This window comes from Chenopodium album, chromosome 16 (assembly GCF_948465745.1).
Source record: "Chenopodium album chromosome 16, dcCheAlbu1.1, whole genome shotgun sequence".
Lineage (NCBI taxonomy): Eukaryota > Viridiplantae > Streptophyta > Magnoliopsida > Caryophyllales > Amaranthaceae > Chenopodium > Chenopodium album.
In genome coordinates, this window is record NC_137849.1 from 33,947,107 (window position 1) to 34,019,195 (window position 72,089).

The 72,089-nt window shown below is 33.5% G+C and overlaps 5 protein-coding genes across 8 annotated transcripts; 2 read left to right on the top strand and 3 right to left on the bottom strand.

Moving 5' to 3' along the window:
* Positions 1 to 4,791: 4,791 nt before the first annotated feature.
* On the bottom strand, positions 4,792 to 5,609 carry LOC145584110 (uncharacterized). The gene is made up of 2 exons (XM_081641035.1): positions 5,563 to 5,609; positions 4,792 to 5,497 (listed from the first exon to the last, which is right to left on the bottom strand). Exons 1-2 carry the CDS (start codon positions 5,607 to 5,609, stop codon positions 4,792 to 4,794), a joined length of 753 nt encoding a protein of 250 aa, XP_081497161.1.
* Positions 5,610 to 8,759: 3,150 nt separating this feature from the next.
* On the top strand, positions 8,760 to 13,437 carry LOC145585145 (uncharacterized). Its single transcript, XM_081641878.1, has 10 exons — positions 8,760 to 8,915; positions 9,028 to 9,089; positions 11,177 to 11,296; positions 11,417 to 11,516; positions 11,700 to 11,780; positions 11,920 to 11,969; positions 12,064 to 12,214; positions 12,299 to 12,355; positions 12,622 to 12,743; positions 12,996 to 13,437. Exons 1-10 carry the CDS (start codon positions 8,859 to 8,861, stop codon positions 13,204 to 13,206), a joined length of 1,011 nt encoding a protein of 336 aa, XP_081498004.1. The 5' UTR covers positions 8,760 to 8,858; the 3' UTR covers positions 13,207 to 13,437.
* A 418-nt stretch (positions 13,438 to 13,855) lies between these two features.
* On the bottom strand, positions 13,856 to 32,831 carry LOC145586399 (type IV inositol polyphosphate 5-phosphatase 3-like). 2 transcript variants are annotated; one of them, XM_081643234.1, is made up of 12 exons: positions 32,569 to 32,831; positions 32,396 to 32,447; positions 23,251 to 23,296; positions 22,844 to 23,003; positions 21,412 to 21,484; positions 21,221 to 21,325; positions 20,070 to 20,931; positions 19,337 to 19,521; positions 19,045 to 19,153; positions 16,588 to 16,730; positions 15,138 to 15,372; positions 13,856 to 14,294 (listed from the first exon to the last, which is right to left on the bottom strand). In XM_081643234.1, exons 3-12 carry the CDS (start codon positions 23,284 to 23,286, stop codon positions 14,268 to 14,270), a joined length of 1,935 nt encoding a protein of 644 aa, XP_081499360.1. In that variant the 5' UTR covers positions 23,287 to 23,296; positions 32,396 to 32,447; positions 32,569 to 32,831; the 3' UTR covers positions 13,856 to 14,267. The 2 variants fall into 2 exon arrangements, with proteins under 2 accessions (XP_081499360.1, XP_081499361.1); XM_081643235.1 differs by lacking the exons at positions 32,396 to 32,447; positions 32,569 to 32,831 and having other exon boundaries at positions 13,856 to 14,291; positions 23,251 to 23,678.
* Positions 32,832 to 47,517: 14,686 nt separating this feature from the next.
* Positions 47,518 to 48,825, bottom strand: LOC145584111 (ATP-dependent DNA helicase RRM3-like). Its single transcript, XM_081641036.1, has one exon. It carries the CDS (start codon positions 48,823 to 48,825, stop codon positions 47,518 to 47,520), a length of 1,308 nt encoding a protein of 435 aa, XP_081497162.1.
* A 10,322-nt stretch (positions 48,826 to 59,147) lies between these two features.
* On the top strand, positions 59,148 to 61,693 carry LOC145585146 (uncharacterized). 3 transcript variants are annotated; one of them, XM_081641881.1, is made up of 6 exons: positions 59,148 to 59,345; positions 59,728 to 59,962; positions 60,063 to 60,752; positions 60,842 to 60,979; positions 61,093 to 61,173; positions 61,264 to 61,693. In XM_081641881.1, the coding sequence occupies exons 2-4, from the start codon at positions 59,954 to 59,956 to the stop codon at positions 60,902 to 60,904; spliced, it is 762 nt and encodes a 253-aa protein (XP_081498007.1). In that variant the 5' UTR covers positions 59,148 to 59,345; positions 59,728 to 59,953; the 3' UTR covers positions 60,905 to 60,979; positions 61,093 to 61,173; positions 61,264 to 61,693. The 3 variants fall into 3 exon arrangements, with proteins under 3 accessions (XP_081498007.1, XP_081498006.1, XP_081498005.1); XM_081641880.1 differs by having other exon boundaries at positions 59,728 to 59,790; positions 59,884 to 59,962; positions 60,842 to 61,173; XM_081641879.1 differs by having other exon boundaries at positions 60,842 to 61,173.
* The last annotated feature ends 10,396 nt before the right edge of the window (positions 61,694 to 72,089 follow it).

Genomic DNA, 72,089 nt, shown 5'->3' on the forward strand with positions numbered 1-72,089 from the left:
CTCCTAGGACCACCCCGAGGCACCGGACGAGTCCTGATATGCTAAACGACATGACCTAATAACTCCGCTACCTCACTCGCCCCCAAGTGAGGTCAAGAATCTGCCGTACAGGCCGCTTAGTGAAGCGCAAGCTGCTAATCATGCTGAAATCAAGAGGAGTCGCTGTCATCTCCCCCCAAGTGAAGTGGAAAGTGTTGGTAGTATCCCAAAAATACTCCAACAGGGCCCGCACAACTATCGAACCACAGCCCCGGGGGCTGCGAAATCCCACAACTGCTGAATAAAAATCTTCCAAACCAGCAGACTCCCACAAGGCGTTGGTGGTAGGATTCCCTGTGATGATCCTGTATAGCCGGGGAATCAAATCTCCAGCTCCTGAACCATGATGGCGAAGCACACCATTGACTATTCCGAAAAGCGGACGGTGAGAAATATGGTTCTCATGACAGAAAACCAACTTGTCTGGTGTCCACGAAGGTGAAATCCACCTACCCATACTCGTAGAGGGGCGACGCTCAGTCTCTAAAGCATCGTCTATATCCTCGGGAACCGTGGAAGTGTCCTCTTGGAAAGCCTGACGCTGACCACGAGTAGAAATATCTCGATCTCGTTGTCTAGGCATGCTATTATGTTCAAGCAAAAATAAAAATCTAAATACTTAGCATCACTTCCTAAGTTATTTAGTTATTTATTCAAAAAAATAACTTAACAGCTGCCTCAAGTTGCACTTTCTGTTATACGCTAAATTTTTACCTCAAGGCTAGAAATTAGCAAAATAATAGCATTATTTCTGGTATTTAGTTTCTACATGACAAACTAATACTACAGTTCTCTTAATTGCATGGTACTATGTTCTCCATGACAATATAGTACATACACAAAAACAAAGCATGTTTCGAAATTGCACAAAAACAATAGATCGGCACATCATGGCATATTTTACAAGATCTACAACCATTATATCATCATTTCAAGTGCAAAAGGAACAACAAGAACACCATTTCACGAACAAAGTAGTACCAAAATGGTGATTTGCTCATTTCTTCACCAAATCATGCAAACTTAGTCTCAAATTGCTCACAAACTGACATGCATTCATATACAAGCTAATTCATGGCAAGAATTTCGACATAAAAGCTCAAAATCAAAAATCCCTAATTTGATTTTTCAAGGGTTTTCATAAGAAATTACTCATTTGAAGCAAAATTAAAGACAAAAAGCAAGGAAACTTACATAGATCCTTGTAGATATTTGAAAATGAGGAAGCTAGCAAGAGATTTGAGTGAATTTGATGGAGAATTGAGTGAGAAAAGCTCGAAAAATCCGGCGAAACAGCAGCAAAGACAGCAGATCGTACACCGTGACACGACACTTTAAGCCGTGACATGGTACCGCACGTCGTGTCGCGGTACAGGTCCACGGGACGCGGCAAAAACGGCGGTAGCAATTGTAGTGAACTCGAACAGCAGCAGCAACGGAGCCGAAAACCTTCTCAGATACACCTCAGTTATGCCGCGACACGGTCAAAAACACCGCGACATGGTATGATGCTTCGTGCCACGGTACAATCCTGCCATGACGCGGTATTTTGAGTAAAAACAAAAATAAAAAAAAGAGGAGAAGAAGAACGAGAAGACGAAAAATGGCGAAAAAGTAGCAGCAAAATGAAATGAGGAAGAAGTAGCCATGGTTTTGAATTTAAAGGCACTAAAAGCAAACCGTGAAACGGTAATTGATGCCGTGACACGGGGACAAGTGTCTTATCACGGTGCAGTCCCCACGTGCCGAGATAATTTAGCAAGTCAACGGGTGCACTAACCAAGCACCGTGTCACGCAAAACTACGCTGTGGCACGTGGATTACTGTCGTGTCACGGGAATCTACCACGTGACACGTGTAACCTGCACCCCCTGCGATCAATCAGCAGCCTTGACCAATTCAGCAACATGAAAAAAAAAGAAAAAAAAAAGAGAGAGAGCAGATCACCCCGTGTCAAGGTATATCACCCCGTGTCACGGCAGATCACCCCGTGTCACGGTATATCTTCCACGTGGCACGGTTTGCATGTGTGACCTGCCCTTTTTGCAGCAAATATTCCTAGAATTTTTAACTGGGTTTGGACGAATTTCCGCAGCTTTTGGACGGTTATTTTCTCATCGAAAATACGCGGAAAATTCTAACTGATATTTAAATGGTACCAAAATTACAATTTTACCCCTAGCAAGCATCAAAGTCACATTTTTGACATTTTAAGCACCCAACATGGTCGGATAGTCGACTTGAAGGTGTGAATCATCTACGGCCCACGTTCGGGGACAAGCGAACCAACTACAGCCCACGTTCGGGGACAAGCAAACCATCATCATTTCACGGCAAAAGGTTCTCAATACACAGAGACTTGCAATCTCATTAGACAAGTTTTTCCTCAAGCATGGAAAATTATCGGTCGTTGTCACCTCTCAAAGCGAAGAAGTCAGCGATTATATCAGGTATCGACTTTCCTCAAGCGTGGAAAGTATCTCAATCGGTGGATTTCTTCAAGCATAGAAAGCCACCAAATTCATATGTCGACTTTCCTCAAGCATGGAAAGTATCTCAATCGGTGGATTTCTTCAAGGATAGAAAACCGCCAAATTCATGTCATCATGTGTCGACTTTCCTCAAGCATGGAAAGTATCGTCCGGTAGATTTCTTCAAGCATAGAAAGCTACCAAACTTATCAGTCGACTTTCCTCAGGCATGGAAAGTGTCTCAACAAAACGTCATCCGGTGGATTCCTTCGAGCATAGGGAGCTACCAAACTCATTTGTCACCGATACACTGGTGTCAGATACACATCCTATCCCTTTACTCTTTTATTTGTAGAACTAACATTTTTCTGCATGTATCGGCGTATACAAAGTGATTTAGGATCACAGAATGTCTTGAATCATTCTCCATCCCTATCGACTACTTTGACTATCGTTTTCGAAACTGACGTTTCTACAAACTTAGTCAAAGTAGGGGCTTCTATAGACACCTAAAAATGTCTCCTCGAAACCAAACCCGATGATGAACAACCTTTCACCGCCATTATTAGTCGGGTTGAGCATTTAATCCCGGGAGTGCTTAAAATGCATATTCAATCAAACTCAGTTCATAAAATCAGTCTTAATGTTTAGTCAAAGCATAGTCCAATTTTCATTTTGGCCCAAACCTTTTTTATTCATTTCATATTATTTATTATTTTAGCCCAATTAATAATAATAAACCTAAATAGCCCGAAATTATAAAACGACACTTAAAAATGCTGAGCGTAATTAGGGTTAAAATGAATCTGGACGTAAAAATGGAAGCAGGGTCCACCGCGTCACGGCAACTTGTGTCGCGCCACGGGAACTGTTGCCACGCCACGGCATATTTTCCCGTGCCACGATGCATATACCGTGACGCGGGATTGTTCTGTGTTTTCTCCGTGTAATCCCTAAACGCGTTTTATCCTCTGTAGGTCTGTTTTTGTCCCGCGTTACACCAAAGTACCCCGCGTCACACTAAGGTGTACCGTGTCACGGCATATTTTGCCGTGTCGCGGCATGCTGCTGACGTGTCACGACATTATTTTTAGGGTTTTTATCTTTTTAGGGTTCCGTGTGTTCCCTCGGCTCATTTTCTCTATAAATACCCCTCATTTCTGTTGTTCGGGGCATCAATTAAAATTCTCTTCTCTCTTCTATGATCTAACCTAAACACTAGCTTACCTTATTCTTCCAAAATACATTCCTTAAGCACTCCAAGGAGTCCGTACTTTACCCTAGGTTCTGTCCTTAAACCAATGCGTGAAAGGTAGAACTGTTTGAGGGTTTGGCCCTAAATCAACTCTATTTAATTTAATTTTAATTATTGTTTTATTATTTCCTTGAAGTTACTAACTTGTTTATTGTTTTATAGTTGCAAGCAAGCAAAATCAAAGTAAGAAATCACGTTCCTTTTATTTCTATTATTTTTCTAACAATTTTATATTGTTGAATTTATTGTTAAATTGCTTCCAATATTAATGTTGATTCCATTATTATTGATTACCATATTGCATGTTTAGAGGGAATATGTAATTGAAAATCATGACTAATAAGATAATTTGGACAACCGGTTTAGGTTCCTTTTTAATCTTGTTATTAATCGAAGTGATCACGATATTTTAGAGTTATGTGTTGCATTAATATTTAACCAATTTAGCATAATTATAGTTTGGAGCAAATTGAATCTTTGTTTGTATGCCTTTGAGGTCGCATGAATCACTTTTCACTATAAGAATCGAGTAGAGGCCGATACGGGCGAATGTGACCCCATGACTCACTTCGTACCATCATCCCCGATCCTCCTTTCGTGGTTCCGAACCATATGGAGTTAGTAATCTCATGGATTATGAATGGGGTGTAACCTTCATGGGTCAATAGTTGTTGCCTTTTGTTGTCCCTTTATCGTGGTTGCCTTTTATAATCCGTGAACGGTTTACAAGTTCCTTAAAAACTTGTTGGCGGTTCCCTACTTTATTTGTCCCTAATTGTATTACGTCAATTCCCACTTCCTATGTGTGCCAAGCATATTTACGACATGCTTAATGTAAGCGCACTTCGAACGACGCCTACACCCTCACTTCCCTAATTTCCTTAATCAACCAAGTAATCGAAACATCCTTACCAAGGTTATCTTGAAGGTGTTAAGGAGGGAAATAGAGTCAGAAAGAAGAAGGATACCATGCTTCCCCTGTGCTTTTGCCCATTTCATCGCTTCAAGACATGCCCACGCTTCACACTATACCACTGATGAGGCCGCTCCACAGCTTCCCCCTTCAACCAACATGTTTGTCGAACTATTCCCAACGACTGCCCAACCAACCCTTGCCCTCGAAGTCCTTTTATCCCACGAACCATCAGCTTCCACAATGAAGTTGTCATAACCATTCTTGTCTCTTCCCAACTGCACATGATTAAAACCTGGGGAAATGACTAGGTCATTGCTCCTCATCACCCTGTTAGAGTTGTCTAGATTACACTTATGGGTGAAGACCTTGTGGTCTTGCATTGCTTGGGTTATGAATTCTACAACCAAACTAGCATTCCCATTTCCATTCTTGAAACATCTAGCATTTATTGATTTCCAACCCCATAAGGTTGCTATGAACAAAGCATTACGAGTAGTACCATACTTACCATCCTCGCTATGAAAGAGCAGGATATAGCTCTGGATCCACTTCCTCAGAGAATTGGAACCAGTAGAATCATGGCTAATATAAAGGGGGGAATTTCTCCAAACTTCCCTTGCCAGAGAACAATAATAGAAGAGATGTTGGCTGTCTTCCGGATTAGAGCCACAAAAGTCACAAATTTCATCGACTTGTAATCCTCTTCTTACTAGGTTGACCTTAACAGCAATACTATCATGGAAGAGTCTCCATAGGAAGAGTTTCCATTTTGGTTGGATGTCAATTCTCCAAATCAGCTTTACGAACTCTTGGTCTCTGATAGAAAAGGATGAGGGATTTAACCCCGCATCTTTCAAGAGATAGTAGTAACCTGTTTTCACCGTGTATCTCCCTGACGGGTGAAATTCCCAATAGGAGAAGTCGTCATCTCCTCAAAATCTCTTATTTTTCTTAACAAATGAGGGAATTATGGTAGGAGAATGTAGGAAGAATTATGGTAAAAAGAATTAAGGAATTACTTGGAGAAGTGAATAAAGAAATATGGAAACTTTTGATATTAAGGTGATTAAGAATAATAGAATTTAGGAAAGTGTGTTTGTTATGAAAATAATATGGCAAAAGAGATTACTTGGGGAATAATCAAAGATAAAGTAAGGTAGGAAAATAAGATGATCAAATCTTTGCGAGATGGAAAAATAAAATTAAGGAAAATAAGAGATTTTGAGGAGATAATTGAAAATACAATTTACCAAAATAAATCACCCAAAAATCCATCATAGTGGCTGAAATTTTGAGCTTTCCTAAGCTCATATTTTCGGCCCTCCCTTTAGATATTTTGGGAATTAATTTGCTAGTTTTAAGGAATTAAAAATAATTGTGTAAATAATATTTATTGTATAAAATAACTAATTAAGAAAATACCAATTATTCACTAAATAAATTCACTAAGAAAATCAGATTTTCTACACTTAGAAAATCCAAAAATCATAGCTTATTATTTAGGAAATTCAGACTTCCTAATTAAATAATTAAGATATAATTTTGATTAGTTAAAATATCCGAAATATATATAAATAATCCAGTTTTTAAAATAAAATAAATGGATAATAAATCTTATCCAAAATTCAAATATAATAATTGAGTTTTTAAAATACTTTTGGCGCCAAAATTCAAATATCATTTTGGCTCCAAAATTCAAATAGTAAAATAAATTACTAAAATACCCTTTTTAAGAGAATACTAATTAATTAAATAATCAGAAATACGTTTCAAAAATACGGGGTATTACATTAGCTTATTAGTAAATGATCATTCGCATATTAATGTACGAGCATTAGATTTTTGATATATGTTCATATTATGTCATCTCCATCAAATTTTTTCTCTAGACTTAAAGATTTTGAGTAAGAATTAAAGATTTTTTCTCTAGAATTTGTGACTTCTTATACTATTTTTCGGAAGTAAGTGAGTCTTATAATTGTAGTTGAATTATTTGTTTGATATTGTCTAATTTTGTGTTAAGGCATGATTTTATATTATTAATTGTTTTGGCCTAAAATTTTAAAAATTGTGTACAACTTGTTTTAGTTCTTATGATTGTTATGACTAATAATGGAAATTTCTTTTTTTTATCATCCATTCTCATATTGATAAACGCTTATTATGACCTATATATATATGTTCATTCACATATTAATTGGTGATCATTCGAATTTTGATAAATGTTCAATTGGATTGTTATATATGTACATTCTCATATTGAAAAATAGTCACTTAGATTTAAATTCACGTTCATTTCGTTCTCTTATTTGGAAATGCTCATGAGTCTCATTTGGATATTGATACTACATGCATGCATGAAAATTGTTTATTGATTGATGTTTATTCAAATATTAATACATAAATTGTGCATCCTTGCTTGGATATATGTATATTTACATATTTATATAATGCTTATATATATATGTAAAAATCATAAGGAATTATGAAATTATTTGCCACTGAAATATAGAGTATAATTGTACTAATTTTCATAATTAGTTGAGCTTTCGTAGAATTATTGAAATTTGAATTAGTTTATAATGAAAATGGCTTTTGGATAAATGTTCATTTTCATTTTGATAGATGTTCATTATGATATTAGTATATGATCATTCACATTCCTACCTTAGATAAGATCAACTAGGGTCCAGTCTTGAGAGAACACTACCCTAGTTTTGTTTGTGAAAATTCAGATATTAATGAATGTATAATGGTGTTTAAACAATTGTTCATTTGGATTTAAATACATACTTGTTTATTCTCATATTGAAAATAATCACATAGACTATATTAATACATGTTCAACTTCATATTAAATTAATATATACATACATTTTAATTCTAATATTGACATATGTTTATTTGAATATTGATACATAGATTTTTATTTGGATATGTGTAAATTCTTACATATATTAATGTATATTTTCACATATATTAATGTATGTTCATTCACATATCATAAAATGTTCAAAAATCATCACATATTGTTCATTCATCGTAGAAAATGTATTATTAATATATTACTTTATAGTGTGTTCAATTTCGAATTCGTTATTGTTATTCGTTCGTAAATGTTCAATTTTGAATCCTTATTACACGTACTTTTGTTTGGAATGTGTTCATGGTTGTTATTATTTTTTTTGAAAAACATGATCTCTTATTGTACAGGATAATCAAGCAAGGAAGTTGAAGGTGAAAAATATATTATGCTCATCGGATTATATTTTTCATGGAAAACACACAAATTTCATATGATTAGAGGTGTAATAAGGAGGATATATTTCTATAGACACTTTATTATACCAAATGTAACAATTAAGAATGTTCATTTAACAAGACACACATATATATATTTAGGATTGAATGGTTCACTTTCATGTTTATGAAACAATTACATGAAATAGAATAGAAATTTATTATTATTGTAATTAAATTAAATTTATTTTATATTGGATATTATTTTTTAACAACATTTTATATAAATCAATAGAATTCTTATATGTATGTATTTGCATAAACTTATTATCTTACTTACACAATTACACACTTACACATAGCTCTTGAAATGAATATTTGATGATATAAAAAAGAAAATATGTTGAAACATAAATAAACAAAAATGAATGTTTGATGATGTAATATTTCTTATAATAAATATGATTTGAGTGCAGTAATCCTTATAAATAAATTTGTTCGCAGTTTTATCTATAGAAAATTCTAAAAATAAAATTCAGAAAATATACGAAGTATTAACTAGAATAAAAAAACTCCTAGCTAAAAAAATGAACATTTAATAATACAAAATTGAACATTTATCACTACAGAAATGAACATGTTATACAGATTTACAGGAAATTCATAAATAAAAAGGAAAGGACGGGACACGAGCGGAGGATGTGGGGGGTGTAGGCAGTGTTCCCTACCCGGAGTGTAGGTAAAAATTAAAAAAATTCTGAAGTGTTCAGTAACGGGCCTGACTGGCCCATATGCTGGTTAACCCAAAATGGGATAATGGTGGCAATACTTGTTACGTGGCATTTTCTCAAGCCCCTTATAAATTCGTACATTTTTATTGATTGATGAGTTAATGAATTTATACAATTTGATGTAAATAGAAGTACTGTAAAAGAGTATGATACAAATTCATATTCATATTTCTCTTACGCATTGCATCATGTTTCTCCTCAAGGTATTTTCTTTTTAAATGTGCAATTATTTTCCTATTTGGCTTAAATTGTTCAAATTTTAATTAATTAACTGATTTATTTTTTTAATTTTTTTTTTTTTTTTGGGAAATGAAGGCTTGGAGATCAGCAGCTTTTGGGATGTATGGATACCTAAACTTCACCAAGGCTGGTTTCATGTAAGTCATAATTTAAATGTTGACCTCCATTTGTCAGTGTGTTTCCCTGATATTGTTGCATGAATTAGTTGTCATACATTGGTAGAAATTGTGTTTTTACTGTGATCTGCTATACTGTATGTAAGTCATAATCTTTCGCCGTATTTTATGGTTTATGATTGAATTTTCTAATATGCCGTTATTAAGTTATGGATGGGTAGACTAGGATTGTTAAATTATGCTATATTCTTAAATGCTACCTCTGTTTCATATTATTTACAACGATTTAACATAAAGTAAGGAGGAAAAATGTCTAATTATTGCAAATAATATGAAACGGAATTAGTACAAGGGTTTGAGAGCTTAAGTTCTTACATAGGAAAATGTGACTGATAATTTAGGACCTAGCTACCTAAGCTACTAAGTAGCAATAATTTATTTTTATTTTGATTTTGATAGAAGCTTTTGGTTATTTTGTTGTGTGGTTGATAGTAATTTGGGGATGTCATAAAAGCTTAATTTTGAAATGTTGTTGGTTTTTAGCTATATAATCGTTGGTTGTCTAGCCTAAGCTAGTAATTTACTTTATCTTGTAGATGAACAATCATCTTACTAGTATTAAAAATACATATTGAATTTTCTTGTCATTGAACAGTAAGTGGTGCTGAAGCATTTTTTTTTTTTGTTTTTCTATATGCTTGTTTAGTTGTTTATGTGACATAGCAATATGTGGGAAGTGGGAGTTCCCAGGAAGTGTAAGCATGAGAAATTGTTAATTTCACATATTCATAGGAATTTTTTTCTTTCCACAAAATGGAGGAAGTTGTTTACCGAGGTACCATAGGTAAGTAGAACTTCCGTACCTAGGTAAGCAACTTCCCTTGGGAAATCGGACGTTTCATGATCAACCATACAAATTGAAATTCCTAAGAATTTCTACGTTCAAAAAAAAATTCCTATGAATTTCTAAGAAATGACACTTCCTATGTTCAACCAATTGGTCACCAATTTGTTGGCTATAATCTGGTGCGGACCTAATGTTTACTGTGTAGCATGGAAACGACTTGCGCTTCAGTAACATTAATGTTTTAAAAAACAGGAAACCTCAACCCTTGTCCATTTCTAGGCTGCATTAGCACAAAAGCAGTGGGTTTTCGTAAACGGGGAATCTTCATGTCCCAAATGTTTCCATGCTTCCTAGATGATTTATTTAGTCTTGCAGGATCAAATTTAATATTTTGTCACTAATCTTGTTTTATACCGTGAAACCAATGATAAAATGAAGTAAGGTGGGATGACAGGCGTAAGAATCCATGGGAGTGTCTGGGGGTTCTTCACTGTTGTCCAATATACATGATCAAAAGCTGTGTAGTTAAGAACTTGCAATGGACAAGAAAGGATACATGCATGAGGGAGATGACAATAATTTTACGAGGGGGAAGTATTTGCACTTAATCTTTGGGATGTCCTGGGCTGATTAGTGGGAGTGTACTTGCATCATCACTCTAAGGTTTGATATACAGGGTTATCCGGTTATTCTTTTTTTTTTTTTTTTTTTTTTCACTGATCGATTCATTAGACCTCTCACTGTCCCCAAATGCAGTAATATTTGTATCAGATACAACTTACAAGCATGAAATACATAAGATGATACATGAAATACATAAGATGATAATAACCGAGATTGATCACACAATAGAGAGATATTACCCATCTAAGCTATAAAAGTCAAGTCTAATTTTGATTTGTTTCATTAGTTACCATCAGAGAATGTTAATTAATATAAAGACCTGCATTGATGAGTGAAGTGTGAACTCTGAAAAATAACACTCATCTAATGTTTAGCTAATTGAATATCTGGTTGTTTATCTGCAGTTAGAGTTTCTCTTGAACTTTTGAACTTCATCTGTGTATAGCTGAGCTTATTTACTCAATTCCTGTTCTTCCTTCCTCTTATATGAAAAGAAAAGAAATTTTATGTTGTATAATCAATTTTTACTTTTAGAAATTTCATACTTTATGTTCTATTAATTTGATAATATTATTCTTATGATCATCCTAGTGATTTTGTTCTTCTTAAAGTTCTAAAACATTTGTTTATCATTTAGGGAACATTCTAAAAACTTTAAAGCCGAAGATATGAAAGTGAGATTGGACGGAAAGAACTGTATTGTTACTGGAGCAAATACTGGCATTGGGTTTGCAACTGCTCAAGACCTTGCTTCAAGGTATTCCCTATGCTTTCAGAACTTTGTGCTTATCTCAATAATTAATCCAGAAAGCCGAGTTCTTGATTATATGGAAACTAAGAGGTCTTTTGGTCCTGTTATATCTATAATTGTCAACAGAGGAGCATCTGTCTACTTGCTGTGCCGTAGTAAAGAGAGAGGAGAAGCTGCTCTTTCTAAAATCCAAACTGAAACCGGAAACCAGAATGTTTACTTGGAGGTGTAGGTCACTCTCTATAAAACTGTTATTTAGAGACTGTAGGGTCAATTATTGATCTTGTTTCAGATATATTTTCTGTTATTTCCATGAACTCCTTGGGATCTCTTGATTATTAACTGTTTATAAGACAATAGTTGTTGCTCGATCTGCTGATTGCAATTGTCTTCTAAATTACATGCGTAGATATGTGATCTATCTTCTTTGAGTGAAATAAAGTCGGTCAGTGCAAAATTTGCTTCAAAGGGTACCCCTCTTCACGTTTTGGTAAGCTCAATTTCATGTGAACTAGGATCTCTTTTAGTTTTTAAGATCTTACACCATTTAAGGTTTATTACACTATAACCTTTTCGCTTTCTTCATATGACTCTAAATGCTACTTGTCTAATTTGCTTAACTGCTACAGGTCAATAATGCTGGCATTCTTGAAAATAATCGTATCACAACCTCTGAAGGGTAAAAATTATGCTTCTTCTGGTTAAGAGAAATGCTACAACATTCATTTTTAGTTGCATTGCTAATAGAGCTTTTTCAATCGGTATCCTTTCAGCTTTGAGCTAAATTTTGCTGTAAACGTATTGGGAACTTATGCCATGACAGAGTTGATGTTGCCTCTATTAGAGAAGGCTGCACCTGATGCACGAGTAATTACAGTTTCTTCTGGTGGGATGTACACTTCTCCTTTGACAAAAGATTTGCAGGTGACTTATCTTTGAGTAAAAGATTAGCTTCATTTGTATGAATAAAAGGCAGGTGTAATTTGTGACGGTTTCTTTCTAATGAAGTTCAGCGAGGGAAAATTTGATGGGGTGAAGCAGTACGCTCGAAACAAGCGAGTTCAGGTCAGTAAAAGTATTCATGCTCACATTTTATCTATTTTCTGATTTCACCATTTGTATAATCATCCTCACCGTAGTGAACTGATCAAAGTTCTATCTATCAAATACCAAAACATTGTGGTGAAGGGTATCGTATACATATTCTTAGATTCTCTAAAATGCCTGTTCTTCAACTAAGACGATGTACATTCATGTGTATATATCTCTTAATTGTTGTTTTGAACAGGCTATATTTTGAAATCAGTATGTGCATCATGTGTTTGTCTCAGGTTGCTTTAACAGAAAAGTGGGCTGAAAAGTATAAGGATAAGAACATTGCATTCTATGCAATGCATCCAGGTTGGGCCGAGACACCTGGAGTTGCAAAAAGTTTGCCAAGTTTTTCAGAAAGGTAAGAGCTAAAGTTTGCTGTATTTTGTTTACCTTGGTAACCCATTTATCTTCAGATTAGTTGGCCTATTAAAATACATTATGAGTTATGATAAAATAATGATATGTTTGGGAAACTAGAGTAAAGTACAGTTTAATAGACCATTAATATGTTTTATACAAGGCTATATCCTGATAAATGTGGATCATCAGAAAATTTTAGTTGTTTGACATCTGATTGAATGACTTGGTAATATTTACTGATACCTGCTAGATTTTCTGGGAAACTTCGAACATGGGAAGAAGGTGCTGATACCATAATATGGTTGGCTTTACAACCCAAAGAGAAATTGGTCTCTGGTGGATTCTACTTTGACAGAGCTGCAGCACCTAAGCACTTGCCATTTGCGGCTACTGCTGGATCTCATTCTATTATTGATTCAATCGTTGAGGACCTTCGCTCTTTGTCCGGAGTTCCATCATAATTCAAATTATTGTGCATGCGAGCATGCACCTTCATTTCCTGTATAGACCAAGAAGTTGCATGTACTATATAATCTCTGTGTCTTTTTCCTAATTGGCTATCTGTATGCTTGATCTGTGTAGGTTTATGGTCTAACAAATATTAAAACCATAATAATGTAGTATAGATATTGAATTACTATGTATAATGAGAAAATGTTACTCCCTTCGTTCCTTTTATATGTTGCGCTTTGTTGTATTCAATAACTTTTTGATAATTAAAAATGCTATTTCCCTTAAATTTTTACTCATTATGTTTCTCCAGTACATTTTTTACACTAAAATAAAAATCAAACATTGATTGCTTATTGGAAGGTTATATTAATTTCATTTTCAAATGAATAAAACAATGACTTGAGTATAATTTTCTGAAAGAAAAGTAGGAACATTGTTGGCTTAATAACTTTTGTTGAAGATATCTGTCAAAATTTATAATATGAATAGAACAAATTCCTTGTGTACTGAAAGGAAATACCCAAAACAGTATACACAACAAATAACAATTAACCGAGGGAATTGATGCTGCCCTATAAAAATGCACATATCATTGCCCTGATTAATAATATTAATGAAAAGCCGGCAATTTGAGCTAATGCAATTTGACAACAAAAGTGATAAATGATTTATTGCTTATTCATAGAACATCATAGGCATACAAGTTACATAATTCATCCAACTGCAAGAGCAAATTTCATCTGAACTCTGAGCTGTTAAGGAACATACAAAACTAGAGCCGAATAGTGATAGTGTGAACTATGATTACAGTATATGGAATTCTAGATTTAGACAAAAATTTACACATAATATGGTTGTTTCATCAATGTACAATTATATCAATGTCTAATGAATGATGATGCTCTCAAATTCATGCTTTTGCCTATTTGTCAAAACCTGTACAAGTATCACAGATCGATGGAGGAAACGACCTGCAATGTACTATACCATCAAGAAATGCTGAACACTCGAATGGTACACAGGAGACAGACCGAGTCACTGGATCCAGTTCCAACTGCGGCCCACCAAGTCAACGGACCAAACCAGGTATGTCCTGCTGCAATAGACCGAAACAATTATAAACATTAATAATCTGAAATTTTATTATGTTGATTTATACTGAATATAAAAATTAAGGGTCTCAATTTTATGATATTACATACTACTTCTTCCATGGACTCATGCAATATAGCTCATATGTTGCAACTTGCAAGGAAGCACAAAAGAGCCATCCATATATATGTGCAATCACGGAAATAACCTAGCCAAACTACTTCAATAGCACATTGTCCTAATCTCCTAAATGCGGATTGAGCACAAGTTCAACGGGGGGAGGGGGTTATGACGTTGTGATAGGATGTTGCTGTACTACAATTTCCTTTTCTAATAATTTGTATCAATTGATTTGGCTTGGCCTATGTCCAAAAAAAACTACTAATGGAAAAAAATACTACTAAAGTACTATATCACCGTGTCTATACATCGAATTTTCTCATGCACTTTGAGCATCTAATAAAAGAGAAGGGGCAGGTGAAGAGTGGTGGACAATACAATGTCATGTAAAACACACTCTTGACCATCTTCCGACACTCAAGAGAATGCAGCATTTTCTTTCTATTTTCCAGTGTTACAGAATATACAACAGATTAGAGTTTTATTCATCCTGATATCAAGGCGCAGCTGCCACCACAACAGACCTAACATTTGGTAAATAGGTACTTAATGAATGTTGTGTTGTTAAACATTAAAGTGTAACATCAGCGATAACTCTACGCTATGAATATTTCTCTACTTGAAACACACAAGAAAAACAAAGAGCTAAGAATCACACTGACAACCTACAAGGCCACTACATATCCAAGGAAGATCACTACATTAGAAACAAAGATTTGTTACTTGCCTCTTTCGGTCTCAAGTGGCTCAATGCTGCATTCATTCTGTGGTCAAACACAATATCTTCATTTTCCACTTCTGCATTAGTAAATGTAAGGGCTCGCTGTAACTTTCTAGGAGAGAAAACCTCCACCTCAATATCATATATTGCAGTGACAGGTCGATGATCAGAAAAAATAAGTTCACATCTTCTATAATCGAGCTGCTTTATTCCTTTTCCGAATGAGAGGACACGATCACACCTGAAAAGCATACAAGTCAATACAGTACTTCCAAGCTAAGGTATCTTTCTTGGACAATACTAGTGATGTTGCAAGGCAATATAGGATATATCACTGTTGGCATTTAGAACTTACTGCTAAGAACCTGCCTAAAGGCAGGCATGTTTAACAGTAAAGGTGCAGAAAATAGTAACACATTCATAGAATCAATATGTAGCACAATCTACATGCTACTGATGACTTCATTAAGAAAAAATGATATATTTAGGCTCTGTTATGCTTGATGGAAGATACTTTTCGTTGATCTTCTGAAGAACAAATCATGCACAATTGCGTGAAAAGTTCCTCCTCAAAATTACACTGAAGGAAGAGGGGTACTTGATTTTATGTGAAAAGTGAAGAGAAAAAACTTACTTCCTCATTTCCTAGAATGATTACTCATTTAGAGAATTGGTTACCCAACCCTTTTTTAAAAAAAAAAAAAAATCATGAAATACTACAAAATACGAAGTAACAAATTAGGAACTTTTATTACATTAGCCTAGGCAGAAATTCAGGTACACATTCATTATGAGTGTGCAGACATAATGTGTAGTAAATTATTCACTGGTTTTTTTTACCCTATATTTCTTCACCACAATCTTCTCTTTTATAAAATAAAATCTGTAAGATTTATTTATAGCACTCTTGTCTGAATTGAAACACCAATTATTTTTACCATGACCAAAAACATCACAGTAGAAACACTGACATATGTCTGCTTGAGATACATCCTGCAGAGTGCAGACTACAAAGTCTAGCACCATACTAGATTGTACTTCTTTTACTTTTTTGAAGCAGTAATTTTACAATTTGTATAGATTAGTTCAACTAATTTATATTTCCAAATTTTATTAAGACATGATTTCTTGAATAACTAATTGAACAAATCTCTAGAATACTTACATTTGCAAACACTAACAGATAACATGTAACAAAGCAATATAGAAGGAAAAAAGAAATAACGGTGGGGGGGGGACTGGATGAGCTTTATTAAAATATTAGATGACCATGCAAGACGGTTGGGAAGGTAATAGAAGAACCTGAGAAGATTTGAAGAGAAAGGAAAAAAAAACCTACATAAAATGGGGAAGATGCAAAAAAAGAAAGTAAAGCGGAATTGAAAATGTAAAGCTAAAATCAGCAAGATTGTACGAGGCACCAACTTATTTAGTAAAAGATAAAATGATTTCGTACCATGCTGGGTTACGTCTCCCCACTTTCAGATCTTCTCCATAATAATTGTCAGAATTCATCTCATATTTGTAAGTCGGTGGAAATTTTAATATACCTTCAGACCATCCATCAAATACATGACCTTTTCTGAACTCTTTCACAAGCTGCAGTTATAAGTGTCACCAAGTTAATAATAATGACACCATAATGAACAACCTGTCAACAAAATAAGTTATTCGAAGAAAGTTATCTTATCCTAAGTAGTACTTCGTCTTTGGAATTACATGATTGTTTTCTTTTGAACACTACGTGATGAATACTAATTTACATCAATCAGGTTCTGTAACTTAGTGTTACAAATTGCCACTCAATATATTTCGTTTTCTTGATGATACAGGTATGCAACATGTGAAAGTTGACAAAAAGGCAATGACTAACTATGTTTTAGCTTAGTTAGAAGCTCGCATCTTCTATCAAACAAGAGAAGATCAAAATATACTCGATAGAATCTACAACTCTATTCATGAAGTGCGTATGCATATGAATTCATATTCATGAAATGCATATGCAAAAATTAATGAGACAATAACATTAACATCTATAATCAATACTCCTATCGAATATTTGCAACTATCAGCATCTTATTATTGGATGATATTACTTAAGCACCTCAAATGCTTAACATTTTGCTAGAGGGATTTTTCCCCCCACTTTAATTCTCTTCTAGAAATGTTACAACAATCTACTGTAGTTGGGAAAACATGAATAAGCAAGCACTTCACATGAAAATTATTCAGACAAATAGGAAACTAATATTCAGCCCCTGCAAAGCAGCAGACAACCATTCCATGTCAAAGTCAAACTAAGGTTCAACAGAAAATATCCCCTCCATTGTCACAGGGAGTAATCTGCATGAATCCGCTCCAAACCCTCACTCATCCATCATGATCAGAGGTGGACCTCCAATACTTAGAAGAATAGGAGTAATGAATAATGATATCAAATAGGAAAGCAGTACAATGAGCTTCATACAAATTTAAAGCTTTCTTTTAGAACTGGAGTTAAATCTTTATTCATTATTTCTTCGCCAAAAAAATTACATATAAATTATCAACAAAGTGTAACTGTGAATTCACCAAGGACAAGAAAGGATAGGTCATAGGTCTCAACTCTCATTGTTAAAAAACTCATAAAAGAGGTTTGATCAAAACTCTTTTGATTGGTTCATTGGATTTGTAAAAATTATACTTCTGCCCTTTTCTCTCTTTTTTTCTAATTTCTTAGTTTGGAATTAAGTGAGCATTAATGTCTCCAAAAGTGAGTGATTACATGTTATGATTGACAGTAGCAGCTTTAGTAGTTCACTTTATTATAGCGCCAGTCAAAAGAACTTGAATTTTGATGGGAGGATGGATGAGAGGGAATTAAAAAGGAGTAAGGAGGGAGGAAAATATGGCTTCCCTTGTTTAGTAAAGGAAAATGTTTTCCGTCATTAAGGACGCAATTCTCCATCATTTTCCATGAAAACATTTTACATCAAACCAAATGGGGCCTAATTCCTCCTTCCTTCCCCCCCCCCCCCCCCCCCTTCCCCTCCCCAAGGAAGCTGAAGAGAAGTCTACAAAGCTAAAAGTAGAAAACAAAGAAAAACTTAATTTTGGGCTAGGGTAGTAGTATATTAACTAGCTCTTCAAACCAGCACCAGTAAAGATAATTCCATAGTTTCCCTCTCACTCTTTTCAAGGTAGTCCCAATGTTCTCTCATCGTTTATGTTTTCACATATCCCTAATGATAAACATCACCAGCAAAAAAAACATTAATTACAATGATTATTCTTCTTGATTGATGTAACATGGTGTGACAGAACAAGTTCTTCTGCCTGTAGCCAAAGCTACAACTTATGGTTATGCAGATTCAAAATTAACAAAATGATAATGCCACCAATTCAGAGAGTTGAAGAAAATTGGGTTCCCATTTCAACTTCTTATATATGCTCAACAATCCGAATCCTCCAACAGTTGTAAGCTGATTAGTTTACATAGCTAATGTTACCAACAGGTCAGCATAAAACCATTCACAAATGAGGCACTATCAGATGCCACAACCGATCTTCAAAGCATGCTAAAACATAGAACTCTACCAGCCCAAAATAAATCTATAAAGTTTGCATTTGACACGCTCACCGAGTCACAGTCAATGCAATGCATGGACATTCTCATCAGGATCAAAAACACTTGCAAATACAAAAAGCTAAAAAGCTTGACTTCATAAAATCATGTTCTTGCGGATGCAAGCACTGGAAACTAGAGCTAGAAAAGTTCAAAACAATTATGTCAAAACATGCCAGGTGAAGATTAAGTTCAAATTCTAAGTGATTTTTAAAATATGGAAGTTTCAAACAGATATTAAACTTTGCTAGTGATTGAGAGAAATTTTTACTTGATTCTTTTCAGAGAGTAATTCATCTTAGCTCATACCTGATCACATTCGACCAATTTGGACCATTCTTTTTCAGATATTAGCTTCCGTGTGTCGTCATATGACATACTGATGCGATAGTTCAAATCCCCAAACCAAATTATTCTTCTGTAAAGATGAACACATAACAAATGCCACGTATCAGATCAAGCAATATAGTTTTAGCAGCACTTTTACCCCAACTCCCCAGATCTCCAAATTTGTGCACCAATACAACATACAACTATAGGTAATGAAAAAAATTCACTTGCAGAAAATTGAGAACAAGAAGTGTGAATAAATTGAGCTTACTCGTGATCATAAATGCTTTTAGGAACTCCAAGACCTGAACCTGTGCGAAAATATGTTCTTCGGTGTATTTCATTCACATCAGCATTCCGTTTTAGTTGGTCAGCTTCCTTTTCCCCAGATGTCAGGTGAGTACATATGAAGCAGAAAAGAGTCTGATATATGGACATGCTGATAGAAACTGCTCCCTGTAAATCAAAATACAAGTATAAATTGTAAAAGGTACAGTTCATGAGGCAGAAGATGCAAGTAGAATGTTTGATCCTTCTATATATATACAGGAAAAGGAATTCCATCAATAGACAAAATTAATAAGACAGACTAGAGCTCCAAGGTTTATTTTTATACTTGTAATAAAAAAAGGGGGAAAAAAAGAGTTACTAGATTCTCAAAGGGAAAGCAGATAGGGCAGGTTAAAAGTCCAAACTCATACAGATGCTCATCTGGAAGTCATGAATAACTTTATTAAGATGGGTAGTTGATATCAATACAAATAACGAGAAACTAGACAAGTTTAATAGTAAAAAATGTCGTTGTTACATGAAATTAAGGAAGAAAGCATTGAGATCCAATTTGATAAGATTCTATTAACATAGTTCATGAACCAGTCGAAACTGTAAGCAAACTTATAAATTCTTGTTTATTCATTTAAACAAAGAATAAGCAGAACCAGGAGTGGTTATAAAGAGGAAGTAAAAACAAGACAAGATAAGAAAAGAATTGGAAAGAGACAGACCTTATTGCCAATATAGCCCATAACACCAACACCAACGGTAGACACCTTTAAGTTCTGTATATGTTTGCGCAAGTCTTTACGAACCCATATAGTGAGGAAAATTCCAACCATTTGCTTACTTGCTATCCTCACATATTCTGGTCTTCTTTTCCGTCGTATAAGTGTTTCAAGGTCAAGTGCTGCAACCGTAGTAGCATCTGGCAATGTCATGTAGTCACCATTCATCTTAAAAGAATTGTATGCCCTAAATGATTTAGACACCTTACAAGATTTTCCAGACTTAAAACTAAGCGGTCTCTCCAAAACACGTTGAGCTAACAAATCTAGGGGAGGCTCAGGCCAGCTCAAACCAATCCTTTCCGTTCCACTTAATGTCTTAGTTAATTTCGATGTCATTGGATTGATGGCGAATACATCACCTGCGTTCAGAGGACCTGACTGAAAGCTTTGTAATCTCTCAAATCTCTTTGAAGGTACTGTTTGCCTTTTCAAATCCTTCTCTACACAAACGTCTGAATAAGGAATCTCGTCACCTCTTGAAACTCCAGGGTCTTTATACATTCCATCACCACTGACCAGTTTGTCTCTAACTTCATAAAATCCATTGAGCTCCTCATCCACAGGATACACTTCCTCCTCCCCTTCGCTATCAGAACCAAGTGATATCTCATCCTCTATATCAGGAATATCATCTGACGGCTTGAACTTTGATGGAGAAGGGGGATCACTGTAGCTTTTAAAGCCCTTCTTAGCTGTAACTCTACTAAGTGTATCTCGAATAATACTTTCCCATTGCAAGGCTGGTCGGTTATCTTCAGCCCCAAAAATGTTACCAGCATTCAGTGGTACAATTTCCTGGAGACTATTTTATATTTAAAAAAAAATCAAAATCAATAATAATATTAGAATGACTGAAAAAGAGGGTGGAAAATCATGCTATTATATAGTACAGCAAACCAAAGGAAAAGAACATAACACTTATGAATGAATTTTTTTGCATCTGCCAAGGCACGCATATGGTGGAGTATGCAAGTGCTTTAAAGGCAGCCTCGTAGAAATAAATGAAGGTGATCACACTATTAGAAAAGGCCCAAAATATATGAATGGGAGCATATAGGGAGATACTTTAAGAATTACTACACAGATCTTACCCTAGCACGTAAATATCAGAAGGCTCATTGATGTTTATCCAATCCTCAATATCAAGATCATCAGGCGGAAATTTTCCACCGACATTCCAAGTCCCAACACATACTCTACAATCCAGGAAGAAAGAATTCAATAATCATAGCTCAGAAAAAGAAACAACGGTACTTTTCAGTATCCAAGATGAAGCAAGTACCTGATATCCTTCGTATGTATATATTGAGCCCTGAAAGTTTCAGAGTTTCGCCTTCTCAATCGTGGTAGGTTGTCTGAAATTAAAATGTGCAGATTTATGAGAGCACATATAATATAAGGGGAAAATATGCAACGCATTGACATTATCCATGGACAAACATAGAAGGCATATTTCACTGAAAACCCTCATATTTAAGTATATTAACAACGTTGCATGCTTCATCCAACCCTTTTTTATATTTAACATAGTTTTGGGAAAGAGAATACTCATGAAAAGTTAATTAGCAGCACACACTGATATATTGTACTTATCAGAACCAGTCATATTTATCTATTTTGATACCTACTGTTAAACACACAGTCAAGTAGTCAACCATATAAGACTACGCTCTCTGAAAAGGTGGATAAATACATCTTGAATATTCATAAATGGGTGTCTAACAAATGTAACAATCAGGAAGACCTGGAACAATTAGTTCTAGAATACAATGATTAGCAGCATCGAGTTCATGAAATCTTGAGTAAAAGAAAAGTATATATAATCATTAATTTTTAGCAGTTTGCTATTTGGTTATGGGAAAAATGTGGACAATTGGGTACTGTAAAGTTCAGATTTTGATTAGTTTTTCCAACGCATTTGAAGGATAAACAATGGATTAACAAATTAGGTAAAATATCCGTAATATGTAGTGACTCGTACTTTCTTAGATATATTTTTCCATAGTTTTCCTCTTAACAACCGAACATTGTCAAAGAATTTCTCAAATTTATACAATTTTGCCTAGAAATTTCTCATTAAAAACTCTGAACTCCCAAACACACTGTATAAGACCATTAACTATGGCAACACAACAATCAACGTGATGGATATTCTCGTGTCTCTTTCATTGGACAGAATAACTCCTAAATATATTCTTTACATTGAATAAAACTGAATCCGACATTGTTGATTCAACTAATTGCATAAAACTAGCACTCAAAATACTCTCATTCCTCTTCCAATTTACCATCATCTTTGGAGCCAATAATTCCTAGCAAGTTTCCGTAGATCGAAAAAAACCAAATTTGACACTGTTGTTGATTCAACTAATTGCATAAATTTAGCACTCTAATCACCTAGTCAACTTGAATCTTTCTCACATCTTCCATAATCAAAATTGCAAACTTACTTCCTTAAAAAAAGAATCACCAAAATTATACAACTCCCAAAATAGAAAATCAAATTCTAAAACAGAATTAGTATACCCTGAATCCAAAGCAACTGTCACCATCAAAAATCAAACTTTACCAATTCAAACAAACAGCAATTAATTAATGACACCAATGAAATACTATTGACACAGTAAAAATAACAAATCATTCAATAAAATGTTCCAATTCCATGATCCTATACATAACTTGACATAAGTCACATAACATAAAAAAATAAATACCTTCTTCATCAACAGAAGCAAGAGAACCAAACAAATCATCATTGTCGTTGTCGTCGTCGTCGTCATCATCAATATCTTCTACATCGGTATCGGCGCTGTAATCGGAATCCTTGGAAGAGATGTTAAGCCATTTGCGCAGAACAACTCTAGGCCACAACAGCTGCAGGCAGGTGCAACCCAAACAACATAACTCAGCCCAACTCATCTTACCATTACCACTACTTGAACTAGTATTTCTTTCTCCATTTCTCTACAGTTTCATTTACTTCCAATTGTAAATTTTGATCAAAAAATTTTCTGGAAAATTTTTTAAATTTTATTTTTTAAAAAAAAATAATGAAAGGAAGTTTACCTTCCAATAATATGAAATTGAGGTTAATATACTGATGATATTAAGACATAGTTACCTCTAATGATCGGCGGCGAGTGTGACGTGGCTGCATCCTGGATAATCTAGAAGCTTAATAAGTTAGAGTTAAGAAGAGAGAGACTGAAAAGCTGTATTGGATTGGTGGATGGAGTTGAGATAACCACCACTTCATCAGTAATTAACGGTATTTTTTATGTGTTTAATTAGTTTAATGTCGTATGATCAACTAATTCATAAGTCATTCGGGTCATCGGGTGGGGGTGTAATTAATCTTAATATTAACCCGACCTGATCTTGTGAGCTAGATTTGGTCAAAGTCAAACACAACTAAGCTAGAGTGCTAGACTAAGTGCTTCTAGTTTGGCACTGAATGAATAAGATAAGAAAGCTTGAAGCACTTCTTTTCTGATCAATCATTTATGATTCTGCTTTTGTCCATTTGTTTATGCATTTAGGAAAATAAAAATGCCTTCTTGTTCTACTTTTGTCCGGTTGTCTTTTTTTTTTTTTTTTTTTTTTTTTGAAAAAATATACCCTCATACAAAATAACGGAATACAAAATAACGGAGTATATTGAAATCAACTGCTCCATCCGTCCCACTAAAATTGCCCCATTTGAATAAAAAAGTTAAATGAATACAACAAGTAATTAAATGGGTCAATTTTAATGGAACAGAAGGAGTATTGTTATTCCATTTCTACCACTCGTACCTAACATGCAACCACGAAGTACTGATAAGATCGTGATTTGCAACGGTTTTTTTTTTAGTATTTTTTTTTACTGTCAAATTTGTCATTGCATAATTTGATCAATATAAAGTCTAAAACAAACCTAGTGCACCAACCATCGAGTATATCATTTGAAATGGGCTTATATCATATGAAATGTAATTATATCATTTGAAAAGTAATTATACTATCCATAACCTGATTATATAAATGTATCATTTAGGGTTTATTTGGCATCGCTGTGATTTTCTGTTTTTTAGTTTTTTATTTTTCTAAATCATGTGATATATATCATATATTAATAAATCAAAAACTAGTCAAACTTATTAAAATTATAATAATTTTGAAAACTGACTACTGAAAAGTGGAAATACCTTTTTCTTGTTTCCTGTTTTTGGTTTTTTATTTAAAAAAAAAAACAGGAAAAAACAAAAAACGATGACAAACAAGCTCTTAAAAAATGAATTTATTATTAATAAAAGTATTAAGAATAATTATATCATCTGACTAAATTATTAAAATACGATTATATCATCCAAAATATGACTCACAACAAAATAATTATATCATCTAAAAAGGTAATTATATCCTCTAGAATGTAACTATATTATTTGAGCGTGTCAATATTAAGTCTATAACAATTTATTATAGATCGAGTTCATACAAGACCAGCTGTTTAACGTTGATATTCGAAACTCAGACATTGAAATATAAGACGGTATGAGTTAAAGACTTAAAGCTTGATCGTTACAAATACAAATACGCCTACTCTATAGGCCGTACCTAGTATAGTAGTAGTATCAGTATAGAAATTTGCGAAGTAGTCGTAATAGTAGTATTGAATAGTGACCACAAACAAGGGAGAGGGCAGAGGAGTGGTGAGGTGGGACCACGCGCCATTGAGTAGAAGTGGAAATGAGTCATGTCCGTATATGCCAAATGTCAATTAAAACTTTGTAATAAAGATTATAACTTTGTAATAGTCGACCCACTTGACCACTAACAAGGTCAATGCTGTATAATTAGTGATCGTCTGTCGACTGCTAATGCGTTATGCAAAAACTTTATTGTTTGCACGCCATGCTTCTGCTTCACCACTTTGGGATTTTTTTAATTGTCGTTTTTTGTTCAGTTATCAGTTTTTACATTATTTGAATTGAAAATACGATTTGCATAACTATATACATAAGTTTGTAAATTAGTTATTAGTTAATACACTCGAAGTCACAATTTTCTATATACAACTATTTAGAAATAATATAGCATACAAATCAAAGTAATTCATTTTTATGTTTTTATTTACAATTTTAATTTCTTTTAATTTAAACTACTGAAGCATAATTTACCGTAATATGAACCTCATATCTTTTGACAACATAATAATCATCACGCTCTCACATGTACAATATAAGCTCGATATAAACGTTGAATAATGTTTAGTTTTGATTTCTTATACGTATAAATGCAACACGAGCCCATACGATATAAGAATGACAAATTTTAGTTTCTTGCATAATAATGCCATGTATTCATAAAGACTGATGTTAACATGCACCATAAATTTTTGATTTTCATATATCAACATATCTCTCGTGAAAAATGGATGCTTAACATTGCAAATAAAACACCAAAATACTGCAATGTATAAGATGTTGAATTTGTGGTGGAAAAAGATTGGAATATTTTTGTAGGGTATATCAAAGATGAGACTTGTATTTCATTGAAAAACAAAGCTAACATATTTTATTGGCACACCTTTTTGCATATTTATTTATTCCAATGCTTTTTAACTATTTAAGGGGCAGAATCTCAAAAGTAAAATTAAACCTTGCTTTTGTTGTATACGTGCATGCTTGATCCTCTTTTTCTTTATTATTATTATTATTTATTTATTTATTTTTAATTTAAGAACAAATCTCCAATTAAATGGGTGCAGTTGCCAGTTGGGCAACCCTATTTTAGCTATTCATTCCTTTTACTTGTTCATCAACTGCCATCTTTATAAAAAGCCTTGCACCAACCTTGGACGGTGGCACCATAATTTATTAATTCAATCACGTATTATTACTATTATAAACGACTTGTAAAAAATGTGGAATCACCTCTAAAACAAGTACCTCCATTCTACTTAATATTAGGAATTTTCCTCACGAGAAGGGCTTATTAATGTTTATTATTCTTATCTTTTCAAAACAACAAAAAAAAAAATTGTACTTTGTATTTTACTTGTTCAACTTTTCTTTTTCAATGTCTTAAATTACTTGTTCCATTGTCTTTCAGATGTGTAGGTATGTCTAGATTAGGTGAAACATGAGGTAACAATTAATGGGGTAACCAATACGAAGTTTTAGTAATCTTATGCCTAAAATGGAGAAAAAAAAAAGAGATTTATGCTCGAAATTTTTGCCCCCCAAGGGCCTGTTCTGATTTATTGAAAACAACTGAATTGAACTGAAGAGAACATACCCTAAATAAGGATGATACAATACCCACCCACCCCCTAGTGTAATTATTTCAAGGTTAAAATGAACCTAAATTTCTTCTTCTCCATTTTAGTCCTCTCTCTCTCTCTCTCCCTAACTAGCTTTTGGATTAAATTTTTTTTAATCAAATGAGAAGTCCTAGTAAACTCATTAACATGTAAATTGTTTTTTATTTTATTTTTTTTTTATTTATTTATTTTTTTTTTTTTTTTTTGAGAAGTTTTCCAATCGAATGTTAGTTTATGAATCAACATCAAATCTCTAATCTTTGGTAGTATTTTAATTATTATTATTTTTTGATTAGTTGTTTGAAATTTCAACATATTAAAAATATATGATTGAAATTAACTTTTTGTAAAAATTAATTCTATAATTTTATTTTTTTTTTTAATAAATATCTTAAACTAACGATCCTCTATTATTCTTGCAATTTTTCTTTGTTTTATTTTTAAAATTAAGAAGGATAAAAATGAACACATCTGAATTTAATTACCATATAATGTGAAGAATGTTTGATGTTATCATATCAGATCTGATCAGAAATTCACCCAGATGAAGTTATCATAGTCATTAAAAATATTTTGGTCCAATAAAAATTAGTTTAATAACACACCTACAAAAACTAGGCACTAACAGCTTACACTTTTTATATATTAATTCTGCACATCATTGGTTTTTGTTTTGTTTTTTTATTAAACATGATTAGAAGAATTTTTGTAATTTTAAATGTGAGGATGATATTAGAAGTTATGATGAGAAGTGATAGTATTTTTTGAAAAATAAAATAAAAATAGAGAAGTTAACAAAATTTGAAGATTAAAGTTTTGGAAGTTTGTCATTAAAAGTTAATACTCAACAATAATAATATAGATTTGTCTTTATTTTCTACTCTACAATATTTATTGTTTATACACTTTTCAATTGTTGCTTATTATAGTAGTTGATGAGTTGATCATATAGAGCCATACAATTGAAAAAAACTACTTAATGCTCATACTATTTAGATCCATTCATTTAGAAAGAGAATCTTGGGCAACATTTCTTAGTACAAAATTTTCATAATTGACATTTATTGTCTAACCAAAGAAAAAAAGTAGTGGTTGATGATAATTATTTAATTGGGGTTGATTAAAGTAAGGAGAGATGAAGTAACCCCAAGAGATAGATATTTTCAAAAAGGAAAAAAAATAAACAACTCCAATAGTTGAGTTCTTGATTTCTTAGGCCTTGTGTATGTCATTAAACAACTAAAAAAGAAAAACTAGCTTAGTAAAATATAGGAAATTATTCCTTTTAATTTGTCTCATTTAAATCTATTATTGTGAAGAGAGATGATATTATGAGTATAATAGATTTATTTTTTGAAAAAAAAGGAGTAGAATGTTGTTAATTTCCCTCAAGTGGTGGTTTCAAAATATTAACTAATCAATGTTTTATATTTGAAGATATTTGTGTGCTCAAAAGTGTGCTTGGAAAACAATATAAAAAGACAAATGAGACAAATAAAAGATAACAAAAGGAATACTTAAGCAAAAAAAAGTAGAATGTTAGATTATTAGTGTATATTTTCAAGCTAATATGATAAAATGGTAGGGAAATTTAAATTTAACCATTTCCCAAAAAAGTCGACAAATTATACTCAATGACCCTACTAATTTTTTTATCCTTCCAATTTGCGTAATGACCCAACAGTTAAGATCAATAATAATGGATCACATGCACTATAAGAATGGAGTGGGACTATTTCAGCTTAATGCTAAAGCAATAACTAAATTACTCCTTTTTTTTTTAGTAAAACTCATGTATTTTTCGTATCATAATTGGTTAGTTGGTAGAATTTTAGAGGTGACGAGAGGCTAGCCCCTAACATCTATAGAAAGATTAATTCTCAACTTCCAAATTGGTCTGTAAACGGCGGGTGCAATAGAGAAACCATAGATGCCCTAACTAGCTAGACTACCACCTTGTGGAATTGGATATCCATTACCCACCTTTACCCAACATCCATTACATCCACATACCCACCGCAACTATACAACACTCATGTCGAATGAAAATTCTATAGTAGTCAAATGAAATATAAATGAAATGTTAATAATTATATTTAAAGACAAATGTTAATATTTATCAAATGGAAGGAGATTTAAAAAGAGGTTGAATGTTCAATTTGTGTTGGAATCGTTACATAATTTTATTTTATTTTTTGGCTTCATTGTGAGATTAATTACTACTCTACTTCCTCCCAAAAAAGGGGATTGTATATGATAATATTGGAATGATTGGTGACATTATAACTTATCATTTATTTTTAGTTTTTTTGAAAGTTAAGTAAGATAATTAACAAATTGATGCATGTGAGAGATGTGATAATTCATGTACAAAATGACTCTACATTAGCTTTTAGGAATTTAAATATAAAGGTTAATGATGATTATATCATCATTATCATTATTAGCTATTGTTTATATTTTATGTTAATGGTGTAATTCTTTGATTTACTCCTTTAACTTGATAGTAAAACATATCCCTAATAATATAGCTTATGTACCTATTCAAATACTCAAATGTATCTAGTCGTACTCTACTATTAACTCATGAATTATATGTACTCATGAAATCACATAATATAATTCAAGCTTTCTAACATCTCTTTCTCATAATAACTTGTCATAAAACTCGTTTCTTTGTCTCTCTATGGTCTTTTTATTAACAAATATATCATCATTAACTAAAATTATGTTCCATTGCATGAAATAATTATGTATACTTCTATATACATATACACGCAAATAAGTTATTTGTTCTATATAAAAGACAATAAATCAGAGAAAACGAAAGAAATAAGTACAAGTGCGCGGGTCAAAACTGCCTCCTATATGAGTAGCACTACATTATGAATTATTTCTTATTTCATGACCCTCCTTTAATATTCTATAGAGTATATAATCCATTTCTATAAAAACAAAATTCATGTAAAAATATCCTCAATTAAGTTAAAATATGGTGGGGTTTTAAGCACAAGAGTTGTTGATCTGACTATAACAAGTGAGAAATAAATACAATATGCATATGTAGACATAAGATAGAGAGCTTAAGATAAGATTTGATCAATTGGGAAATTCTATTGTCGGACCAAAATTTTATGGAAAAGGAACATTTCCACAAATAGTAAGCTTTTTTTCCGACGGTATTTTAATATTATACCATCCGAATCTATATAGAAGCATATTAAAAAAAATTTAGGTGTTTTAATTGATTTTTTTTTTTTTTTTTTTTTTTGGCTAACTTCTCATTTTGTTATGAAAAATGAACTCAAATGAAAAGGCATAGTGGACTTAAGTAAATATTCCGTTTGTTCCTAAATACTTATGACACTGGTATTTATTAGATTAATTGCTTTAAAAACGTTCACTAAACTGCTATTGAGAATTTTTTTTTATCTTAAATGTAGTAAGTTGTTTAAAACAAATTGTAAACTCTAATTGATAGTTTATTAAAACAAATTGTAAACTCTAATTGATAGTTTATTATGATGGAGTTAGTCTACCTTATTTTGGAGGTTGTTAACTATTTATTTCATATTCTCTTATTTACTTGTATATTATTGAATTGATTGTGAGACTTGTAACATTCTTTATTTAAAGTCATTTTCTGGGTTGTAAATAAGACACAAGGATCTTGTTTTTTCTTATTGAACAGTAACAACATGCTTCCAATATTGAGCAAGAACTTGTGTGATTCCAATCCCTCACCCAAATATATTTTTATTTTTATTTTAAACTATCAATTAACTTAGTGTATTGTATTAGTGTATTTTTATTTTAACTTAATGTGCGGCATTTCAATCTTGTATACCAAGTATATTTTTATTATAAAATAATTGTATGAGTATTATTCTATTAACATATCATATGTAACGAATTTAGTATAATAATACTTACAAAATTGTTTTTTTTTCCCTTCAGGTATAAATAATCAAATAGGGACAAAGATGGGTATTTGAAGTCCAAAAGGTCAATAATCCCATATAGTACTCCATCAAAAGGACAATAACTAATTACAGAGTATTATTGAGTACTATTACTTATTAGGTAATAGTCGTAAACTCGTAGTACTACAATTACATACAGTTACAAAGTCGGCCGATGTAGTTATTTTTATTGACTAAACTATTTCGTACAAGTTTTGAGTGATAAATTTTGTTGGCATAATTTAAATGTAACATTCCTGAATACAAAGTACTCCCTCCGTCCCCAAATAATAATCCTTTATGGACAAATTTTAGTCCCAAAATATTCACCCCATTTGCTTTTTCCAACAACTATTAATATTAATTTTTTACCAAAATTCCCTCCAATTTACAAAAATATTTGTGCAAATTTAAATTTTCCATATAAATTTTGTTTTCCCATATACATTTATTACTTTCTCTCTATTTTTTTGCATACCTAATGTCAATTTACTTTTTCAATGTACTTTTACTATTCTTATTTGTGTTTATTAATTCGCGTGAAAAATGCCCATAAGAGACTATCAATAGGGGACGGAGAGAGTAAGACTTACTATTCCAAAAGGTAAGATTTACTAGTCAAAAAATAATTAAATAAAAATTTAAACAAAAAAAGGCAAATGGTAAAAGTTAGTGTTAAAAGTCATATTAATTCAGAAGACTATGCAGTACAGTATAAAACACATAATTCAAACGTGTAGTCACATTCATACGCCTTTGATCATTGGTACCTCGGAGAATAAATACGTCGTCCTTTTTCTTCTTTTTTTGTTTTAATTTCTTTTGTTTCTTTGTGCTTCATTTCATCTTTTAAAATCATTATATCACACGAAATCTAACAACAAAACATTGCACATTAATTGTTTGCCAGTTTTAATAAAAGCATCGTCTATAATTGTTTGTCATTGATTCATTACTAATACAAACATATAAGGCATAGTGTATACGAGTAATTATGCACAGTAATTATTCGTCGCGTCAAATGGATAATCTTTACTTTTGTCGTTTGGAGCCATTACCAATTTACCACTCTATGAGTGACATACTAATGTCAATTTTAATAAATCATGATCATTACTAAGAAGTTTTAATTAATTTCAATTTTTTAAGAATGATTTCAATAGTTAAAAATCATTTTCAATCAATAAATAAAATACTCCGTAAGTGGTCAGCCTAAGTTAACGTGTACTTACACAGTTAGGTCATGTTTACTTCATTTTATTTTTGCTAAATTGAAATTATTTTTACTAAACTGAAATTATTTTGCTAAACTGAAATTATATTAACTAATCTAAAATTAATTTTACTAAACTGAAATTATTTTTTATGAACCGAAGCTATTTTTATTGATTTTCACTTATAATTCTTCTTTAGTTACTGATTTTTACTGAGCTGAAATTATTTATTTTCACTGAACATTATTTTTATAAGTTGAAGTGAACGCCCTGTTTGTTTTTATGTGAATGCGTTGATTATACTTTTAATTAACTCATATATTTACTTTGAAAAACGATTAGTCATACTCATACTTCAACCTCAAATGATTAAAAATGATTATCTCAAAAACCGGTAGCAAGAAAAAGAAAAATATAGGACTGTCGATTTTGGTGACAGCAAAACCCGGAAAACACCCTCTTTGGTTTCACATTTACGTACAAGCCCTTGTTCGATTGAAAAAATTCTAACATAACTTAATCCAATTTTAGAATAATATACTATAAAAACTAAAAATAAAAGTAGGATAACATACTTATTAATTGATGCAGAAAAAGGTGAGACTGAATGATTCTTTCATAAAAAGGGGTGAAAAAGAGAGGAAATTTTCAGGATAAGATCTATTAACAATACATAAATAATCTACCTTAATATATAAATAATCGAATAAATAAATAAGTAAAATAAAATAAAATTTTTATTCACAGTTAATGGAGTAAGAAAGAGAGAGAGTGAGAAAATCACACCTGATTTGCTCTAACTTTGCTTGATCAGGTCAATCAAATTCGTCTTCTAATTCTGCGCAAACATTTCTCAATTAGGAATATTATCAGAAAATTAAAAAAAAAAATTGTATTTTGTTTCTAAAATAATGTTTAGACTAAAAATGAGGGGGCAAAAATGTAGAAGAAGAAAATACCTTAGGAAGTTTAGAGGAAAGAAAAAGAAAAATGAAAGTTGAAAAGACGGCTGAGATTAATAGTTGGAGTTTAGAAAGAAAAACAGAGTTTTGGTTAATTGGTTAAATTTTGGAGAGAATAAGGAATGAACTCCTGTTTAATGTGTTAGTATTATTTTGAGTTTGACATTGGAAGAATAAAATTGGTAGTTGGAATTGGGAAGGAAAGAAAGAAGAGGGTGTTTTTTTTTTTTTTTTTTGAAAGAAAGAAGAGGGTGTTTGTTTGAAGAGACTGATCGGTGGACGAACAAGACGGTGCTATATATATATTCACACTAACTTTTTAAATTTCTCCTCCACTTGACAAAATTAATGTATACCAAGTATGGAGTAGTTTGATACCACTTATGAGTATTTGTATAATTCGTTTTTATTTAGTTCACACCCTCTCGTTTATTTGTTATAATGGTGTCATTTTTGTATTGAATTTAAAATTATCGAAACTAATGGACTGTTCATATTTACTGAACTAAGTTAAACTAAACTAGATTTAACTGAACTAAAGTAAGCTAAAATGAATATTTTATGAGAGAAGGAAATTAGGAGTTCATCTGAACTGAACTAATTGGAGCTGAACTAAACTAAACTGATTGGAGCTGAACTAAAATTAAGCTGAAGTGAACAGGCCCTAAAAGGAATCCTTGTAATGAACATCATGTGTTGTTAAACGCTTGTTCAAAGATTAGTTTGTAATATATTAAAGTTACTTTCTAAAATACTACTTACAAAACGAAAATTAAGTTGAGATTTCGAAAAAGAATGTTGTATGCTCTCTTTGCTATCATTTAGGGTCTATTCACTTCAGCTTTATTTCAGTTCAGCTCCATTCAGCTCGGTTCAATTTAGTTCAGTTGAGCTTCTAATTTCCCTCTCTCATAAAATATTCATTTCATTTCAATTCAATTCAGCTCTAATCAGTTCAGCTCCAATCAGTTCAGTAAATATGAACAGGCCCTAGTTGGAACATAAGGATTTTGGCATACTTTATAGGCTCCCTTATTATGACATATTGTAATGAATATTTTTTTTTTTAGTTTGCCCCACCCAGTTTACCAGAGTTTAGCTCCGACTACATTCGGATCCGACCGGGTTACACACCTTGACTTTCAGTGGATGAGTCTTTCAACAAGAGTTTTCTGTTGTCAGTCATACAAAAAACACGCTGGGATTTATATGAAGAAAAACTAAAGTCATAAAATATGAGATTATATCGAATTAATCCCTAGAATAATTAAATAAAGATAATATAAGGTAGGAAAATCTTAGGGTGATTTATATATTACTCTCAAAATATAACCTAGAATACGCCAAAAATAGGCTTAATTATTGATTACTACAATCCACTTAACAAAAAATCCAAAGACCTTCGTGGTGGTCGTTTATAGGGGCAAAATAGCTAATTGATCCGGGGCATATTCAAAACTTGTTTTATCATCTTACTCCTCAAAAGCATCACATGGGTTTATTTTATTCTCTCATTTAAAGCTTGTTTTATTATCTTACTTTAAATGATATTATGATATTCAAATACTTGTTTAGTGATACTAACAAATACAAAAATAATGTGTTAGTATCAATATAATTTTTTGTTGGTATTTAAATGATACACATTCCATCTAAACACAATATAATACTAATGTTATGTTGACTCAAATTATTAAAGGTGGAGAATTCCTCTAAAACTAAGGAAATAATCAATTAGTCAAATTCATACAGAAGTTGCAGGTTAGCAGCAGCACGGTAAAAGGAAAGTAGCTTGGATTAGGGATGGCAACGGGTCGGACTCGGAGCGGATTATGCTAAATCCGACTCCGATCCGACAAGAAGTCGGATGTTAAATCCAACATCCGACTCCGACATCCGACTCCAAAATCCGACTTCGACTCCGACTTCAATATCCGACCTCCGACTCCGACTCCGACTCCGATCCGACCTGACTCCGAGTTTCTTTTACATTATTTAATATACTTTGAGATGTTGGGCTATTTGGGCCTTGACAACCCACACCCAATGCCACCATGACCCACACAAAAATCCACTATCTATTGGAGTCGGAGTCGGATAATCCGTCAAAGTCGAACATTTGTCGGAGTCGGATTTTTTTCTCGGATTTTTTTTAGGATCCGACTCCGACCCTCCTCCGACTCGGAGTCGGATTATTTTAATGGAGTCGAACTCGGATTACTTTTTTCTCGGACTCGGAGCGGATTTTTACCTCGGATCGAGGCAGAGTAGGGTCGGATTCGGACTGGATTGCCATCCCTAGCTTGGATTGAGGGGTTGTTTGGTTGCCAAATAAAAATATGGAAAGTTGGAAATCTTAAAAATTGAAATTCTTTGTACTTGTTTGGTTAACAAATTCATGGGAAGTAGAAATTCCTATAAATTACCATTTCTCACAAAATGGAAGAAGTTAATTACTTAGGGGGACCTAGATAAGTCGAACTTCCAATGGGAATTTCCACTTCCCTTAGTTAGCCAAATACTTTTAGAATTTTAAAAAAAGATCAATTTCATGGAAAATCAATTTTCCAAAAAATTTGCGATTTCTACCTTTAACTAAACGAGCCCTGAGAAATGAAGGAGGGAAAATCAGGAAAGAACCAAATTAATTAAAAGAAGTTGGGCTCGACCATCAAGGTCGCACCAAAGTGTTGGTCATCATGCCACGTAGTAATCTAATTGATTCCGATGTTCCCTTCTTTACTTCTTTTAAATTTGTCTTTGGATTCTCAAACATCCAAAAGTCGACTTATATAATTGCATTTCAAAATGTACACTTGCTCTTTAAAAATTTAAGACAATAGGTCATTAGGTCCTATGTTTGGTGTTGTCAATTTTTTGTAAGAGAAAAAAAAATGATGCCCTTTAATGATGGATTAGTTGCACTTGACGAGGTATCATTTGGGATATTGCTTTCAATTGGGTTTTAAATGTATTTGATATGCTTATGCATTCTTAATGATATTGACATCTTGTTTTAGAGTATGTGTTATGATTTAAGTTTGATTCTCATAATTTGTGTATAAATGAATCTTGGATGGTTGGACCTCAATCAAACCATCAATTAAAGTTATTAGTTGTGATAATCTTTTAACATGATATAAAAGCCAATATGATCCAACGTCATGAGTTCAAATTTCATACACCCCTCCTTATTAAGTGACACCCTGAATATTGGGAGGCCAAAGATGTTTCCATATTCCAAACACAACGAGCTCTCATGTGAGAATGCCTAACAGGTTATATAAACCAATTTATTTTTTTTTTTTTGGGGGAGGGGGGGTGGGGGGTAGGGTTGATAACTTGATAATTAGCTTACCTTTTAGATTGAATTGCTACTTTATAATTTTAATAATCAAACATGCTAAGAAATGTTAAGAATAGGTTTTCGCAAAAAAAAAAAAAAAAAAAAAAAAAAAAAAAAAAAAAAAAAAGTCATGGGATCTTATAGCAATCAATATTTGATTCAAATAAATCTCATTACATTTACAAGCAAAAGCTAACGAGCACTCCTAGGACATTAGATAAGAGAACTAAAAGTAGAAACATTAAAGTAATATTAATATTAATTACATCGATTAAGGACCTGTTATCTTCAGCTTATTTTCAGTTAAGTTCAGTTCCTAATTTCCTTCTCTCATAAACAATTCAGTTCAGTTCGGTTCAGTATGTAAATCAGAACAGACCCTATAGCGTGATTTTGTCATGCATTCCTGGCCTAACTTAGCACTATTTTAAGCAATATATCATTTAGTTTCCTAACGCTTCGTTGGGACACTCAGAGCAATTTTTTATAATAGTAAAATTAATTCATTAATAAAAAGTCATACGACATATACAAAGATAATCAAATTTAATAAATACATAATTTTGAATCAAATAAAAATTTACTTCATAAAAACTACAACTGTCGAGCTACTCTTTTAATGTGGAATATCTCGCGCTTGTATCGCTAGAAAATAATACAGCCTGGTTGAAGAGACAATCTAACAATTCCTTGTAGTCATGAGGACGATTGTATACAAAAAATTGATTACCATTTCGACCTTGCATAATTTTTTCACCAACAAAATAATTTCACGGCAATCCATTAGTTTATTATCTCGGATTTAAAGCTAAAGAAATTCACCCTCGAAAAAAAGGAGAAAAACCTTGTTCCAAAGGAGATTGAAAGAACCTTGTTTTTCGAAAAAGATTGAAAAACCTTTCTTTCGAGGGAGAGATCATTATTATAAACCTAAAATAACAAATGGAGATGACTAAAAAAAACAAAGGTTGGGGCTTTTTACCGGTAAAAACCAACTAAAACCCCTTCAAAATCAACAATGGAAGGTAAGATTTTTTTTATTTAGAGAGCATAGAGGAGAGAGGAGTAAGGGTTGTTTTTTTAAACAAATATGGAGCACTTGACTCTTATATCAACTTATCGATTTACCGCCCCACTCAACTCACAAGAAATTATAATATAATTTTCACTTAAATTATAAAAAGTCTCAAGTTATGTGGATTTAACATAACTTGAGACTTATGAATTTATTAAAGCTTAATTTAGTTGTGAATTTAATTTAATTACATAGTCTTTTTATTAAAACTTGTTACACCATCTAGACTTTAATTTTTTTTAAAAATTTATCTGAAGAACCTATTCTTTATTAAAAAAAAAAAAAAAGCATGATATTAAGGGTGGAAAGATAAACGCCGCCCTCAAATATCTAATTAATGCCCGCAAAATAAACTAAAATTACAAATTTACTCTTTTTTAATAAAAAAAAATTACCCCCTCAATTTACCCCCTCTTCATACTACCTACCACTACCACCTCTTCATACTAACCACCACTACCACCACCACCACCACCACCTCCTCCTCTTTTAACCACCAACTCCTAACCTCCGGTTTCACGATCTACACAGCCGCGGTAATGACGAGTAATTAAGGACAAAGGGAAGTCGGTCGCCGGCGGAGAAAATGTTTTTTTTTTATTTTCTGAATTCGCGGCAAACGCCTAGATTTTTCGCACGTCCTAGGCTCAAACGCCTAGTTCATGAGAACAACCGTGTGGTTGTATGAAAAATCTGGGCGTTTGAGGTGAAACGCCTAGTTTTTTCGAATAGCCTAGGATGTTTCGAAAAAACTAGGCGTTTCAGCGTAGGGTATTCGAAAATTCTAGGCGTTTCTTGGGTTTCGAATTTTTTTTAAAAAATTATCGTGACGTACCGATTCCGTACGGTTTGACGAGCCTTTGGCGAGCGTCTAAGGTTGTGTTTCTGGTATTTCGTCGTTGTCCATAACATCTAACGAATTTGATTTTGCAAAATTTAAAAAATTTGTTTGATTGAAACTCACGGTGGTTGGGGTGATTGTTCGAAGAGCGTTAGTGGCCGTTGACCACTAGAGAGAACGGTAAAAAGTTTTGTGTACAATAAAAGTGTGAAATTGAGGTAAAATTAATTATTTTTATAATCGTTATTATAAGGATAAATACGTAATTTTATTTTATTTTGCGGGCGTTAGTTAGATATTCGATGACGATATTTAACAACCCCTATTAAGGTGAACAAAATAGAGTCTAAATTCGAAGTACTATTTCAAATATAAAATTCGTAGCTGCCGTATTATAGAAATCAACAGTCGATCATCATAGGGTTAATTTTCGATGGCAGTAAGATCTCCTTGGCAGTGGCTTTATTCAGTGCAAAAGTCAACATCATCCTTAGCTTGGGAAAATGTTTATGGCTGAGATTCTTCCATTACAGTACATCATGAATTATACTTTACAAGAAACCACTGCTAATTCGCCATTTGTTCCTAATCACATTAATTTAATTACCATATCATTATCTACTCTATTCCTAAGTACGTCAACATGTATTAATTAACTTGGTGATCAACCGCAATTACTTAAACTAAGTTGGCTGAAAGCTGTGTTTTGTCTCCATATTAGTGTTAATTTATTTCATCTACGTGACAAATGATCATTTCTATTTGTCTTCTTATAGTTTAATGTATATATTAATTGTACTAATCACCTAAGTTTAAGGCATAATCTTACAAATTGATTATTGGAACATTATAGAAAGTACAGTGATATAGCACCTCCACTCCACATGTCTCTAGGGTAGAATTACACAATTAAGTACATTGTACGAAATATTGTATTTCCCTACTGTTGATCCTAAATTTGTGCTCCAAGTTTGTTTTGATGTGAAGATTGCGAATTAAGTTAAGTTTTATGTTCTTAAAAAAAATAAAAAAATTATAACCCTATAGTAACTTAAAAGGGAAATTTTATATAGAAGATGATAAATCCTATGTATCCAATAAATATTGGACATCGGCACTTGTCGAACACACCTCAACATGTGATCGACACTCCAAATGATGTGTCCGACACTTCAAATGGTGTCTTATAGTAGTTTTATATGTAGTATAAACAATTATAGGACACATGTACTAAGATACTTTTGAGACATTTATGCCATCTTTTATAGCTAAATAGCCTAAATTCTTTATACGACTAATAAGTAATGTTCTTATTAATAAAAAAAAAATGTTCATAACCTTATTACTAGTTCACAAAATTAAGATTGCCATAACCATTATTTTTAAACCCCCCCCCCTTTAATTTGGACGATATTTTTTAGTGTTAGAATCATATCCAACCATTTAACTATTTTCTTAATTAAAATCTAGATAAGAAGTAATATCTAAGAAGTATATTCATACAACCTAGATAAAAACTTAGATATATTGCCTATCAAATGAAGCCATATTTAAAATGGAAGTGACATCAAATATATGGATTGAGTTTTGTTCTAGTCCCTTTTGGATAATAAGTTACATATTCGATTAAATTTTGATAAAATTTAGATCTATCTGAATCTCTATAACTTATAACTTATCATGAGCAATTAAACAACATTATTAAATCGTACCTCCGTTTTATATTATTTACAACAATTTGACATAAAGTAGAGAGTAAAAATGTCTAACATTGCAAATAATATGAAATAGTATTTGGATATATCATTACTTTATGTTAAAAATGTATGATGGATTGATTGATGGTACTATACAAGCCACACATGAATAAAGTCATAATCTGATCGATAATTGAAACTTACGTATATTCTGGAAATTTGGAATATGCATATATATGCACCTGAAAAGAAAAGAAAAAAAAAAAAAAAAGGAATTTGAGAAACAAGACATGTGAAAATAAGAATCTATGTAAGTTTGTTGGACTGCTATCATCATCCATTAACATGTGACAATGTGACATATGAAAATGATCCAACCAACCACTTTCTCAGAAAGCCCATTTTAAACCTTCAAGCTCAGTTCACTGTAGTAGTTTTGGTTACGACAGTTTTTTTTTTTTTTTTTTCCTTAATTGCTGCAATTTGATCATTACACATATATTATGAATTTTTGACTATGTTATTATTAGTAATAGTTAAGAAAAAATAAGTGTATTTGAAAAGTTAGTGGTTCATGACTAGAGTTACTCCCTCTTTATTTTATTACTTTTTCATTTTTTCATGCATGGAGTTTTAAGAGAAATAATATAAAATAATAAAATATGATAGAAGTGAGATCGGTTAAAAAGTAATAAAATTTTAAAAAGCAAGCAAAAGTGAGTATAAGTGGAGAGGAGAGAGAATATTGAAAATATTAAAATACTAAGTGCATTACAAGAATTAAACAAAAAAAAATTGTGTAAAGTTGTATATTATTAAAATAATTTCAAAATCAATATGTAATAAAAGAATAATATTTGATACTCCAATCCTTAATTCAATGATATCTAGGGAATGCGATATGATGAGATGAGATGAGATGAAATAGAAAAAAGAAAGTTTAGCTTGGTAGTCAAAGCGATATTGCGATTATTTTGGGAAAAGAAATTTTAGATTTGTTTAAGGTTTTTTTTGACTTACCACCAAGAAAAAACACGAAGTTGTATTTTACCACCAAACTTTAAAAAATTTTATTTTACCACCAACTAAAAGTCTAAAAATTGTTTTTCACCACATGTTGTCAAAATAGTCATTAAATCTAACCGAAATATAAAAATAAAAAAATAAATAAAAATATTTGATTTTTGTGTCAAGACATGTTCTTTGATGTTTTGGGGGTCAATTTGGCCCTTTGGTTTCGATTTGAGATTAGAATTGACTAAAATGATCGTAAATAACTCATTTTGCCTACTAAAAATACCTCGGTGTGTGTGACCCGCACAACACGAGACATTTTCGATAATTTTTAGTCAATTATGACATCAAATCGGTCTCAAGGACGAAAATGACCCCCGAAACTTCTAAAGAATATGTTTTTGGCATGAATATCGAATAGTTTTTTTTAAAACCGTTAAATTTAACGGTTCCTTTGACGGCTGGTGGTAAAAAATAATTTTTTGATTTTTAGTTGGTAGTAAAATAAAACTTTTAAAAGTTTGGTGGTAAAAAACAATTTTGTGTTTTTTCTTGGTGGTAAAAGTCAAAAAAAATAAAATAAATTTGTTTAATTAAGGGCATGTTCTGATTGACTGAACTGAATTGAACTGAACTGAACTGAATATTTTATGAGAGAAGGAAATTAAGAACTGAACTGAACTGAATTTATTGGAGATGAGCTGAACTGAACTGAACTGAATTGAAAATAATCTGAAGAAAACAGACCCTTAGAAAATTAGGCTTTAAATTTTGATTTTTCATGATTTTAGGCCTTATTACGTATTAGTCAAGTTGCTTCATTATATTGTGTTTATATTATGTTAAAACTTTATTTTTGGTGATTAAATAAAATTTTCAAATTTTGAAAGTGTTGATTTATTTTTTGTTTGTAATAAATAGGTAGCGATGCTTTTATTCAAATTAAATAAGGTCTAATTCCGTAAAAGTAATGAGCAGGCCCATTTTTGAGATTTGTGTGGCCTAGGGGCGAACCTATAAATTGGGGCCCTAATCGTTTTAGATATTACTTATATTTTATAATTAATTACTAAAAAAAATCATTCGGGTATGCAATAAAAAATTATATTTTAACGCAAGACTTTTTATTTGGAGTACAAAACAATTTCTTAGAGACATCAATAGCACCTATCCTTGAAAGTTGAAACTATTGAAGATAAAGAAAATCCTTCTCAAAATCAATAAGGTGAACTAAGATTATACACAAAACTAAAATTAATCATAATATTATATTTGATGAATTTCATCCTATAAATCATCAATTTTCAATATCATTTTTTTTAATATCAATTAATTTGTTATTTTTAATAATCTACTACGGAGTAGTATTTTTTTTTTTTTGACACATACTAGTAATCTTATTATACCCCTATAATTCATATTTTCGTGTAAAAGAAAAAAAAAATTATACCCATGGAAAAGAAAATCAGAAAATTATACTCATTTAATTTTATTTAAAAATTCATCAATATAATCATTTATCATCAATTAATTAGTTACCTATATTAATTGAAGAATAATACTCCCTCCGTTTCAATTTGTTAGTCCCATATACTATTTTGGGCGTTTCAAAAAAATCTACTTATATTGAACGTAGTCTACTTTTAACTTAATTTTTATTTCCTATTTTATACATATTAAATTCTGATTGGTTGGATTGATTGATTGGGAATTAATGACATGACTCTAAATAAAGAAATTACTCCCTTGATTTATGCAATTATGGCTAATACTTTCCTATAAAAAATCAAAAAAATTAAATAAGGCAAAACTATTTATGAAGTGTTTTTTACTTTAATGTTAGATTTCAAATATTGACCTTTTCTTATTTATGTGATTGATTCCATATGAGACTATCATATTAAAACGGAGGGAGTAATGAAGAACAAATTATTATAAAAAAATTAGAAAAATTAAATAATACTGCCAATCTCAAAATCGTCTTGGAGTATCACATCAAAATTCACCAAAACATTCAGATATATAGTTATAAAAATAACATAAAAAAGTAGTAGTAGTACAGTAGAAAGTATTGAGAAGTGAGATGGACCGATGAAGTACATGTAAAAATAATTGAAAGAGTATAATTATTAAGCAAAAGCTAATAAAAGCCCCTGGGAGTTAAATAAGATAATTAAAAGTGGAAATATTAGAGTAAAACTAACATTAATTACACCGAATGATGCGTAATTTTGTCATGCATTCCTAACTTAATACTCTTTCAACCAATAAAATTATTCCTTAACTAACTCCATGAGGCGCTCGTTAGCAAGATCCTAATTATTAAAACGAACGTTTAAGGGAGAATTAATATGGTTGAATATGGTGTTTTAGGAATTAACTAGTCTTTAGGCCCGTACAATGTACGGGCTTGTTATTAGTTGTTTTTTTTTGGGTATGGATTTTATAATTAGTATGAAAGTAATTCACTCTTGAGCTTGAACATGTCATACAATTTTTGACAAACCCCTTGAGTAAAGATGAGTGCATCATCTAATTTAGGCAAAATTTGTCCATGATTACATATGTGAACACATTTGTAGGACTATTTTTTTTCAAATTTGTTGCACACCTAATGTTATTATTTAACAATTAAACGTTGTTGAATTTAAATTTATTTTTTTCATTTTAAATTAGGTAATCTAATTAGATTTAAATTAATTCTAGTGTAAGCTAATCTCTGAAATTGGAAAAAAATCGACACTTTGTATTACATCAAATTGTAGATCAAATTATTATTTAATATATGTCTGAAGTGACTATGGTTACATAGGGTAGATGAGAATGAGATGTCATTCTTTGTTGTGTAGCATCATCATCCGTGTTTTCTTTTTGCTATTTTTGCTGTTGACTCTCTTGTATTTCTGGGCTGCTGTCTTCTTTCCTGTGAATTAGTAATATTGATATGAGTAAGGGGCACCAAGAAACTTTTTGTTCATCATGGTTGTTTACCTTTCCGGTTTTTGTTTTTTGGGTGTTGAACTTGTTGTGGTGGTATCGGGCTTGACTTCTTCTTTTTTTCTTTTGTTGTTGTTCTTTCCATCGGCTTCAATGTGATTCACCTTTCGTTCCACATGATAAACTTTTATTGCTGTTAGTTCTTGTATGTATCCCTTTTTGTTGACTTTAACCTTAAGTGTGCATTCTTTCCCAATGCTTTGTCGAAGTTCGTTTGATACCTTTTCCATTCCGTTCTCCTGTTGATTCAAGTTAGGTGCCTATACATTTATATATTTTTTTTTTTGGGTTTTTTGATGTGGTTGGTAGTGTTACCTATTCATGAATCTTTAGCATTGTTGTGATTGGTTTTCCAATGATTTTTTCCGCATCTTTGTCAAATATTCCTGCAGTAATTGATGCATCTTCGTCTGCAATTGTGACAATCAATCGGTACCTGTTTTTTGCAAAACTTGTGATTAATATGTTGTATTTACAGGCGTTTCCATGTTATTTATTTGTTATTGACCTGTGTATTGGAAATTCTGAAGTAGCTTGGCATTTGTTACAGTATTGTTGGTCATCCAACTTTGACTTGCAATTAGCACACGAAATATAATTCCAGCCGCAGTCTTCATCATGAATCTCTGTTATTTTTGCTACGCATGTGTATGTGTTTTTTGTTTCCTGGTTTTGGCATGCTTGTTATATTAGTTAATCTTGTTGATTGTTGATTTTCTTTGTTTTTTTAAGTAATGTGTTTCGTACCTGGTCTTCTTCTTCCATGTAAAGTTGCTGTAATTCTGTTATGGTCCTTCGGTTCTTGGTCATTGCCTCCTCTAAAGTCTCTGGCTGGGTGGCTTGTATATGTGTAATTTGTTGTTGTGGGACATCAACCAGACTATGGAGTAAAGATAATTAAAGAGAGTGGTTAGATAATGTGGTTGTAGTGTATTATACTGTTGTATTGTTGTGTGTAGTTTGTTGTTACCCTTGTCTAAAGGTTTCCACCTCTGGGATATCTAATTGATGTAGATCTTGGTGGCACTTGTGGAATTTAGTTGATAGTTCCCTGCAACAGTATATATTAAATATTAGGTTCCCATAATATTTTTGTAAAAAAAGATTTGCACTTAATTATTTCTCACCTTGATACATGCTGACTCGAGTAGCTGTTATGATTAGTATTTTTGTATTGGCTACATTTTCCGCTATGTCGTCTGTGATCAGTTCTGCTTCGTTACCCCATAGGGTCACGGCCACCTTGTTAAACCTGCATCGTTTTTGAAATTTAGTTAGGTTACAATTTTGGGTTTTTAATTTTCTTTTTTTCTTTTTTTCTTACTCTTCATCTTGAATGTGTATTGTTCTTCGTGTAGTTGATGAGTTGTCTTGAGTCTTTTCCACTTTGCTTTCAACCCCTATAAGCTGTCCAATGACCTCTGCATCCTTAAATTGGTTAGTATATTGTGGTTTTTTTTAATAATTTTGAAGATAGGTGTATTTGGTGGGCCTTTTTTACCTGTGAGTTTGTCTACCTTGTTGTTGCGGTCTGCTAGTTGGTTGAGGGGGTGTAAGTTGAATTTGTGTTTTGGAATGGAAGCTATTGTTTCGTCTTGTTGAATAACCAATGTGAATGATGTGAACCATATAATGTTGGGATGGTCTACTTGTCTTCGTGATCTAGTATTCTTTCCGACATTGAAATGAGTCATTGTATGTATTTTCCCTTCTTGTAGTTTGTCCTCAAAATGCCTTATTAGTGTTTTTTTAACCACCGCTTGGATTTGAGTTCCCTGTACATTTGCAACCCCAGTTAATATCAGTAGATTGTAGGTGATAGTATTTTGAATTAGCACTGTTGTTCACTAAATTTATAGTTTGGGTGTATTTGTAATACTATACCTTTTCATCGAGCAAAACCATGTCTATTGCGTCGGCTGTATTATGTGTTGCATTGTACCGGACCTCCCACATTCGGGTTATCCGTGCAGTTATTTTCCAATCTCCTCTAAGTGCTGGATCCAAATCTGCAATATAGGTTTTCTCCTCTTCCATTTCCTGTATTTCAGTAAGGGTGTAGTCTGGTCAGTTGACATATTCATAAATTAAGAGTGTAGCTAATTATATCAGATTTTTTGTGTATAATTTCGTGTATATATATATTTATTTATGTTAATGGATTTTTGTGATACCTTGGTTTTTTGGGCGTTTGTTGCTTCTTCCATATGTGATTTCTTCTTGGCTTCTTTTGATTTTTTTTCCCTTTGGTTTGTGTTGAATATTTTGATTGTGGTGGTATTGGGTTGTTGTTGTTTAGGTTCTCAATTGTTTTCTCGTTATTTATAATGTTTTTTTTTTCTGTTTAAAGTTGGATTATTTGTGTAATTTAATTTTATTTAGTGAGGTTTTTATTGTGAATTTATTGGTAACGGGTTTTAATTTCCTTTGCTAATTAATTGTCAGTTATGGACTTAGAATTATGGCTATTTATGTGTGGTTTTGCCGGCATTGCATCTCATTAATTGTATTTTATATTTAGTGGTAGGTTAAAGTGTATTAATTTATTCATTGTAGGGCCTTTTGAGCTGCTTTTGGGTCAATTTTCGTATTGTAGTTAAGTTTATTTAATATTGAATCTTAGTTTTTTTTTTTGTACTTTATGTGTATATTTAATTTTTCGGTTTTTTTTTTCTTACTATATGGTTTTTTTTTTAATGTAATTAAATTGTGATTGTAATTATAAGGTTTAAACTTCTCCTTTTTCAAGGAATTTGAATCTAAATTTTAAGTTTTGGTTTTTAGTTGTACAGGGGGGTTTTTTTTTTTAATAAATTTTGTGTTTGTACCTCTGGAGTGTTGTTGGTCATTGCATCTGGGTATTGTAATTTAATTTCCATATATCTATGTAGTTGTTAAGAATTTGAATGGGCGTACAGAGGAATCTATTGCAGATTTTATTGAGATCTAGATATTGTATTGATTTGTATGTGATACATGGGAAGCTATTGAAATTGCCACTTCTTTTAACAATTCATCTATTACTTTTTGCATAATAAATAGTTACAATATATATTGTTTATCTATAAGTTGTCGAAAATTTCAGAGTATACGACATTCTTTGTGATTGAGTGATCTTCCTTAGTGTCTCCATTGGATCCTATACAAATTCGTAAGCCTGATCGACATGTGACTCTAGATACGGCAACGTACAGTTGGCCATGGCTGAACACAGGTTCCGGTAAATATACACCGACTCGATCAAATGTTTGGCCTTGACTTTTGTTTATTGTCATTGCGAAGCATACCTTCATCGGGAATTGTTTGCGCTTCATAGTGAACGGCAATGTGTGGTCTGACGGTGACATTTCTACTCGAGGAATGGGCACTTTTTTTCCAACATTTGATCCTGTCACTACTTGTGCTTCAATCACAGTTGGATGCAACCGTGTTATAATGAGCCTGGTGCCATTGCACAATCCCTCCACTTGGCTAATGTTTCTGAGTAAGATTATTGGGCAGCCCACCTTTAGTCGTATTTCGTGATTTGGGATGCCTGGAAATTGCAGTGTGTTTAGAAATTCTATGGGGTATAAGTCTTCATCTACTGCTGATGTATTTGTGAGGGGGCTAACTCTGTCAACACTTTTATATACTCCTTCTTCTGCATTAATCATCGAGAGTATGTAGTTATTGATATCATCTACACATTCGTTTTTAGGTGCTAGGATTGCCCTTTCAGCAAGATATGCTACATCTGTACATCTGTTTTGAATGTCGGGGTATATTTCATTCACAAGGGCTGCTTTTGTGTCTTCATGGTGTTGTAGCAACAAATCACTTGGTATTTGTATCCAAGTGGCTTCATCTTCCCCGTGTTTTCTTGTGGTTGGTAATTTTCCGTCACCCACATCTAGCACCCACTTGCTAAAATCTTGCATTTGTTGTAGTCCTACAACGGATGTGCTTCCCCTCAATCTCATGTTTGTTGTAAGCTTTAACACAGTGCAATGAGGCCATATTGTCGCTGATCTACTAATAGAACTATATCTCCCCTGCCTTTTCGTGGGACCACAGGTAGTATCTGTCTAAAATCTCCTCCTAGTACTACTGTTTTGCCTCCGAAAGGTCTGTCACCAGAGTTTGCGTTTTCAGTTTGCATGATATCACGCAAAGTGCGATCTACTGCCTCAAAAGCATGTCTATGAATCATCGGGGCTTCATCCCATATTATTAAGCTTGCCCTTTGCAGGAGATTTGCCAAGTCGGAACCCTGGGCTATCCTACAACACGAACTTTCATTCAAATTTATCGGGATGCTGAACCGTGAATGGGCTGTTCTTCCACACTGGAGTAATAGAGCTGCAATCCCAGAGGAAGCAACCGCAATCACTATTTGTCCCTCTGATCGTAGTTTTGATATTAAGGTAGTCCATAAATATGTCTTCCCTATACCTCCGCTTCCATATATAAAGTAGACTCCTCCTGTTTCTGAATTGACGGATTGAAGTATCTGTTGGTAAACATCATTTTGTTCTGGATTTAGACCTGCTTCCAAATGAGATGCCTGGTTTGCTAGTGTGCCCACATCATGCATTTGCTCTTCGAGTATAAGCCTGTTTGAGGATTGTTGTACCAAAGATATGTCTGCGTATGGCATGTTGGCATAATTCCTCAGGCTTCGATTATTTCTGTTGAGGCTCAATTCTATCTCATGTAGTGCGTAATTTTGCAACTGGTTTGTTGTTAGCACAATGTTTCTTGTACCCAATCTCTTTTGTTGTCGATATAGGATATCATCTGCTAGCATCTCCCAATTCTTCTCCCATAGTTCTGTTGGATTTGTGACCTCACAGAAAATCAATAATGTTACGAATAAGTCTCTTAATTGTGGTGCAGTTGCCCAGGTTGATGCAGCTTGTAGTGCTTCGTGCCATTCATTGTCCCCTTCTAGAAGCCCTAAAGCATTGCATGCTTCCTTGAATGTGCTGAATTCGACGTCGTTGACAGTTCTTATTTCTGCAAAGCAAGTTGCTCCTTTAACAATATTTAAAAGAATACGCAAGTAATATTGCTCCCCGGATGCTGGGTGCACAAAGTATATTCTGCCAATTTTGAACCCTCGATCTCTCTCTTTCCATTTCTTTTCCTTCTTTAGCCATACCCATTCAGTGGGGAATTCATGGAAGGTTAAGGTCCGTGCTTTTCTGTATTTTCGATTGGCTTCCATCCATCCGGTGAGAGGAGTTTTTGCTTGTCCCACTCTGTCAAGGACATCATCTAGCAGCTCATGATCTTCAAACATTACTGTTTGTTCATCTTCAAGGTGACAGCTGAGGCGTTCGACGGGTGGTTGTTTATATTGTATTTCAAATCCAAACATTCTCCAGCACGCCTCTGCAGCTGAAACATATCTGCATTGCAAATATGTTTTTATTTCATCCCTCTGTGGTTGTTGTTGAATGCTTGACCCTTCACTTTATTGTTGTACTGTTGCAGTTGCCATATCTGGGCCCTTATTCATGTATTTCAAGAGGTATTTGGTGCATGTGTATTTGTTGCACACCTCCACATTTATGTGTGCTTGGTACTTTACCAGAAAGTCAACATTGTATGGCACAATAAAAGTATTGTCAATTGTGATGCCATTCTTTGTTGCTGTCCTTCCATCATTTCTCCTCCGATAAATTGGGTATCCGTCCTCGCCAATTGATGTTTCACTATTGAAATTTTTAGGGTAGTATTTTGAACACCGTCCTCCCTGCATACATGGACATTTTGGGTTCAAGGACCCACATGGTCCATGTGTCATGTATTGAACTACTGCCTCAAATGCGATGTGATCTTTTTCTGGATCTGGTAATTCTGCTGAAATCAATCTGTCAATATTTGTTTGAGTTTTCAGTTTGTCAGCTTCATGGAGGAATAACAACATATGAACATGTGGTAGTCCTCTCTTTTGGAACTCTATTGTATATTTTACTGCGAAAATCAAAAGGTGTGAGTGTATGTCAATATTTTAAGTTCTGTAATACAAATGAAGAGGTAATTTTACATTAAAAATTGCAGTCTTTGTATACCAAATGCAAGTATTTTAATGAACCACTTAGACTTGGCTTAAATTATATTGATTAATAGTTGGTGCACTATACTACTATAAACTTTAATCAGTATGCGTTTAATAAATTAATAAAACACAAAGAAGGATAGTTGATTGTCAGGTTAGTAAAGATTGAACAAATGCCCCATTTGAATGTTGAAGACTATTTTTTACTAACCTGCTTTTGTCCGCCCACAGAGATTTTTTTTTGTAAGGTCATAAATTAACTCATCAAGCTTGATCTTAAACACTCTAGCAATGATATCAGGTCGATCTTCAGGTTTCTGTCCTGGAATCAAAGATAAGAAATCTTTAACCTCTGGCCATTTTGGATTGCATGTCATTGTGATGAAGAGGTCTGGAGGGCCAGCCCATCTGCAAATTGCTAGGGCATCATGGTAATTTTGGACATTGAATCTGAGGCAACCAGTAAATGATTGTGGCAGCACAACACGCTGACCTATCGATGCTGGTTCGGTATCCCCTCGTGAAACTGCATCGGCTAATCCACGTAGGACATCCTTGCGAATTTTTTTTTGGTTTCCTCTTACCCATTCTAATCTACTTTCTTGCACGCATGTGAAGGCATCAACTTGTTGTTGTTGATTCAATCTTCCCAATTGGAATCTTGTTTTTGCCTCCCTTTCTCTCTGTTGGAAGCGAAATGCATAATATTCTCTCATTGTGACAGTTGTCCGCACCCTTCTCCCAGTTGCATCTACATCATTGTGTGGGATATCTGTTGTATATCCATCTTCTCCGTATGGAAATAGTAATGGATATTGCATTGCCATGAAACTCGGGTGAAGTTCTGATATCCTTTTCAAGCCAAAATGTTTGTCTTCAATTATGACATCGCGAGGTCCTTTTTCAGCATCACCTATTCCAATTATTAATGCTGCAATTTCAGAGGCACTGGGCAGGTTATATTGCCTGCCATCTTTGGCCCTTGTTCCTATTAATCTGATCTTCACCGGTTATAAATCAGTCTCAGCAAACCTTTCCCTTGCCATTCGAAACACCTTAGCTAGCTGGTTATGCTCGTCAAACATTTTTGATAATCCTGCAACAATTTCAGGGTCCAAATCTGGAGTGCTTTCGCCATTTCCAATGTTGTGGATCCTGTTTTCCACTTCATTTTCAGTGTCATAAATATATAACTGGCCGAATCTCGGTTGCTTGCCTTCGGGAGGAAGTAATGACCCAATCTTATGGTTGTTCTGGCCATTTTGCCTAAACACATATGGTGCATTTCCTCAGTTGATGGTGTTATCTACTTTTCCACCCATTGAAGTGAAAGCATTGATTGAGTTATACACCCTTCCTCTATCTTTGAACTCAGGTGGGTCTTTTAATAGGGGTAGCTTCACCTTTCCCTTCTGACAACATATGCTGTATTTTGGAGATTTGCTGTTTCTATCTTTCCTTGCTCGTTCCTCAAACCAAACAATAGCTTCACAATCCGAGCATCTGCCTGTTGGGCCGCCAAAACTCTAAGGCTAGGTGTATTTTCCTTCAGAATTATGAAGGTGCATTAAATTATTTAGAAGCTGTAATTGTAATACACAATATGATTTTAGAAGCGACACTTAGTGTACTCACTTGTATGTTCACCATTTGTTGAGAGTGTCATTGGTATGTCAAATTGTTCATTGTCAATCTGTCGGGAACGTTTTTTCCCCTTACTTGGAATAGATGGTATACTTGTTGAACTGCATGGGTCATCTAATATACAATTCACAATTATTAGCAATTGTTCAACTTATAGGATATTAATTTTTAAGGTCTTAGAGCGTTACCAACTACACTGACTCTGGTCATGGTTCTTGTAGCAGAGTTTGAGATTGTTAGAAGATGCTTTTTCCTTTGGGCAATAATATGCTTTCTTAATAGTCGTGCTTGTTTGGCGTTTTCTCTAGGATCTCGCATTGTGAAACCTGCATAAATTGGTTACTTATTCCATGTAAACTCTAGTGCTTTACTAATTAAATTCTGACTTTGTTAAACTAAAAGTTAAATTGTTAACCAGAAAGGTTTATATACAGTGTTTTAGATCAAATTAAAGTTTTGCTACTAAAGTATAAATGTGGGCAACATAAGCAAGTTCTACTTTAGGTTTATATATAGTGGGGATTTGGTTAATTAAAGAAATTACCTTTAGCCATACTTTCTTAATGATCTATAGCAATAAAAATGTGGTTGTTCAGCTCTTACTCTTCTTAAACTTGGTGTTGGCACTTACCACTCAAATTAGATCCAGTAGTGGCTCTTCTAACATGCTCTGAGGATGGTATGCTTATTCTTGTAGCACCATCCGAGGACTGTGTTATGGTTGATGCCACTTGTTTTTTCCTTTCTGCAAGTATCTGTGTTCTTAATAGCCGAGCGTGTCTAGCAGAATCTCTAGGATCCATTGATCTGAAGTCTGCATAAATTGTTAGCAGATTTCACGTTAATCTAAAGTCTGCATAAATGGCTGACAGATTTCAGGTTACCTTAGATCATGGATGCAGTCAATAAATTATTCTTATGTTATATTGAAAGCCTTGTGCAAAATACATAGGAATAATTTATACTATTAACAATATATAAATATGTTATAAGAAGCTAAAAATGAAAATGAATACATATTTATAGAACACAACTTCCTGTTTATAAAAGTGATAATATTGTAGTTTAGAGATACCAATTTTATTTACTTTAAAAGCGGATTCGCCGACTTTGACTTCTAGGCTTGAAGCCTTCTCTTCTCGCTCTTTCATCAAAGCCCATACATTTTCTTTATTTATCTCGTGAAAGCACTCATGGAAGTCTTTCTGGATTACTTGAACACATCAATTTAAAACTGAACGTCCTTTCCCCTTTTTATCTCGGTAACATGTTTAGTCCGGTTCACTTCATTTTGCTAAACCCGAACATACGGAAGATTCAAGGACCGCATCATCTCAGGCATGGGTTCCTCCCCAGCCAAAGAACCGAAGGCGTATTGAGATAGTTGGGTCTTTCAACGGAAAAAATCCCCTTCAACCCAGAGTCTGGGACCATCCTTGAATACCCATCGCTGTTAAGAACAACCAAGATCCAATGAGAATTTGCGCGTAGTTCCTGGTCTTTGACATCAAAAAAATTTTGAGAGGCATAAAGCCCGTCTTGTAGGTGATGGTCAATCTCAGCGCGTTGCTTCCAAGCTCAAACTGAAACTGAATTGCTACTTTTGTCTTGTTATTGATAGAGTGGTATTCTCCGCTCCTGTCAAATAAAGTAGAGGAAGAGAGAAGGTAATGCCAATTCACTTACTTGGAACAAGTCAGGAAAAAGTAACCGTTTCGTCAGTTCGACCGGTATCATGCATGTACGTGGAGGAAGAAGGCTATGGTTGCGTGAGGAAATTCAGAAATAGCCATTATAGCTAAGATGAAGCTCCAATTAGCAGAAATAACAAGTATTGATAAACCCTGAAATGAAAGAAGCTCAGACTAGCGAGAAACCTGGGGAGAGCGGCTGAGACAAATCAAGATCTTGTGTATTCCCCCATCCCTCGCTTTGACAAAGCCAGATCGCCCAATTGCATAGAAAGAAGATCTGAACTGTAGTCATTGAAAATTGGGACTACACTGCCCTTGTCGATGCAATTCACAATTCAGAAAATCGTAAGGTTCACAGTCTGAATCTCTTACCGCTCCGTGGGTCTCTCTTGGTATTGATAAGAAATCAACAAGAACTGCCATTTGCCATAAAACTAAGCGGTCAGTATACCCGAGATCCTTTCATTCCAAGTTGCCATCATCTTCTTGTTCTTTCACCTCGGCCTTATGACCCTAGTAAAGTAAAGCCAATGAGCGATTCGCAAGGATGGATGTTATTTAGTAAACCGCAGCGAACATAGGCATTCTCAAAACCTATCCCATAACGCATTTCTTCAGCTGCAGGAGAGTGAGTTTATGGGCCACTCACATGTTGTCAATTCGAATGCTTTCTAATTTGCTTTCTTTTAAGGTCCCTAGGACCATCTACTTTCATTTCTACTCTTTTTTCTTTAGCACATCGGTTTGGATCCCTGGTGATATTGATGACCCGCTTACTATCTCCAGGCTAACTAATTTAAAAAAATTCTTGGTCATTATGCGGCATGATTTTTTTAAAGGGGTCATACAACCGGCAAAAAACGGGCTTTGCTCCCCTTTACAATATGAAGAAAGAAAGAAGGGTTCTTTAATTCTAGTTTCCAAAAGAGCACACACATCTATTCTATTTTTAAGCCAGATCCCTTTTCTTCGGGCCTTCCTTTCAGGGATACCCCTAAAGAAATAGGTAAAAGAAATTTCCATCCAAGATTTAATAATTGGTCCATTCTCAGTCTAGAAGCGCTTTTCAGCTAAAGTATGATTCCCGGTGCCTTCCGTCGGCTTGATTTTCTAAATCAACTTAATGATTCCTTGTAAACATCCCCCCGAGGGGGTTTTGGGGGGATTCTTCACAGCATCAGCCCTGTTTAAATTTAAAACTGAACGTCCTTTCCCCTTTTTATCTCGGTAACACGTTTAGTCCGATTCACTTCATTTTGTTCCGGGGGAATCTAGTCATTTAGTCAGTTCATAACAATCTCTGTAAAGCAAGGGGCAAAGCTTCGTAGACAACTTTTTATGTCTTCGTAACAAATGGTCCATTTATTGATGGGCGAACGACGGGGATTGAAGGGAAAATACTGGCTTGTACTTGATTCGTTGAAACAAAGAAATTGGTCATTCGATGACTTGGAATTGTCCCCGGGCAGCAGGTAAGGTACTCCAACCCTTCGAGAGCAGGATGCCGGCCGAGATGGAGGTTGCTATACCCTTAGAGCAGAGCGAAGTGGAGTTTGGCCCTCGCCCCCGGAGGATCCAAGATCAGAACGAGCTTGCCGGCGGACCACTGCCGTCCCATTCTTGATTGACTCCAATCGTGTGTCTTCTAGCATGGTCCAAGGATGCTTTCCTATTTCTCCTTTGGGTAAGTATATGCTTTCTTAACAATCGAGCTTGCCTCGCAGCGTCTCTAGTACGAAGATACATTGTTTATTGTGTACAATTGAATCACCAAAATTAGTCTACGTGCAATTCATTTGACATGAATATTGACCATATGGTAAAGATATATAGGGGCATATTGTGAGTACCAAGTTAATGGTCAGAAAAACTATGTTAATAGAATATATATGTATATTAAATTTTACTATGACAACTTTAAACATGTACATGACAAACATGAGTCACAAACTTGGTAGATAATTTATTAATTGACAGATGAGCATTTTTTTGAGTACATGTCTACTTATGTTTATGCTTTACATTTTGTAGATATTGTTTGATTATCCTATTCTCATCACAAACTTCAAAGTAGCTTCGCTTAAGATCACTAAAATTTAGATCGGCTGTGGCTAATTTGATGTCAGCTAAACGCCTTTTCCTCCGTTGCTTCATGCAAACTTCATAGTTTAGGTCAACTACGTCAAAATTATGAGTTTTTTTGTAAAGCTTTGACTACTTGTTTAGCTGCGTCTTCTGTGGCTAGTGCTATAGTCTTGTTTAGTTACTACACACTTTGATTGGTACATCTTCTTGCATTCTCAGTTTCACAAAGACCTTGTACTTGTCTTTCTTGGCTTTGTAGTATTGTCTATATAGGGGTGTAGCTAAACCATACAATTGAACGATATTTGCCAGCAAAATTGTGAAGCTAATGGTGAAGAGTTTCCTGCCATATTTCATTTTCTTTTGCAAAACCCAATATAATTCAATTGAAGATGTAAAAGGTTAACAATTATGCTAATGCATATAGTGTAATATTCAAAAAAAAATTAATAAATAAAAAATATCATTTCCATGATAATGCATCACACACCAACAATTAATGAGTAGGGTACAATATTGCTAAATTGAAGAACAGCAATATATAAATACCCAGGTTTACCAGCAATATATATAGTGTAATATTGCTAAATTGGTGAACATCAATATATAAATTGAGTAGGCTTTGTGAAATCTGAACTTGTTTACCAGGTTCACCCTTAACATCAAGCAATCTGCTAATAATGCTATCAAGAACAGCAGAGTCCATAAAATTGAGAACAATAATGCTATCAAGAAATAGAGTTTGGGAAAAACAGGTAAAGTTGAGAACAATCCCAAACAAAACTGATTTAAAATTCACACACAACTTCAATTCCCAAAAATGTTAAAGCTTATACCAAATATTAGAATTAGAATAATTACCAAAGAGCTTTACCTCAAGCTACCACCTTCAATTTGCATCAAGCTCTCTACAAAAGCCTACAACAATTTCCCAATTTTGTTAATTGGGGTTTCAATATTAATTCTACGATAATAAGAAAAATTAATAAAAATTATTTTTTTTTAAAAAAAGCACAAGATAATAATCACTCACCAAATGTGAATGTGAATCTGCATTTGAACTTAATGATGGAGGTACTATGTTATATAGAGTTAATATTGCATCAAGAGATGAGTGAATAAATACCCAAAAATTATTATCATTATTATAATTATGGGCGGAATTTGTAACCGAAAACATGATTTAAGAAATTTAATTTGTGGGAATTGAAGAGGGGAGATGAAGAGGAAGAGTTGTGGGCTTAATTTGCTGATTTGTTGATGAACATTGATGAGCAGCTAGGGGATTATGAAGAGGAAGAGTTGTGGGTTGGTAAATACTCCATATTATAAATTGATGTGTAATAAAAAGGTAATAAAGGTAGAAGATGATTATGTGTCTCATACCAAAAAAAAAAAAAAATTAAAAATTAAAAAAAAAAGGAAAATGATTATGTCCTCTAAATTGAACAGGTGGAAGGTCAAAGCTTTAGTGCTTGTAATATGGAAAGTGAAAAATGTGTATTAAAACGTGATATATAGTAAAGTAATATTTGCCGCAACATGATTAATCGTAATATTGAACAGGCGATATTAATCGTAATATTTGACCTTCCACCTGTTCAATTTAGAGGACATAATATTTCCCATAAAATATTAGTAAAGCACTAGAGTAAATTTACTTTGCGGCAAGATGATTAATCTTAATATTGCTTGCATATGAATATATGATATCGATTAGATCTTACAATTTCCTTCTTCTCAAAAAAAAAAAAAAAAAAAAAGAACAAAAAAAAACCTACAATTTCTTGTTATAATTATCCAATCAATATATTTTTTTTATAATATTATGTAATATTATTATAAGTTTTAATTAATATTAATAATCTGTCAAAAAATATTAATATTAATATTATTATTTATTATTATTATTGGTTTTAATAAAAATCGTAATATTATTATTATTTATTTTGAATATTTAATTTAATTCTTAACTACAAATTCTTTTTAATACTATGATGAATAGATAAATGAATATATGAATTGAAAAGAGAATATTGAACATGTGGCACATTTGATTAGAATAGTGTACACTTGGAATATTAGATTGCAATAGTGTACACTTGGCATATTGGATTTGGCATATTGGATTGCAATAGTGTACACTTGGCATATTGGATTGGAGAAGTGAACATAGGATGAAGACATGTGTGTATCATGGTTAGAGTTTTTAAATACTAAGTATAGATATAGATTGTGAGATTAAATTGGGAAGATATAAAATCAGACAATAAAGATAATAATGGAAAGAATTGATTATTAGATGATGATTTTTAGGTTGTAATTACTTGACATTTTTTTTTGGAATATTCAACTTCCCAAGTTGATGATGTTAATTCCCAAGATTACACTATTACGCCATTAAGAAACGTACTAGTAATTCCGGATGACATAAACAAGAAACGTAATACTCACTCCGTTTCAACGTGATAGTCCCATATAGAATCAATCACATAAAACAAGAAAAGGAGAATATTTGGAATATAGCATTAAAGTGAAAAACAATTCATAAATAGTTTTGTCTTATTTAATTTTTTGATTTTTTTTAGGAAAACATTAGCCATAATTGCATAAATCAAGGGAGTAATTTCTTTACTTAGAGTCATGTCATTAATTCACAATCAATTAATCTAACCAATCAGAATTTAATATGTATAAAATAGGAAATAAAAAATAAGTTAAAAGTGGAATACATTCAATATGGGTAGATCTTTTTGAAACGCCCTAAATAGTATATGGAATTAATAAATTGAAACGGAGGGAGTAGTATATTGTGTACACATTTCTTTTTTTTTTTTCTTTAAAAACATTTGGGCTTCTGATTTGGGGTCCTGGGTGGGCGCCCAGGCTGCCCCGGTCCAAATACGGGCCTGGTAATGAGACTTTGGGGGAGCGATCCCAAACGTACAAGTTCAGAATTAACATCGGTTTCCCACTTTGCTACTGGGTGCACTACCGTATTACAAGAAAGCTTAACATGTTTAAAACTACAAGAAGAAAATAATAAGCTACCCATTCTATAACATTATAGATAAGAAAGATCGGATCCAAACCTTCCGAATCCACTTTCACAGCTTGGATCACATTCAACGAGTCGCTTTCCACCACCACTGACTTATAACCAAGTCTCCAAGCTATATGTAATGCGTACCTAACAACCTTCCTAAATAACCACCTCCTAGGTCAGCGAAACTTGAGCGAGGTGCATCAGTTAAAAGATCAACAAATTTGCTATGCCTCCAAATTTCAGCAGCTAATGCACAATCAATCAGAGCATGAACTATAGGTTCAGTCTCTCCACACACCGGACATGTAGCATCAGGGACAATATGTCTTTGCATTAATCTCTCCTTGACCACCATATTTCCTCTAACAACACTCCACAGGAATAATTTCAGTTTCGGTGGACCCCTAGCCTTCCAAATAGACCTCCAAACGTCATCCTCATCAGCTCTATCCTCAACGTCACTTGCTCCTATTTTTGCTAACCAATAAACCGATTTCACATAAAATAAACCATTTTTTGCTACATACCAGAATTGTATATCAGCAGTCAGAGAGTTTGGCAATGGAACTGCTAAAATAATGTCACGAATTTCAAGCTCAAACAACTCCTCCACCTTTGCCACATTCCAGTCTTTTCTGTCCTTGGTCAATAACTCACATATTCTCATACTTTCATCAACAATCAGAGGACGAGGGGGGAAATCGTGTCATCTTTACCATTACCTAACCTAAATTATATTTTTAGCGTTCTATTTACACAATACTTGGCTATTATAATTAAATTATGTTAAAGAGTTGTTAAGATATCAAGTTTTAAAATTTAAGTAACTTTCATATTTTATATAATCAGAATTTTATTGTTTTAGAATCAAATATAAGCGGCAAATTCAAGTTAATCTTCTTTATTGCTATAATGTGTTAATCTAAGGGTAAACTGGGTATTTCCCTTAGTAAGTTGAGGATGAACATGTAATTTCCAACTGCTGAGTAGGCCTTAGACACATGCTCTCGTTGACTAGGCAGCCACGTATCCTAGACGGAGTTAACTATGTCGGTAACCAGCCTGTGAATCTAGGGTTACCAAGTTCAATTACTTGAATTCAATTTTTACTGCTTTATGTTTTGAATTTCATAGATCTCTTGGTAATTTTCTTTGAAACTCAGAATTGCATTGCTCGGTTGCAAACTATTGTTGCCATAGCAATCACGATGGGACAATTGGATTTTGGGAAGTGGAGGCGTGTGAATTGGGAACAAAGTGAAGAGGAATTTAACATTGAGGAACAAAATGTAAGCACTCTTGTTGTTATGAATTCAGATGAAGGGTTATATGTTTTTGTGGAATTGTGTATTAGGAAAACCCGAATTTTGGAATTATAATTTTAGATTGGTAATACCTGTTGAATAGTCCAGATTAAATGTCGTGTTTTTTGTTTTACTTTCAAAAAGTGATTTAGGAACTGTTTTGTGGAATTGTGTATTAGGAAAACCCAAAATTTGGAATTATAATGTTAGATTGACAATACTTGTTGAATAGTCCATATTAAATGTCGTGTTTTTTGTTTTACTTTCAAAAATTGATTTAATAACTGTTAATTTGAAGTTTGTATATTTGGTAGACTCACTCGAATATTTTAATTGTGGTAGTTGATTATGTAACTGGAATATGCAGATAGGTGCAAATGGAAAAGGATTTGTTCACAACGCATTAAATTTACATCCGGGACTATTTAGGGTATGTTATTAATGAATGATAATTTGATCTGAACTGTAAATGATGTGCTTGGTTTACAGAACAACGTCACTGACGTTAGGCCATGGATTGTAGGATAACTCACTAAGCGTAGGTGGTTTGTGTGAAAGCAAGAGGTGAAGTGATTAAACAATATTCTGTTGCAATGAGCAGAGTGAGTTACTTGATTTTGTTGTATTGAACTGTATTCTAGGTATTTTTTGATTAAAAAAAACCCATATTTATCCTGTTGAAATGAATTCTGTGAATGGCAGCCCCCAAATATGAACCGTAGGGTGGAGTCATTTGGAAGAATATGTCAAAAATTTGATGAAAGGAGAGCAAGATGGGTGTGTGAGATGGGATTTGGGGGACTACTACATTTGGCTTCACATATGCATTTACCGCGACAGTTTGCTTATTTGTTAATGACACGCATTAATCCAATGACTAGGTGTTTAATTGATTCAAATGGGAGGGTGTTTAAGTTGTCTAAGAATCAAGTACACTGTATTTTAGGAATTCCTAATGGGAAGGAAAAAATTCCAACAACCAAGCAATTGTCTGGGGATGTTCGTTTCAGGGTGCAATCAGTACTACTTAAATATGGAAGGACATGGGAGACTAAACCAAATCGACCTTATGGTCGTATTTACAGTTCTGTTGGGATTCCAGTGACTGTACAAATGATGGATAGATTGGAGGGACATTTCGAGGAGTGTGACGAAGAAGAATTCAAAACATTATTCCTAATCATTGCACTTCAAATGGTGTTATGCCCAACACAGTGCACAAGACTAGCAGCTAATTTGTTACCTGCATTGAGCTATGCTATGGATTGCATAAACTATGATTGGTGTGAACTTGTGTTATCAAAATTTGTGGAGAGCGTGTCTAACTTTGCTCGTAGGTTTTATGCAAATGGCTATGCGGGTGGATGTGGTGGATGCTCAATTTTTGCCGTTGTAAGTATTTATGTATGAAGGTTGAATATAATTATTTTGGGTTAATACACTAACAGGAATAATTTTGTAATAACAACCCTTGTTTGCAGATTTTGTATCTGGATCGCTTGAATTTGGATCCAAATGAATGGGACATATATCCGCGTGTGTAGGCATGGACCTTGGACCGAATTGGTTACGCGGCCAAGCTTGACAGAACTATAACTGGTGACTATGGAAAACTTGGGGTAACTTTATATGATCCTTAATTATTATATATATAGTATTTATTCTGACTTATCTGTTTAGTCTTGTACGTGTTGTGCTAATACTTTTATCATTGTACTATATAAAATTGAAGTTGTTAGACATTGCATATGGTAAAAGACACCCTAATATTGCTAGGGATACATCAGGACCCATGGAATCTCCCATCTATGATGTGAGTGAATTTTTAACCATAGCGGTTGATGATATATAACAAATTCAAATAAAGTTATATTGATTCAATTCATGCATATGTGTTTTGTAGGATGTCTCTCAGCTTCTGTATAGTAGATGCAGAGGGAGGCGTAGACGAGCGGATATACTTGATTTACGGTGGGGGGCCAAGGTGGTATGTAAAGGTACTAATACCCTTTTGAAAAATGGTGAAACCACCAGCGAAGAAGTGGGATGGGGCGTTAACAAAAAAGATGATTAACTATTTTTCAATGTGGTTAACATGTAACATGCAGATTATACTTTTTATTGGAATATGATATGGACAGACCCAAATTTGACCTAGTTTGTATGAGAGTCTATATGTGTGAGTCGTTTAGTTGATAGTAGTAGCCAAGTAGTACAGCAATACAAAGAGGCAGGCCCAGATGTGTAACTTCTACCTTTAATTGTTTTAAATTGGGCCATATCAGGCCCATTGAGACAACATTGGCGGATCATGGTTTTCAAACCATGGGTAGCACCGGATTTTTAATATAATAATTAGCTTGTTAATCATTGTATTAAATGTGATTTGAATTCAGTTATCAACGTTTACATGTTGTGTGTATTTAATAAGAGTAGCAAGAATCATTTTAATGTTAGTTAAGTTATATATAAAAGTAAAGTTTGTTCATATAGATTATGTGAAAAATAACGCTATTGCAATTCCGTAACTGGCAATTGATAAAGTGGAAAAGCGTAAGCATTATTAAATCTGAAAAAAAAAAAATTGATTATGAATTTCAAATTATTTTATATATACAAGAGTTGTCAAACCCATTGGGGGAATCAGGTGAAAATATTCTAAGTTTTTTTTTTTTTTAATTTTATTATTATGGCTTATCACTTGACATGCAAAGAGGTTATGAAATATTACATTTAATAAAATAGAGAGTATTATGATAAATGTTTTGTTAACATGCCGGGGAAAAGTATTCATGAGTTGTCAATTATGACCTATTTCATGAAATTGAGTGGTAAACACAATTGTGATTTGTGAATGACCTATTTAGGAACAAAGTAGTTTTTGGCCAGGGCGACGCCCCGGGTCATTGTTTGTTAATTAAAAAACATTATAATAAAATGAAGTTGAATATATTGGATAATGTTTTTAAAAAACAAATAAACCAAAAAAAAAAACACTTGTTTATTTATGCTAAAATTAATTAATAAACATTAAAATTCATTACTCACTCAATATGTAGCAACCTAAATTTATGGTTTGTACGACACATGGAAGGATTACAATCACTGCCATTGAGACATCATTTATACGTGACTATTTATTTCACATGACTATTTTATACAAATATTTATCATGTGTTAAAAAAGCAGAAAATCTGTTTTACATAGCTTTTGTTATATCTTATTCCATATAATATCTTATTCCCTTTGAGAATATAATCAATCACATAAAATGATAAAAGGTATCGGTATGTTTGGTAACCTATCATATCTTATTCCCTTTCATATTTGCATGAACCTTTGTATTATTCTTAAACCTTTATATTTGCGATAAATGTCCATCATAAACCTCAGTTTTGCAATGACATGTAAGTTAGAAAGATATCTTACCATAGCATAAGATATGCATAAAATGTACAGTTGGTGTATAAGTAATTCACATAATATTCATATATATATATATATATATATATATATATTCGTGGAATAATTCTTTCTTTATTTAAAACAAACGAATATGGGTTACTCTCTTAAATAAGTGGAATTATTCTTTCATTTTTTAAAACAAAAGAATATGGGTTACGTGAATGAACAAATGGGTCGGGGTTACTAATTACTAAATTACTTGATTTCTCTTGTATAATGAATTTGAGTTACTTTCATGGGACAACACATGGGATTACTCCCTTATGAAAAAATGAAGTTTTACTCATATATATAAATAAGGGTTATTCTTATAAATTAATGTGGCCACACCGTGTGGCTTGCTAGTCACACACAAGACTTACTCATACTCATATATACTCCCTCTGTTTTTAAATACTTGTTCCACTTTCCTTTTTTGGACGTTTTTAAATACTTGCTCCATTTCCTTATTTGGAAAGATTTTACAATATTTAATTATTTTCATATTCTCTCTCCTCCAATTCGATAATTAATCTCCACTACTTTTGCTAGTGGACCCATCATGATCATATTTTATTATTTTTATATTCCCTCTCCTCCAATTATCTCCACTACTTTTGCTTTTTTTTTACAAATTTTATTCTTCCACCTACCCCACTACCTTCATATTTTATTACTTTCTCCAATTTATCTTAAAACTCCGCGCATGAAGAAATGGAGCAAGTATTTAAAAATGGAGGGAATAATTCTTAAAAGGTGTTTCAAAGTTCAATACGTAGAGCCGTGTGTCATCAATTCACATCTTAATCCATTAATTAGCCATTTGGCTTGCATACACAAACATTTAGAAGTCTTGAGGAAAAATTATGCATTTCCTCATTGAATTTTCTATTAAATATATTGTCACTCGTATTACAATTTCGAGGGTACTGGAACCTAACCTCAAATAACTATTCCGAAAATGCGGATTAGGAGAAAAGGGTTAACCGGGTGAAAAAAAAAAACATTCTTTTTGAATTTCCTTTTATGACAATTGACAACAACTGATTAACTACTCACATTAAATGACTCATCATACTTCATTCACATCAAGTTGACCAAGTTCAAGGTCATTTAGGGTTTTTTCTATCTATATATACCCTAGGTACTAAGGAGATAATTCCCCACAAAACCCATAACCCATATAATATTCAACACCTTTTAGTGTCCAGTCCTTAAAGCCTCCATTATTGTTTTCATTTCAAGCTAGCAATGGCCAGAAGAGCAAGAACCCGATGTGGAGGTGTTGCTCTAATGCTTTTCACGCCATCTTCTGGCCTTGTACCTGAGATGGATTTCACCACATTTGAATAGCTTTTCAAAGACCTTGCCAATGCAAACAATTTTACTTTAATTTCCCTTGAAACAATTGGGTTTTTGATCTTGAATCCATCCAACCCAAACAACAACTCACTGAACAATCTTTGGATGCGTCCAACTGGTAGCAACGCTGTTCCAATTCCTGCTCATCTACCTAACTACCATGACTCCTACCCAATAAGATGTGAATTTCAAATATTTTTAAATTGGTGTCTTGGTTGTACTCAATTCTCTCAATTCAACCCATCCAATGTTGTACCAGCTTTGCATGTTTTAGATCCAAGGCCTATTATAAATTTTGAGGACCCTATTGTTATATTAGATCATTACACTCCATTGAGGTTATGTATGGGTCCTTTTACAGATGCTTTTCAGCTTATGAAAGGTCCATCGTTCCCTCATGTCCTTCATGTGTGGGTTTTCTTTAACAATTTTAAATCAGTATGTTGTAGGTTGTCACAAAATTGATTTCACTTGTTATAAAGGTGCGAGAGCTGCCTCAGTTGTGAATGGCCCTTTTATTGCAATGCCAAATGATACGGTACTTTGTTGTTGGAATGTCCGTGGGCTAGGAAGGCCTTCCTTTGTTGAACATTTTCAACAACTATATGCCCTTCATGCCCCTGGTGTTCTTGTGCTAGTTGAGACACGGCAAAGTTTTCAGAACGTCGCCATGGTGGTAAGGGAATTACTTGGATGTTACAGTTTTTTATATTCTCCTCCCAAAGGTCTATCCGGGGGTGTTGTTGTGATGTGGAGGAATGAGATCATTGCGGCTGATCAGAGGCGGATATACTCTACTTTTGTTAAGGCAGATATGTATTTCAAGGTATGGGAATTAATTGAGAAGGATTCATATGTTTATGATTAATTAGCCCAACTTATTTTGACTCACTCTTTGTTATTTTAATTATAGGGCCATCCCGTGGCTCAGCGCTCATTATTTCCAGTGTGAGGCACGCCTGGCTTTTCTGGAAGGGGCTTGGTTGAAGCTGTACTCGAATAAGGGCGATAGATGTACTCAATCAAGGATGATGATAATCAATAATTACTATCTATAAGGATGTTTTTATTGCGTTGTGTTCTTCATTATTGCATGTACTGAACGTCTGAACGTTTAAATTTCTATGTATGGTTCTATATTTTAAATTCCTACTTAATTATATTGTGTTGTTATAAGTTGTTGTTGGAGTTGATAAGTAAAACTTTCTCAATGGCCTAACAGTATACAAAATTGAGAGAGATGAAGTTAAATTTAATTCGACAACTTTTTGAACACATAATTACACTTGTAGGAAATATATGTAGTAAGTGAACCAAAATTTTGGTAGTAAAATGGTTCTTTTATTCCGAAAAATAGCAATTAAAATTCTAGGGAAAAATACATTAAACTATTCAAAAGGACACTTTAGATGACGAGGTAAAACATTACAAACAACAGTATAATTGTAGTTAACATTAAGCAGTTGTTCTTTGCCATGAGTTTGATGTTTCTGGTATGAGTCTTTTCACGAGATGTGAATAAACTCTGTATCTCTGATATGAGCTCCCCATTTTCCCTTACGAGTGAATCATTTTCCCTTTGAAGCATGATAATTTGTTCATGAGCCTCAGTTAGTGAGGTTGGTAACTCTTCTTTCCACTTGAAAAATCTACAATCTTGAACTCTATTCTGTTACAAAAACACACAAGCAGCAAATTAAATATCATCATATTTTTATTTTATGCTAGGGAATAATATTAATTACCTTCCAAAATGGACAACTATAGAAACGTTTTCTGGCATTTGGACCCCTACGAACTATGGCTATCCTAGCTTGGACACCGTGGTCACACTTGACATTGGATGAGAAGGAACTCAAGGAAGGAGTCGAGCTTGAGGAACTCATCCTTTACTACGTCTTACCCTATTTCTTAGAATTATTTTGAGTAGAAATAAAATAAATAAGAGCTAAATTAATGAGAAACGACAAATTTTTTATAAACCCATCCTTGATGCATAGTACATCAGTTGTACAAACTTGGAAAACAAGTGCAAAAGTTTTCCAAACAAGCCTCAATTGGAACTTGGTTATCAATTCACCCAAGTCATGTAAACCAAATAAAATACAATAGGATAATGTAAATTTAGTTAAACACATTTAATTGCAAATACAGCTTACATCGAATGATCTTTGCATTTTGTCATTAATAGTTTTACTATTTTGCACTAAGTGGTAAAATGTTATTATTTTATATCAAACTATAAATGGTAAAATATACATCTATAATCTACGGAAAAGAGGAATAAATATTTAAACGATTTTTGTTTCATTTCTCCGTTAATTGTTTAATTTATCAGAAATACATCGTTTAACAAATTGTTTAACAAATTGTTTATCAAACTAGGTCAACGAAGTAGTCGACTTCTCCAAAAAGTTGAATAGTGCTTTCACATGTCCTTTGTTCTTCCATTTGAATAATTGCCAAGCCATTTGATAATGACCACAAATAGATGGTCAATTACACATATCATATATGGAATTTATTTTTCCATTAATGTGTATAGGTTTCTTTCTACTCTTGCATTATGGAATGTCATAATGAATTAAAGATGAGCAATAATTCATACATGGGATATTTTATGTTGTTGTCATCCGTATTACCCAAAATGTGTATTACTGTTATTAAGTAGGAAGTATCCATCACACATAATTGACAAAAACATGGGTCAGGAAATATATAATAGTTAGTAGGAATGAGAACCAAAAAATAGTACATATAATCATTTAGTTTCACCGCATAAGAAGAACATTGACCTAATAGACAATAAGATACACCAGAATGACCTAAATAGACAATCACAAAAATAACCACACTTCCAATCATAGTCAATATAATATAAATCAACTATTATTTGTGTCGATCATACAGGTAGAAATATACTCAGAATATTTAAAACTAGAAAAATACATACATGTGAAGAAAATCGCTAGTTTGGTAGGAAGATTATTCAATGGCTACAATAAATTTGTGGCCATTGTAAAGATATTAAATGTCAACCCTATATTTTTAAGAAACGATCTTATCCATTCATTTATCACTTTATAAAAACGGGGAAAAAAAATAGTACATAAAAAACTAAGAGTAGTTCATATATAAATTATTACAGTAATTTTTAAAATCCATATTAAACTAGTAAAAAACACTTTTTTCCCAAAAATTAAACGTTAAATGTGTTAAAATGATATGCCTTTTTAAGCTTCAAGATCGAATCTTATATCTTCTATGGATAATCTATCAATGGAAAACTTCATTCCAACCTATATCTGTTTAAAAAAAAAAGAATATCAACTTTCATTTAATTTATAGAGTACGTACTTACTCTCCATAACTGCTGCTGATATTAAGTTACCATTGTCTAGGTAATTTCTCATTAGATTGATTATCGAATTGCATATGGATTTCACATTAAGTATAGTGCGTTGATTGGTTGTTCATAATCTGCAGAAAATTAGCATTGAAAGACTTAGGTATGGAGTAGTTTATTTTTGGGAAAAAACAATTAAATTTTTTGTGCTTCATAGTTTTTTTTTGGTCAACTTAATCAATGGTATTAATTTATATAATGAAAATCAAGGGTGTAGATTTCATTATTACAATGGCTACAATTTTATTGTAGCCATTGCAAAACTATCCTAGTTTGGTAATTAAATTTTACAATTATTTGTTTTAATTACTATTCCAAAATTTGTCGATTTGGTAATAGTTCGTTTCTTAATAATTGTTGTTACATTCGGTGGATTTGTATATTCCTTTGTTTGTATAATTATTTAATTAAGTTCTAGTAAGGTCAACCATGAACTACTTACCGTATCTAACCTACCACTCTATTTCATATCAAGGTTACTCTTAAAACTATGTTAGGGCCTATAATTAGTGTTTATATTGTATAGTTAACGGGCCTATTTCTTGAGCCCTAATTACTTGTATAAATACTCTACTCTACACTCTAATGAAACTACGGAAAATATTTTCGTGACATGGTATCGGAGCCAAAATACTCTAAAAACCCTAAAATTCTACTCTAAATTTCTGAATTTTTTTCTTCTAAATTTCTATTCTAAATTGCTACTACTCTACATTGTCGAATTGCTACATCGCTATCTTGCTGAATTTCTGAAATTTTCTTTTGAATTATTCTTCTGAATTTCTATTCTACATTGTCGACTTGCTACATTGCTATCAACAATGGTGAATGCTAAGTCACAAATAATTTGTACCCATTGCAATCGATCGGGTCATGATTATGACACTTGTTTTCTTGTCCATGGGCTACCCGAATGGTGGCTTGAAAAATATGGTCGTTCTTCTTCCCTGGCTACTACTCTACCTCGATCTGCCGCCACTACCCCAATTTTGGGTGAGATATTTGATAAGTATGACGCTGCTACTTTTTCTTCTAATCACTCTGAGGTATTTGATAAGTATGATGTTGCTAATTTGTCTTCTAATCACTCTGCCACAACTACCCCAATTTTGGGTGGAGTATTTAATAAGTATGTTGTTTCTACTTCTCATTCTAAGCAAACTGCCGACATTAACCCAATTGTGGGTGGGGTATTTGAAGTTCCTTCCGATCGTATCACCGGTGATTATTTTTCTCTATCTTGGATTATTGACACGGGTGCCTCACATCATGTAACGGGTGACGAGTCTTCATTATTTGATACTCACTCCATTTTACCATGCCCCGTTGGTCTTCCCAATGGTGCTCAAGCCTTTGCAACAAAAGAGGGTCGTGTTTTCTTGGCGGATGGAATTATTCTTGAACACGTTCTATTTGTTCCGCAGTTAAATTGCAATTTGATTTCGGTGTCTAAGTTGATTGATGATTCTAATTGCTTTGTTCGATTCACTAATTCTCTTTGTGCTATACAGGATCAATCCTCGGGGAGCTTAATTGGAGGCGGTGAACGGATAGATGGACTATATTATTTCCGGCATCTCCCAAAAGTATGTGCACTCCCGGGTCAAGAGATTTCTACATTTGAGTTATGGCATCGACGTTTGGGGCACCCATCGAAAAAAATTGTCAAATTGCTTCTTGCTATTCGAGGTACTACTGGTACTAAGTGTTTACATTAAGCTTGTGAAATTTGTCCTCTTGCTAAACAGACCCGAGCCAGTTTCCCTGATAGTGATAGTCGTGCTATTCGTATTCTTGAAATGATACATTGTGATTTGTGGGGACCATATAACACGGCTTCTACTTGTGGTGCCCATTATTTCTTGACGATTGTTGATGATTTTTCACGTGGTGTTTGGGTTTATTTATTGAATGACAAAACCGAAGTTTATTCTTCTTTTTGCTCTTTCTTTGCTATGATTAAGTGTCAATTTGATGTCAATGTTAAGTGTGTGCGGAGTGACAATGGCACAGAATTTAAACCCATGATCCCATATTTTACTGAAAATGGCATTCTTTTCCAAACCTCTTGTGTTGGCACACCTCAACAAAATGGTCGGGTAGAGCGTAAACACCAACATATATTGAATGTGAGTCGTGCTTTGATGTTTCAAGGTAATTTGTCGATTACTTTTTGGGGTGAGTGTGTCCTTGGGGCGGTTTATTTGATTAATCGTACTCCTTCTACTTTGCTAGCCAATAAAACCCCATATGAAATTCTCTTTGACAAAGAACCCGATTTTGATGCTTTGAGGGTGTTTGGTTGTCTTTGTTTTGCTCATAACCAAAAAGCTAAGGGTGACAAATTTGCACCTAGGAGTAGGAAGTGTGTGTTTGTGGGTTATCCTCATGGCAAGAAGGGTTGGAAGTTGTATGATTTGGAAACCGCTGATATTTTTGTTTCCCGTGATGTTAAATTCCATGAGAATGAATTCCCGTTTGTGAAAAAAGGTGATTCGGTTTCTTCTACTGTGGGTGCCGAGAGTGTGCCTAATGACTATGTTGGTGTTGATCACGATTTTCTTGATGATTTGGGATATGTATTAGAGGTTGGTGAGGGTTCTCTTGTGCCTGAAAACTCTTCACAACCCCGTGCTACTGCTTCTACCCCCCACGGGTCACCTGAGGCTGCTATCCATGACCACGGCAGTCCTGTGGTGTCCCCTTCCCCCTCTGCTGCCTCCTCAACCACTGGTACGGGCAGTCTTGATGTGGTTGTTCCGGACTTCTCTTCTACTTCTCCTATTGCGTTGGACCGTGCTCAACGTCCAAGGCAACCCCCGGGGTGGCACCGGGATTATGTTGCACACACTATATCTCTACCTAGTTCATCTATCTCGCAATGTTCATCGCCTACTCCATGCTCCTCAGGTACTCCTTACCCCTTAGCACACTTTGTGAATTGTGATAAATTTTCTGTGCAACACCGTGTTTTTATTGCAGCTGTTGATACGGTACTTGAGCCTCATAATTTCAAGGAGGCAATGCAAGATGAGGGGTGGAAAGCGGCTATGCAAACGAAATTGATGCATTAGAAAAAAATGGCACATGGGTAATGGAAAAATTGCCTCCGGGTAAGAAAGCTCTTGGGTGTCGATGGGTTTACAAGGTCAAACTTAATTATGATGGCACACTCGAGAGATTGAAGGCTCGTCTTGTTATCTTTGGTAATCATCAGGTTGAGGGTATTGATTACAATGAGACTTTTGCTCCCGTTGCTAAAATGGTCACTGTTCGTGCTTTTCTTGCTGTCGCTGCTGCGAAGAATTGGGAATTGCATCAGATGGATGTTCACAATGCATTTCATCATGGTGATCTTGATGAGAAAGTTTATATGAAGCTTCCCCCTGGGGTTTCATGGCTCTCAGCCTGGTATGCTGTGTCGTCTTCTGAAGTCGTTGTATGGTCTTCGACAAGCACCTCGTTGTTGGTATTCTAAATTGGCCGCCTCTCTGAAAAGGTACGGATTTGTGCAATCGTACTCTGACTATTCTCTTTTTACTCTGCAATCTGGGTCTATACAACTTAGTCTTCTGGTGTATGTTGATGATTTGATAATTTCTGGTAATGATTCTTCTGCGATTTAAACATTCAAGTCATACTTGAGTGACTGTTTTCATATGAAAGATTTGGGTGTTTTGAAGTATTTTCTTGGTGTTGAGGTTGCTCGTAGTCCGGAAGGCATATTTTTATGTCAACGGAAATATACACTTGATATTATTGCAGAGTCTGGTTTGCTAGGTGCTCGTCCGGCAGGTACTCCTATTGAGCAGAATCATACTCTGGCGAAATCAGAGTCCTCTTTCTTTTCTGATCCAGAGTAGTATCGACGGCTTGTGGGCCGTCTGATTTATTTGTCTTTTACTAGACCGGAGTTGGCATACGCGGTGCATATTTTGTCTCAATTTATGCAACAACCGCGACAAGACCATTGGGAAGCGGCTCTTCGTACAGTCAGGGAATCCTTTTGAGTTCAGATTGTGATTTACATATTACAGGTTGGTGTGATTCAGATTGGGCAGGTTGTCCCTTGTCGCGTCGTTCTATCTCTGGCTGGTTGGTGTTTCTTGGTGCTTCTCCTATATCTTGGAAGACTAAGAAACAGGACACTGTGGCCAAGTCTTCTTCAGAGGCCGAATTCCGCTCAATGTCTAAAACCACTGATGAGTTGAAATGGTCAAAGGCCCTTCTTCTGAGTTTGGGTGTCTCCCATCCCCGTGCTATGAGTTTGTTTTGTGATAATCAATCTGCTTTGTATATTGCGAAGAATCCGATTTTCCATGAGCGTACCAAGCACATTGAGGTTGATTGTTATTATCTTCGTGATGCGATTCAGGATGGTAGCATTAGTCCGTCTTATGTGAAGACAACAGACTAATTAGCGGATATTTTCACCAAGGCTTTGAGTAAAAGTCAATTCATGTATTTACTTGGCAAGTTGGGCATTTGTGATTTGCATGCTCCAACTTGAGGGGGGG

Excerpts from the sequence above, each read along its gene's own strand:
- LOC145584110 (XM_081641035.1), bottom strand. The coding sequence starts at position 5,609 with ATGACGACTTCTCCTATTGGGAATTTCACCCGTCAGGGAGATACACG. Across the intron at positions 5,498-5,562 it reads ACCCGTCAGGGAGATACACG|AGACCAAGAGTTCGTAAAGC; the intron begins GTGAAAACAGGT and ends CTTTTCTATCAG.
- LOC145585145 (XM_081641878.1), top strand. The coding sequence starts at position 8,859 with ATGATACAAATTCATATTCATATTTCTCTTACGCATTGCATCATGTTT. Across the intron at positions 9,090-11,176 it reads TTCACCAAGGCTGGTTTCAT|GGAACATTCTAAAAACTTTA; the intron begins GTAAGTCATAAT and ends TTTATCATTTAG. Across the intron at positions 12,356-12,621 it reads CTCGAAACAAGCGAGTTCAG|GTTGCTTTAACAGAAAAGTG; the intron begins GTCAGTAAAAGT and ends TGTTTGTCTCAG.
- LOC145586399 (XM_081643234.1), bottom strand. The coding sequence starts at position 23,286 with ATGCAGCCACGTCACACTCGCCGCCGATCATTAGAG. Across the intron at positions 21,326-21,411 it reads ATACATACGAAGGATATCAG|AGTATGTGTTGGGACTTGGA; the intron begins GTACTTGCTTCA and ends CCTGGATTGTAG. Across the intron at positions 19,154-19,336 it reads AAAAGCATTTATGATCACGA|AAGAATAATTTGGTTTGGGG; the intron begins GTAAGCTCAATT and ends TCATCTTTACAG.
- LOC145584111 (XM_081641036.1), bottom strand. The coding sequence starts at position 48,825 with ATGTTTGAAGATCATGAGCTGCTAGATGATGTCCTTGACAGAGTGGGA.
- LOC145585146 (XM_081641879.1), top strand. Across the intron at positions 60,753-60,841 it reads GATGCTCAATTTTTGCCGTT|ATTTTGTATCTGGATCGCTT; the intron begins GTAAGTATTTAT and ends CCTTGTTTGCAG.